The sequence below is a fragment of the Populus alba genome, chromosome 1, assembly GCF_005239225.2.
Source record: "Populus alba chromosome 1, ASM523922v2, whole genome shotgun sequence".
Classification (NCBI taxonomy): domain Eukaryota; kingdom Viridiplantae; phylum Streptophyta; class Magnoliopsida; order Malpighiales; family Salicaceae; genus Populus; species Populus alba.
Window position 1 is genome coordinate 22,717,907 of NC_133284.1, and position 72,089 is coordinate 22,789,995.

At 32.5% G+C, this 72,089-nt stretch overlaps 3 protein-coding genes across 5 annotated transcripts; 1 reads left to right on the top strand and 2 right to left on the bottom strand.

Annotated features, from left to right (window-relative positions):
- Positions 1-1,305: 1,305 nt before the first annotated feature.
- On the bottom strand, positions 1,306-11,212 carry LOC118040889 (protein TOPLESS). 3 transcript variants are annotated; one of them, XM_035047953.2, is made up of 27 exons: positions 11,054-11,212; positions 10,717-10,858; positions 10,427-10,606; positions 10,222-10,335; positions 9,975-10,133; positions 9,341-9,518; positions 9,104-9,227; positions 8,883-8,992; positions 8,561-8,750; positions 8,328-8,437; positions 7,845-7,914; positions 7,669-7,742; positions 7,473-7,568; positions 7,285-7,380; positions 7,025-7,152; positions 6,675-6,909; positions 6,432-6,593; positions 6,242-6,349; positions 5,846-5,992; positions 4,522-4,632; positions 4,235-4,414; positions 4,032-4,160; positions 3,851-3,946; positions 3,269-3,457; positions 3,016-3,182; positions 1,933-2,206; positions 1,306-1,545 (listed from the first exon to the last, which is right to left on the bottom strand). In XM_035047953.2, exons 2-26 carry the CDS (start codon positions 10,794-10,796, stop codon positions 1,996-1,998), a joined length of 3,444 nt encoding a protein of 1,147 aa, XP_034903844.1. In that variant the 5' UTR covers positions 10,797-10,858; positions 11,054-11,212; the 3' UTR covers positions 1,306-1,545; positions 1,933-1,995. The 3 variants fall into 3 exon arrangements, with proteins under 3 accessions (XP_034903844.1, XP_034903842.1, XP_034903840.1); XM_035047951.2 differs by having other exon boundaries at positions 7,669-7,914; positions 8,910-8,992; XM_035047949.2 differs by having other exon boundaries at positions 7,669-7,914.
- Positions 11,213-26,694: 15,482 nt separating this feature from the next.
- LOC118040890 (protein MAIN-LIKE 2) lies at positions 26,695-29,393 on the top strand. The gene is made up of 6 exons (XM_035047960.2): positions 26,695-26,892; positions 27,272-27,436; positions 27,535-28,185; positions 28,318-28,485; positions 28,561-28,935; positions 29,029-29,393. The coding sequence occupies exons 2-6, from the start codon at positions 27,284-27,286 to the stop codon at positions 29,215-29,217; spliced, it is 1,536 nt and encodes a 511-aa protein (XP_034903851.1). The 5' UTR covers positions 26,695-26,892; positions 27,272-27,283; the 3' UTR covers positions 29,218-29,393.
- Positions 29,394-44,892: 15,499 nt separating this feature from the next.
- Positions 44,893-46,209, bottom strand: LOC118040891 (NDR1/HIN1-like protein 13). The gene has a single exon (XM_035047962.2). The coding sequence runs from the start codon at positions 45,809-45,811 to the stop codon at positions 45,071-45,073; it is 741 nt and encodes a 246-aa protein (XP_034903853.1). The 5' UTR covers positions 45,812-46,209; the 3' UTR covers positions 44,893-45,070.
- Positions 46,210-72,089: the final 25,880 nt, after the last annotated feature.

Consider the following 72,089-nt stretch of genomic DNA (forward strand, 5'->3'; position numbering starts at 1 on the left):
GCCTTGGATTCTAGCTGAAAACAAAGTATTAATTAAACTCGAACAAGCCTTGAATTATAGCTAATATAATAAAAATAAAGCCTATAATTCTAAGTTTTGTTTTGCCGTGAGAAGATAAGAAGGAAATAAAATTTTGCAAGTCTAATACAAGATTTATTTATAGCCTATAATGTTGGCCAATAATCCTAAAAACTAAAAGAGAAGCCCTTTTGGTTTTCAAGTTAGAATAGGATTCTGATCTCAACTTTTTATTTATCTTTTTTTTAGAAGAAAAATGATGTTACCTTTAATGCTCCTCATTACCGCCTCTTGGTATCCTTCCAATACTAGAAAACACAATTAAGTTGTTGAATTATTCTCTTTGCATCCCAAGGAAACTTTACTGCAACATGTGTTTTCTAAGTTAGCTTGGATTCCTTTATTTTATTTGCTGTGTTTTCTCCTCAACTGACAATAAAATAAAATAAAAATAATAAATCTTGATATTTAAACGAAATAATTAATGATCCTACACATAATAAGAAATCTAAAACTAGTTAGGAATCAACAAAATACATGGAAACATCATAAAACAAGACTGATCAAAACTAATACAAAATTGATAGCTTTGTTGTTGAAATTTCATGGCCAAAATAAAGGTGGAGTGGACCCGTCTTATACATGTATTAAATGTACTAAGACCTCTTCTTGATGCTTTAATGAATCCCCAAATCAAAACTTGCACAACCAACTCATTTAATGCTTTTTTCAATGTCTTTGCTTTTGAACTTGTGATTGGTCCATTTAAAATATATAATAGGCTCTTAATGTTCACGGGTTGGGTTAATCCACGTTAGGGTTGATCCACATTAGTTTATCTTCCTCTATTCATTTTTCTATGTTTATCTTACGTTAGAGTTTTGAATGATCCTATTAACTATATCGTCTTATTTAGTAGAAAAAAACAGCTCCTTTCGGTTTGGTTGAAACTCGGGTTAGAGAGATTAAAAGATAGTATTTCTAGACTTCTTCAACAGTGTTATTGTATAATTTTGATTTCTCATGTCACGGTTGAGCTTAGATTTGTTGGGATGCTGATGTGGGAAGTTCAGATCAATTTATTCTTGTTTGTGTTATCATGTTGGGTACCAATACTTGCTTCAACGCTTCTATCATTTATGGAGATAATAATTAATTCATGTAAACATGAAGCTTTATGGTCTGATATTGTGAGTGGTAGTGATGGTTGGGAGTCCACTCCATGGATTCTTGTCAACAATCGAAAGACTGGGTTGAGGAAAAGATTCTCCATGACAAACAAAACAATGAAGAAATTTCAATGTTTGAAGAAAAAATAATAAAAATATTACAGAGTATTCAAGAGTTAAAAAAAGAAAAAAGAAAAAACCCTTCCTTGAATAAATTTCTAGCTTAAGGTCAAAAGGCATCACTATTAATACTATTACCACTACAGCATTTACCTCACGAAGTATCAGACAGAACATGCTAAATCTACATCTTTTGCAACTCGTTCCTTGAGCAGGTTACGTATCATTGAACCTCGTACTGCACAAAGGAAGAAATCAAGGAAAAAGGAATGAAGAAGGAGAACAAAGTCAGAAACTCTCGGATCTAGACACTGATGTTGTTAATGTCAATAACAATGGATAAACACATAACAAATTAAAAGCGAAGAATGTTAGATAACCATAGCCAGGAATGAATAGTGTGGGGTAAGAGTAGACTACTGAAAATGCAAATCAATCAATAGAAGTCCACAACTAGCACTGCAAGATTGTATTTAGAGTTCAACCAATCAGCTGAAATATAATCAACTAGTGGTCATGTCCAGATGCTTCAACGCACCGTGTTTTTCAGGTGGCCAGAAGTAGGATCAGGTTGTTGGGTTGGGTTGGATATGGAATAAAAGTAAGTCTCGAAATGGGTACGAACCTAATTTAGGAATGGGCCAGCAAGCCAAGCATGTAAAAGAACTTGTTCTCTGGCAGTCATTGATCATCTCTGAGCTTGATCCGAACCTGATGGTCCAACTGAAGGAGTAGCTGGCACACTACTTGCTGACCCATTCTCAGCAGGTGGAGGCACACCCCATTTCCCTTCAGATTCCAGAGGCTCAAAGACATGAACCCCACCATCTGATAGTCCCAATGCAAACTGATTTGGTTCTTGTGGGTGTGCAGCTATCACTAGTGGGTGGACATTTGAACTGCATATATGTAATAATGGGGGTCAAAATAACGTGGCTATTGCATAAAAAGAAGGTAGAAAATTATACTTCAGCTAGCAAACTGTCAAAATCAGGATGTGCATTGCATAAACAGGAGGTAGAGTCCAAAGCAAACAAGTTATGGACTAGGAATTTATGATGCATGAATAAGTAATAAAATGGAATTGACTTGTAAAAGCAGAATCCTGTGAATGATTATAGATCAACAAGAACGAAAACATTTAAGCATATTTGGAAACTCATTCCTGGTTATATGGTATTACTATTATCTAGAGCAAGAGATCACAATTTATGTGCGAGGACCATCTGTTTTTCTTTTTAAGTTTTAGATGCACTTTAAAGTGCAGTAACAGATGTCACCAGATATGAAGATTTGCTCATGACTTTTCCAAGATGGTCGACTCTTTTGACCATTTAACTTCTCAGAACAATACAACAATGTAATCCCATCATTCTACCAAGAAAGTCATACGAAAAAAGGCAGGTATAAATTATCTTAGAGAACCATGAAAAGTAATTCAGAGATAGGTGGAGGAGAAAGTTAACCCAAAGCTCAACACAAAATGAACCATTGGATGCCTTAGAAAGTGATAATTAAAAAACCTAATAACAGGCAAGCCACCATTTATTTAAGTTATCACATACTTGCAAGAGTATATTAGAATACTTGCTGGAAGCTGCACATAGGGAATTGTTCCACATAAACACAATAGCACCATATGTCAACTGAGTAATGTTGGAGATAAATCTTAAAAGACCTACACCAATGAATGCTGCAAGATAATTACCTGACGTTAGGGGAGAGATACGTACAAGGATTGATACGACAACGTAATCTGAGATTCATAGCACTAAATACACAGACAGTTGCATCTAAGAAACTGGCATATACCAGATGACTATCACAGGAGAACACTGCATGTGAGATTGGCGCAGAAGATTCACGTAGAACCCACTAAATCAGGAAAAAGGAAGAGTAACTCAGTACCTGACAACAACATGGTAGTTCCACAATAAAGTCAACTTAAGAGACAAAAGTACCTGCTTTACACATTCTAGCTTTGTGGTTTCATATATGGCAAGCTGAGTCTCATGCACAACCAGGAAATGTATCTGGTCCTGATGAAATTGTACACGAGTGTCTGATTGTGCTGTTGGTGTCCTTCCAGCTGGGACCTGCAAGAATCTTGCTTTCTGCTTTTCCCATCCATCAGAGTTCCATACACAAAGCTGAAGAAAGAGCAAGTTACATGGGAAATGAGTTAAGATTTGGGGGGGAGGAAAAAAGGAGATTGGGGAATAGTTTATGGACTTGAACCAAAGAAGTTAAGAAAGGCAAAATCTTTTGTGTAGAAAAAAGCAATAGATGCTGCAGGGAGTATATACGCCTGCCATTTGCATAAAAAAGAAAGAAGAATAAACCAAGAATTCTTTGGCATGCCCACTTGCAACAGTAGCAAAGCAGAATTATGCTAAAACATGTTGAAATTTTCAAAAACCAAGTATTGATGCATATTTCTCAAGGAAAATAACTGAGCATCTACCAGGTGAAATCCCATTGAGAAAACTAAAACATGAAAGCACAGTGACAACACACAAGACATCTAATTGGAAAATTATTACCTGAGCATCTGCTCCTGATGAGACTAGCATGTTCAACACATGGGAAAAGGCAAGGCCAGTTATTCTTTTAGAGTGGCCTTTGAGCTTGCTCTTGACCTTCACCAATAAATGAACAGTAGTAAATAACAATTGATACTGCTCTAACCAATAACAGGAGGAATAACTGTTTATAGCATCATACCTCATCTACACGGACATTATATATTTGAATTGTGGAATCATCCATGCCAATAGCAATTATGTTGTTATCTTGAGGATGAAAAGCAAGAAAGGTTGCTGCAGGAGGTGGTGGCATGAAAGTTGTCATCGTCTGCACTCACCAAAAGAAAATGAGATTAGTCGAATGAAAAAGTCTCACATCATAACCAACAATCCTTGAATTACCTTAAATGTCATCATATTGAAAAGGGAAATCTTTCCTCCGGATGCTGACATAACATAAGAATCATTTTTGGACAAAGCAAAACAGGGCACAGCCTCTTCAGGGTTAGTGTCAGTGCTGTCATTGGTCATCAGAATCCCACTTGATGGTTGCCATAATTGAGGTGACACACCTGCTGTTGCCTACAGGATGAAGGACCAATTTGAATACACAACAGAACTCATTTTAGAAATTTGAGTAAAATAGAAGTGCAGATGGTTGATTAAAACCACTTTGCAAGTGCTTTTACCTTGCCACTAGCATTCCGATCACTGCGTTGCCATTTCCATAATAGGTGTATTGCATTTGAAGCTAATGCCAAAATGGCATTGCCAGAGTTTGTATAGATTAACCTTGATATCTGCAAAAATAATAATTAAAAAAAAAAAGCTGATGATAATGTCCTTGTTGGAAACAGAATAAAACAAAGAAAAGTTTTGAGATGATGGAGTTCATGAGTAACTTGATAAAGCATCATATTCCAGTCCACAAATAAATAAATAAATTCAATCAAGAACACATGTGGATAGCCATCATACACTGTCGATGCCATTAAGCACTCTGTAACTCCTTAATTCAGTAATTCTTCTTGTCATATGCTCAGTGGTAGCTATTTGTAATTGTTTTGCATTTCACCCTAATAAAATGACTAATTTGAAGGGTAAAAAAATAGCCCTCTTTCCATGAACTGTAGTTAAACAGGTTATAAATGCCCCAGTCTTTTATTTATTTATTTATTCCCTCCAAAGGACAATATACTTAAATCAAGATGACCATTTCAAATCACAGAAATACTGACAGATGCTCGTTAATGTATGCCACAGCCAACTTACACTCTTATGTTTGGACATCCCATCACTGTTGGCAATATATATTGAACATATCTGGAATTTCTATCCACTAATAACATAATAAAATTCTATGGCACAGGAAAAAATTTACATGTAGTTCAGTATATTCAAAATGCATTACTCGCATGAAGTTAGCATGATGAGAGTAGTTGCCACTCTAGAGTTATGGTAAATAAAGTTGGCACAAGCATCTTCAAAAGTAGTCCTAATATGTTGCTTTCCTCCAGTAGTATTTCATAACATTTTAACTCTTATACCCTCTTACTGTATGTGGCTGTGGTCAAACTTCATCTATATCTACATTATTGTCAAATTTCTTGAAATAATTAAGAGTAAAGAACTGTTAGCAGGATTTTACTAACAAAAAAAAATGCTTAAATTTCAAAAATTAGCAGTGGTAGGTAATCCTGTAAAGTTAAGCATTTGAGTATTAAGGAATCAAAGTGAAGTTGAATAACAAGGTCAGAGTATGGAAAGGAACATGATCTCAAATAAGATCATCATGCCTCTGAAGCTTCAGTGATTTAAAGCTTTAATAAAATGTTCAATAGTTGGCATAAATTAAATCATGGAGCATTTAGAAGACCTGTAACATCAGTATATTGTCCAAAGGAAAACAGTGCAGCCTAGTTTGTCAGAATTGCAATGATATTGACCAAGCAAGACAAAAAGGATAATTGACCGGAAAGTATTTCAGATGCCCTCAGAGAAATATTTCCATACCTTGGTTACTCTCAAGTTTTCAGGGAGCCTCAAGGATCGGCATTGAGATGGTTCATTGATTTCAGTGAGCTTCCATATCTTTGATTTATCATTGGATTCTTCAGTTAATCGAGGTTTCACATCTCCCAAGTTCCTGGCATCTCCATTCTACCAAGAGAAATTTGATTGTTAATATAAATTATGACAGATTCTTTTGGTGCTACCATGGAAAATGAAGATTGTTAAAAAATAATCATGGAAAACTAAGTGCATGCTCCTAGTCTCTAGTTCAGTCCTCTTCTAGTAGAGAAACCATGTTACAATAATGAGTTGTGTGATTAAAGGGTAATTAATATGCAAGTTACTTGAGCATAAAATTCAGACGCTACTGTAAAAGAACATGCATGTCCAACGAACCATTCCAGCAATGGCAACCACAGAGGCACTCCTGTCTGCAAGACCAGTGCTGGTTGCAGCAGCAGCTGCTGCCGCCACCGCTGCAGCTGAGATTGGGTTAACAGTAGGCTGCACAAGAAACCCACTGTTAGATACTAGTTAATTACAACCAGGGCAATGTAACATTCACACTAATCATTGACAAAGTTACCTTCACAATGGATTCAGATGCTCGTGAGGCATCGAAAGAAAGATTTTCAAATGTACGCAACAACCTAATGCCATCTGTATTTGCCAATATTTTAATCCCATTATCATTCGCAGAAACAGCCAAAAGCGAGCCATCCTTGTTGAAGCGGATACGTGGGCTCGCCTAAGAATTGTTAAAGCCAAAATAAGCAACTACAACCCTCAAAACAATATGTTACAGTTTACTAGCATATAATGAACTCACTGGGAGACCTCCATCAGCATCAATTGTTGTCAGAAGTTGAACACTGTCCATATCCCAGAACTTGATGGAGAAATCATCACCAGCAGCCAAAAAACGATTCTTTGTGGTATCAAATTGCACGACACCCCAAGATTGTTTTCTAAATCCAAGATAGGTTCTTTTCACAGCACCTTCACTTTCATTCCATTCAACAATAAATGAATCCCCATCTTTACTTGTACCACAAGAAAATAGCCTGCAGTTTCCACTCGAAAACCCAAAGACAACAAGTGAGAAGATTATTATTATTTCAACCATGCACAAATACAGAGAAAAAGGAGACTGTTGAGCAATGAGTCAATTATGTTGACCTTGTACCATCAGCACTGTAAGCCATGGTTGTGCACCAGCGACCAGGAGCCTCATAATCAACTCGAGATCCCAAATTGTCATATAACCATGCTTTTATCTTTCCATCCAGTGCTGTTGAAAATATAAACTGAGCACAGAAGGAAAGTCAAGCAACATGGAAGACCAGAAATGATTGATTGGTGGAAGGAGAAAACAGACACGATGAACTCAAAAGTATGCAACAGGATAAACAACAATGTTCACAAAATGGACATGTCACCTGAATGTTTTCCTTATAATGCGGGCAAATGGAATAAACAGGAGCCTCATGACCTTCAAAAGTATACAGTTTTGCACCAGTGGAAGCATCCCACACCTAATAATAGGAAAAAGAAAAGAGCAATGGGCAACTTTTCATGTCTGAAGAAATAGCCCTTGATGCAGCCAAAAAGTAACATTAAACCCTACCTTAATGGTTTTGTCATCACCACAGGTTATTACACAGAGTTGCTTATTCGGAGTGGAGAATGCAAGATCATTAACTCCACCAACATGAGCATCAATCTACAAGGCAAAATTTGAGTCATTTTATATCAAGTAAAATCAAACACCCGAGCAACAAAGAATAACAAGCTTGATACTGGTGTAACTTGAGGTTATGTACCTCCAGATGCTGACGCACTTCATCATTCCCATGATAAGAATATATTTGTACAATATGCCTTGAGTATGCAACTCCTGTTGTTGAACAGAGATGAGAAATCAGTAAGTGCCTTTTTACCCCCAAAATCTTGCGTATATTCCTAATCCAGCCATGCAGTGTAATAGATTTTAGCTTACCAAATAAGGAACCATCCGGACTCCAAATTACACGGTTAACTGAGACACCAGGATCTTTGGCTAAAGCTGCCTAAATTTCGCCAAAAAAGACAGTTCAATTTCAGTCATGATGGAGAATTATTTATTTAGTTTAGTTAGATGGTAATTTTCTTTAGTTATCTTATTATATTGTTATCTAGGTAAATATTGGAGCTTCCTACTTTATTGGATTCAATTAGGGTTTGGTGACTATTTAAAAGCACCTAAACATTATTTTTGGGGTCTGCCATTTGATTAAAAAAAAAAAAAAGAACATCAAAACTTTACAGATTGATTTGTTTTACCCAGTGGATCTCTAGGTGTTCTTCAATTTTCGGATTCGAGAAAACCATAGAAGAAGACCTCTACAGCTTGTTTATATTTCTCAACTGTTCTACATCACATCCAGCATTTAGCACACATTATATTCAGTGCCATAGGTATAAAAAAGAATAAAGAACAAACCTGAAGAGGCATCGAACAAGCATTCAGATCCCAAACTTTGAAGATTCTTAAAACAAGTCGCTCCCTAGAACCAACTTCCCACAGCCCAATGTCCCCAACATTGGTGCCAACTGTAGCAACATATTAAAAATATTCAATAGCCAGACCTGGTATAATCTAGATTAATGCTTAAGGAAGCAAATAAGCCAAAGCCACAGAACCAACCAAATGAAAGACTGAAAAATCAAGCAGACCTAGAAGGAGAGTCAGTTGAAGAGGATGGAAATCCATGCTCATAGGAGATGATCCCTGATTCAGAGTACGTGCAACGGCCTTTGGCAAGTCATCCAGTGCATTAAAAGCCTGACCATGACCATGACCATGACCATGACCATGACCATGCCCTGGAAATGATACTGGCAACACATTAACTGGCAAATTTACCTGCATAGATGACAATCAACACAGCAGTTTGGAAGGGAATAACATAAACATAATGACAGGAGTTTAGAAGTTACTGGCTACATTCATATTTGCATAAAGAGTATGATACGAATGACATGAAAACCAGACTACCTCATCAGAAATCCCCATTGGCCTTACTCTTTTAGCAACATGGTCAGAATCTCCTGAAGGGTAATCTACGGAAGGGTTAGTTGGAGGAGTTCGTGGATGCTTCAGAGCAGCTATGCAAGACACCAAAATGCATATATTATTAAAAAGGGAACCATGTAAACTCACAAACACAGTAAGATGGTTTGCGGAAGCATCTATAGCAAATTGAAGGAATGTACTACCTGGGATTGGAGCACCAAGACCAATGGCTCCTCCTCCAGAGACTGCAGGATGAGTTACTGTGGAAGGAGTGGACATCCAACTTGCAAGAGGTGCTGGGACTGGTGCTGGTGCAGGTTGAAATGGCTGAATATAAAAGTTCAACCACATAAGGATAAGCATGCATCACTAGAAGAGAGAGAGAGACAGAGAGAGAGAGAGAGAGAGAGAAAATAAAACCAACCAAGCTGATGACCCACCCCATGTGCACCCAATGGAGGAAACCCTCCAGCTTTTGGTAAGGAGCCAAGCAATGGATTGTTTGCAGGTGATGGAGCCCGAGCACCATTTGGTTGTCCACATGAATGATCAACAAAAAGAGTCTTTATATCTGGGTTTGACCTTGGGTTTTTACAAAGTTGGTGCTGCCAATTCAAGCTGTAATTTACATAGCAAACTAAATTGTCTGTTTGCAACCATCCCAAAGTTTACAGATGTTACAATGCCAACTAAAGCCACATATTTCTATAAATTAAAGAAACAGAAGAAAACATGAAGTAGTAATGTCAGGGTACATTCCACAAATATATAAACTGATTAGATCATATCCTACTCCAAGATTTTCAAGCCTATAGTTTAGAGACAGACATATCTAATGATGAAAAGTTTCATTGCGATTCTCTCAATAGTGGAACAGCTCAAACACAGATTGCATGATAGGAGCTCATCAATTAATGCTGGAAATGCAAATGTTCTACATAACACTTAATAAACAAAAATATCATTTAAGAATATTTTTCCAGGTAACAACACCTGCCAAGCCACAAGTTATTTCAAGCCAAAACAATGGTAATAGAATGGGATCATATATACATTTGTCCGTATATGAATTACCTTTGGTTAATGAGAGTTCGTAGCCTTGAATTCTTAAGGTTAGGAAACTGCAATTTGTCACGAAACAAGGGATTTGCTTCGATAAGCTTCTTCAGTTCCACCAACATGATTGCTCTCGCCGACTTGGTATCTCCATATTTGGAGAGTTGCTCATTCTCCCTGTATACAACAAAGCAAAATTGAGCATACTTGTTATGCTTACTTGACACTAAAGAATTTGAATTCGATTACTTGAACACGCATCTACCTAAAATTCTCCAATGTCAGTAGTTGAGTGATTTCCTTGAAAAGCTCCTCGTTGAATGTGGAAAACACTTTCAAATCCTTCACCAATATTTCAACTGCCATGGACCGATCATGCCTATAAAATTTCAAAACATACCAAAACCATCACTAAACAAACAACACCTCATAAGCTTAAGGAGTTAAAACCCAAAGAATTGCAAGCTTACTTATCCAAAGCTTCGAGATACTTTTGCTTCCTTATCTCGAAAAATATTTTCATTGAATATCGATTATCATCCACTTTAGTGAAACCAGATAGGTATTTCTCCACCTCGTCCCAATTTCCATTATGCACCTCATCCTCAAAATACTTCATGTTGAAGAAAAATCCAGATTCCTGCTCAAGCCTATTTTTATTTCATTTTCACATTACATTTCCACCAAAAATTAACAACTAATCAGTAATCACTAATATAAAAAAATAGCAATAATTGTAAAAAAACAAAAACAATCTTACTTATGAACAGTCTCTTTGAACTTTTCCTCATCAAGGAACTGCAAGATCAGGAAAACAAGCTCTCGACTGAGAGAAGACATCTTAAACGCGCCGTTTTGTAAACCAATTGAACAAATACCACCGACTGTAGCTCTAGATCTGCCTGCGACCAAAATATTTTCAAGAAAATCACAAACAAGCGAGCTGCCAAAAAAAAAGAAGGGAAAACCTAGAACCAGATCATGATTAGGGATTTGATTTTCGTGAAGGATCAAAAGAGAAATCTACTTTTCTTTCTTTTAGGAATCAAAAAATATATTAAGAGAGAGAGGTTCTGAGATATTTCTAAGAAACTCACCTCCGGAAGAAAGCAGCTGAGAGATCAGACCCTTTCTTTCTCTTTCTTTCTCTCTAGAAATGAAGCACAAATTTTTTTATCTTTTTTCTCTGTATAGACTTTCTCTCCCCACAGAATTTTATACAGTCCATAAATTATATATATATCTATATCTATAATAAACCTCGCAGAAATGGCGAATTTAAAAGGAAAGAGGAGACAGATAACGAGGATGATAAGTCGTTGTACTTCTCAAATGTGCTTATCAGAACGTGATAAGTCCTGAGAATCTGACCACTGTCTTATGCATAAATACAGTTATTTGTGGTCCACTTAGCCGGCTACGTTTTGTCGAATTTCTCGGCGCGGAATCTCTAGCTGACAACTTTCTTACTCAAAAAAGAATAGCTCTGCAACAACGCAGATAGTAATTCCGAGTTCTTTTTTTTTTTTTTTTTCATAATTTCGTTGGCATTAGACGATTGATGTCGTTGAAAATCATATATATATATATATATATATATATATATATATATATATATATATTGACGAATTCATAATTTTTTTTTTCCTAGGATTCAAAGCTTATATAGTAAGACTTTGTTTATTTTTGTATTTTAAAAAATATTTAAAAAATAATTAATTTTTTAGTGTTTTTAAATCATTTTAATGCGCTGATATCAAAAATAATTTTAAAAAAATAAAAATATATATTATTTTGATATATTTCTAAATAAAAAACACTTTGAAAAGTAACCGAAACCATACTCTTAAACACGCTCTGCAACCGCAACCATAATCTTAAATAAATGGTTGCGGTGAGTATAGTTACGATTGCTTTTTAAAGTGCTTTTTTACTCAGAAATATATTAAAATAAGATTTTTTATTTTAAAAAGATTATTTTTAACGTCAACGCATTAAAATGATCTAAAAACACCAAAAAAATATTAATTTGAAGCAAAACAAATAAAATAAAAATTAATTTTTTTTCAAAAACACTTTTAAAATGTAAAAACAAATAAGACAACTCATTTATCTACTAAGCCATCAAAATCAACCCACGTTATTATAAGAAAAGGTAATAATGCAACACAAATATGAAGCTTATTTATTATAAATACTACCTTTTTGTTTATTGTGAAATATATATATATATATATATATATATATATATATATATATATAGTACTTAATTATGATCCAGTCCTCCAATTATTAGCATCAATATTCAAGTATGTTTGCATTTCAATTATTTTGAATTATTATGATCAATTGTGGATTAAAATGACATAGTAGGTATACTATTTCATATTCTTTGAAATTAAATATTATGTTAGTATTATCGGTTTTTTATTTAAAAAAATCCTACTATGTCTATATTAAAATCAAAGCATATGATATATTTGGAAGTAATTATAATAACACTAGAGGATATACATAGGCCACCAGCTAGGGGTGTTTAAAAAAACCAAGTAACCTAGAAAACCGATGAAAAATTAACTGAGAAAATCGAACCAAGATGGAAAACTAATTTTTTAAACCAGAAATCTTGCCGGTTCGGTTCGGTTTCGATTTTGATTTCGATTTTACCACTGAAACTAGTGAACCAAACCGGTCCATCCATAAAATGAAGTTAAAAACGACCTGGTATAAATAGTACAATAAAACCTAACCAGCTAACCCTAAATTACATTACATGTGAAGCCACCGCCCACACCAAACCAAAAACCTAACCAGCTAACCCTAAATTACATTACATGTGAAGCCACCGCCCACACCAAACCAAAGTCTTATCGCCTTTTTCCTTTCCCCTTCAATTTTCATCCTCTCTGTCTTTTGACTCTTGTCCCCTTCATCTATGATTATGTCTCTTCTCTAGCCTATCAATAAGTAAATAACCCACACCTCCACATTTATCTAGTATACTTGCAGCCGGAAAAAAACCCGAACAAAACCCCTTGGCGTTTGTCTTCACTTGTAGCAAAAAGAAAGGGCTCCTCCATTAAAGAAAAGACAGCAAGGTAAAGTTTACTATTTATCCATGTGTTAATTCTGGCCTTCGTGTGCTTGTAATTTGTACTTGTAACATTTGTTTCAAACTTTGATGCTTCTCTGATCTCTGCTTCTCCTTTTTCTATCCTCTTGCCGCTAGGGTTTGTGCATCTTTCTTCATGTTCACCCCTTTTTCTCGACCCTCTCTCCTTTCTGTTGATTTGTGTTGATATTGAGTTCTTGATTGCTTTGTTTAGCATTGTTAACTTTAATGTGTATCGGTTTATCTTGATTGATTTGATATGTATTATCAGTTTTTTTTATATATATATTATCAGCTATCAATCTATTTTATCTTGATTGCTTTGTTTAGCTATCAATATGTTGTCTGTTCTATCAATTCTGGCAGATGATCTCATTGAATCTGTTCAACTGTTCAAGTGAATATGTTATCGGGTGAATTTGTTGATATGTTAATTATTATATCTATCTGTTGTATCAATCTGTTGATATGTTAGTTGTTATATATGTTCATTGTTCAATAATAAGTTCAATTGTCCAAGTGAATATGTTGTCGGGTGAATTTGTTGATATGTTAATTGTTATATATGTTTGTTGTATCAATCTACTGATATGTTAACTGTTATATATGTTCATTGTTCAATGGATTTGAAGTTTTGAACAATGTTCATTGGTCCATTACAGTGTAACATGTAAAGTTTAATGTAAAGGCTATAATTTGTTAATTGATTCATTACATTGTAAACCATTCATGTATGATCTGTTATAAACCATTAGTTCATTTTGCCTAGGTTCATGTTAGGTTCATTTTGTATTGGTCCATTACAGACTTATAATATGCAGGTTTTTTAGAATAGAGAGGTGACAAATGCTTTTTTGCAATTATATGAACCTAACATGATGCTTAACTTCTGTTTGATTCTCGATTGTAGTAAGATATTGATTCATGTTATTGTTTTCTTAATTTCATATGGATAATGGGGAAGATCTTACATCAAATAAGTCAAATATTTCAAGTTCGGAATCAAATTCTTTGCCTATTCCAGTTCTAGTTACTACCTTCAGTACAAATAGCAACACTGAAGAAGGTAATCCACCTTCTAGATGTAATAAAAGAAAAACATCCCAAATTTGGGATCACTAGGGGTGTTCAAAATAACCGATTAACCGAGAAAACCGATAAAACCGAAGAAAAATTAATCGAAAAAACCGAACCGAAATGAAAAACCGATTAAACTGATTTTTAAAACCATAAATTTTAGCAGGTCCGGTTCGGTTTTGGTTTTGAACCAGAAACCGAACCAAACCGAACCGGACCCAGTAAACAATTAACAAAAAATTATGGTATAAATAGGTAACCTAACCGGTTGACCCTTCCCATCTGCATCTCATCTAAAAAAAGCAGCCTCCTTCCCATCTGCCCCATCTGCATCTCATCTAAAAAAAGCCGCCTCCTTCTCATCTGCATCTCATCTTCCCAAATAAAATCTCAATCTTCCTCAATTAATTCACAATATTCCTTTTGCACTTTCCTACTTTCTGCACTACCATCTGTGTTAAAACGTTTAACAAGCAAAGCCCTGGCCTCCTCTGTTTGTTCAACTTGATAATGGATGTATCAGATATGTATATAGAGAGATTTGGTTTAGATGTTTTCTTGGCTTCAGGGATAGCAAACATTTGAATTGTGTTTTTGGTTCAAGAAACCCAATGGTACCTATTCATGTTCACAGGAGCAAATGTGAAAATCCAGCCAGGTTTCCCCAAACGAGCATCACCCCTTGATATACTCTTAATCGACAGCAACGCTGGCCTCGAAAGAAGCGGGGAGATCATGGATGGTGTGTGAAGCGACATCGCGGAGAATGGCATATTCATTTTTCAAGCCAGATCTGAATTCTTCCAGGTCTTTCTTGTAGATTTCAACGACGGATTCAGATTTGGTTGCTAAGGTTTGGATGAGAGAGCCAAAGGACCGGGTGGAGTTTTGGGTTGGCGGGTCAGGGTTCGGGTTTCCCGGTTTTTTGCCAAGAAAACCGGATTTAATCGAACCGGACCAGTTCGGTTTGAACCAGTTTTCGGTCCGGTTCGGTTAATATTTCACAAAATTAATGTAATTCGGTATGGTTGGTTTTTTTAGTCTAAACCGAACCGAACCGAACCGAACCATGAACACCCCTAGGGATCACTTTAAATAACTAAATGGTAATTCTAAAACTCCTAGGGCTGCATGTAAGTATTGTGGAAAAGACAATGCAAGCCATACTATACTTAATGAGACTAGTAACATATGGAGTCATTTAGATGTATGCAAAAAATTTCCTTTTGTCATTGATCAAAAACCAAAAAACTTTAGTTTTAGAACCTAAGCCTAAAATAAAAGGGGGTAAGGGTGATTATAGAGAGGAAATTTTGGTGATTGTTAAGGCAGTGGGTTATAATCATGAAGAGTGTAGGAAAGCCCTTGGAAAAATAATTATACTTGATGAGCTACCTTTTAGCTTTATAGAAAACCATGGATTTAAATCATTTTGTAAAGTAATGCAACCTAGATTTGATGTTCCTTCTCGTTTGACGATTTGGAGAGATTGTTTGAAGATTTATTCCGTTGAGAAGGAGAAATTAAAGAAAGCTCTTAAAGATCAACATTTATGTTTAACAACTAATACTTGGATATCAATCCAAAATATTAATTATATGTATTTGACTACTCATTGGATTGATGAAGGTTGGAACTTGAATAAAAGAATTCTAAACTTTTGTCAAGTTTCTAATCATAAAGGTGAAACAATTAGCCAAGCGATTGAGAGTTGTTTATTGGAATGAGGAATTGATAAGATTTTAACAGTTACTGTAAACAATGCAAGTTCAAATAATTTAACAATAAAATATCTTAAAAGAGTAATAATTGGGTGGGCAACTAATATATTGTCAAATGACTTCATGCATGTTAGATGTTGTGCACATATTGTTAATCTTATTGTATGTATGCGATTGAAAGATATTGATGATTCAGTGGTTAAAATTAGAAATGCAGTAAGGTTTGTTAGATCGTCTTCTTCTAGACAACTTGTTTTTAACCAATGTGCGAAGAGGTTGAAAATTGAGAGTAAAAAATTTGTTTGCTTGGATGTTACAACTAGATGGAACTCTACATATATGATGCTAGATGCAGCTGATAAATTTGATGTGGTTTTTATGAGGTTAGAAGAAATTGATCCTAGATATTTGAGTTACTTTGAGGTTGATTCAAAAAGGAAACAAAAAAAAAAAAAACTTAGATCCTTCTGCTTTAGAAGATTGCGAAAAGTTTAGATCTTTTATCAAGTTCTTGAAACTATTTTACACGGTTATATTGAAATTTTTTGGCTTATTGTATGTGACATCTAATTCTTTCTTCCATGAATTGATTTTCATGCACATAAGCATATCTCAACTTTGTAGAAGTGAAGATGTTTATGTAAGTAAAATGACCAAGAATATGATGACAAAGTATAAAAAATATTAGGGGGATCAAGATACACAAAAATTTTTGTTATATGTGGTTGTTGTGTTAGATCCATGTTTCAAATTAAAGTATGTGAGATTTTGTTTTAGAAGATTGTATGATGTTGAAGAAGCTAAAAATTTTACAATTAAGGTTAAATACACTTTGTTAAAGTTGTTTGAGCATTATATGAATGTTGATGAGAATGTTGAGGTTGTTCATAGTGTTGGAACTAGTATAAATGAAAATGTTAATATTGATTTAACAATAGTAAATGATGATATGTTGGATGACTTAGCTTCTCAATTCAAAAAACATTTAGAGAAAGAAGGTGGTGTCAAAAAAAAAAAAAAAAAAAGGTTGAGAGGTATTTGAGTGATGATTATGAGGATCCTAATAATTTTAAATTAAATATTTTAGGTTGGTGGAGGTGTAATGTTACAAAATACAAGATTCTTTCTAAGGTGGCACAACACATGTTAGCCATCCCGGTATCTACAGTTGTTTCTGAAGTAGCATTCAGTATTGGCGGTCGTATATTAGATCTATTTCGAAGCTCTTTATCTCCATCGACAGTGCAAACACTTATTTGTTATCTGAATTAGTTAAGTTTAGCACCAATTCCAATCAAGTAATCAACATTAGAACATTCATGGATTATATTGAAAATTCTAAAATGATTGAGTCAGGTAATTTCTCTTATAAATTTAAATATAGTTATTTTAGAATATTGTTTATTTACATGGGTTTAATCTAACATTTTAATTTATGTTTTTGTAGAATTTGGTGAAAGTTTAAAAATCTCAACTGCTTGTTTGTAAATAGTATTGGTGGCTTAGTGCAATCTTGAAATATAATTGTTTTGGGTAATTAATTTACTTTACCTTGTTAATTCCCTTTAACATTTTGCATACTTAATTCTTTCAATAGTTGAACTCTAAAATGTTGCTAATTTGCTAGTATATTTTTATAGCATTATTCTTGCTGGAATTTTTGGATGCTGGTGTTACTAGGTTTTTTTCTTCAAACTATGCCGGATGTTTATGATAATTTATTGTTGGTTGCTAATGTATTCGCTTGTTAATGTTAACTTTTCTAGTGCGAACAAACTTTTAATTTGAGGTGTTTAAATTTGATCATGCATCTTGCATATTACATTAATTTATCACTTTGGGAAGCATATTAAAAGGAATTAGCTCATTAGGAATTAACATCTCTAAGATTTAATTCATGTCCAGATTTTAATTCATATTAAAAGGAATTAGCTGATCAAGTTGCTGTAAATTTTAAACTCAATTTAATGTAAGGCTAAGCCAATTTTTTTAAAAAAACAAAAAAAAAAAAAAAAACCCATATATGATGGGATTAGTTTCACGGTTTTTTTCAAAAAGAACCGGATTTAACCGAATCAAACCGGATTGGTTTGAACCAGTTTCCAGTTCGGTCCGGTTAATATTTATCCAAAATATTAAAATTTAATATGGTTTATTTTTTGAATCTAAACCAAATTGAACCAAATCGTGAATACCTCTACCACCATTTATAGACTGTGGGATGTGAGAAAAATGCTCTTGTAACTTAAGGTATAAACTATTAAGCTCTTGTAACTTAAATGTGCAAAGTCTTCTATAATACGGATTCATACTAGTTATAGCCTTTGTTGTTTAAAGAATATAAATACAATTTAGAGATGTATTTAAGGATTAAAAAAATTTGTTATTTTATTTTATTTTTGAAGAATTTATATCCAGGAAATTTATTTTTTATATAGGCGAGGTGTAAAAAAAAAATAAAATAGTAAAGATTAAATATTTTTTATTTTAGTTTGAGTTTTATAAATTTTATAGTTTTGAAAACTTATTTAATTATTAATTTTAAAATTTATAAAATTAATTAAAATACATATGAGAAAAGTTAAATAAAACAAAAACCTTTTAAGAATATACCTTTTTAGTTTTAATATTATCACTGGGAACAACGTCTAAGTGATGTGATTGATGAAAAGAGAAACTGGGGATGGATGGCGTGGAAAGTTATATAAAAAAAAAAAAAAAGAAGTTATTTTAACATTTTCCTTATCACAGCCCCACCCCGACAAACTTTTTCGGACAAGACATCTTCAGTTCGCCCTCAGATTGGTTTCACTATTACAGTACTTGCCATTAAGGTGGAATCGCGTGATGAAGAAGAATATATATAGTCCTTGATCTCGATATTATGAGAATAAGATTGCTATTTACAGAAAAATAACGTTTGTTTTATCGCGATAATTTCGAGACGGAGAATCTTGTTCGCGGGTTGGAATTAGTTTTTTTTTTTTTTTTTCAAGGGCCCTCCTACCCAATTCTTCAAATTTGGGCTAGCTGGCGGGTAAATTCATAATTTAGTCAATAAAAGTGCAGAGTGATCTAGATTAAAAAAAAAGAGTAAAAGAATTGATCACGGATGGCCTTGTAAGAATTTCTTGACTGGTAAAATCTTATTAAAAACATATTGGTTTTATTTTTGAAAAAATTAAAAATAATATTACTTTAATTTCTTATAGAAAATTAGATGATTCTAAATTGACTCTCTTACAATTTTACCTCATGTCAACTTAAAAGCAGGTTTCATAATGTTTTTATTCATCAAAAATAAGTTTTTGACATGAATATTAGTTTTCTACTTTCCCATATGATATTCTTTATTAGTTTTTTATGTATTAAAAAATAAATGTTTATTCTCATAAATAAACCATCCTTGTTGATATTGGGGTGTAAATAAGAAATTATTTTGTCACTATCTCTTTTACTGTCCATACCTTAAGTTATGATTGATGCAAAGAAAATATTCTTTTACTATTCCAAGTCTACTGAGATGTATAGCCAATTATTAGTCTTTTCTTTTTTTAATAACAAAGATATCCTTACAAAAACATAATTTTTTTGTTAAATCTTAAACATACCAACCTCAATTACATTTTTTTTTAAATATAATTTCTTTAAAAATTAGATAAAACGAGAAAGAATATCTAATTCACTGCATTTGTAAAACTTAACTCATCAAATGGAATGACTCGGGATTTACTTGTATCAGGTTTGAAGTTCATTGTTTAAGATATTGACTCATCAACCTCATCAAAATCCAACAAAGTCAAAAGTTGACTTTAATAAAAATAAAAAAAAAAAACAAATTGTTTAGATTAGAAGTGTTTTTTTATTGACTAAAAAACATTTCTCAATAATTATGAAATATTTTAGTTTTAATACTAGACTATTTTCCGTCCTAAGTTGCGGATTGGATCAATTTTTTTAAAATATATTTGAGAGTTATTAATATGTTTTATAGAAAAAAAATATAATTCTATAAGGATTGGTCTAACATGACTTGATTGATTTGATAAATTCAAAGACAAACTTGAGAATCAATAAAATGTAATTTGACTAAAAAAATTAAGACGATATTTTTAAAAAAATACTAAAACAATAACTTAGATCGTCTCAAATCAATTAAAGTTAATCTACCAAGTCTACTATTCAAGTCATGAGACTCTGATAATCCAATAGAAAACAAATAAAAATAAAATTATTAAATTCAATTCTCAATTGACCCAATATTAAAAGATGAAATTAAAACAACATTCAACTAAAAAAACGAGTCAAGCCAACATGAGTTAATATGTCAAACATAAGTCATAAAAACTGGGATAATCCCATAGAAAGCAAGTCCAAACAAATTATGAAGCTCATTTCTTAACCAACTCAATATTTATGGATAAAATAAAAAAAATCAATTAAAAAAACATAAAAAAACTTGAGTCTGTTCGGGTTAACTCTTTAAGCACTATTTCTAAGTCATGATACTAAAATAACATAATAAAAAGTAAAATAAATAAATTATGAAGTCTAATTCTCAATCAACCCAATATTAAATGATGAAATTAAAAAAAAAAACAAGTCAACTGAGTTAACCTGCTAAACTCTTAATCCATGTCATGAGAGTGTGATAGCTCAATAAAAAAACAAATCTAATATTAAAAAATAAAATTAAAAAATATTAATTAAAAGAAAACTATTCAAATGAATAGTACTTAAGCAAAACTTTGTTCTCTTTTAATTTAGAGTTAATTAATATTAATATATACTGTTAGAAATAAGAGAATTTTTTTTTTAAGCATAGCTTGTGAGAATTATTCATGTCCTCTTGCAACTTCACATACTTATTATTATTATTTGATTAATATAAGTATTTTGACAAGTTGACGTATATGTTGACTAATTTAATAGACTTTAAAATTAATAATTATATAAGTTTTTAATGGTTTAAAGTTTATAGAATTCAAAACTAATAATTTTTAAAAAATAAATTTAAACCTGATCAATTAAATTAAACTCTTTAAAGTTTACTGTATTATTAATTAGCTGTGAACACATATGTGCTCATCGATATATAATAACAATTAATATATTCATCCAAGTTGAATTTATAATAATAATAATTAGTCAGTTAAATTAACCCTCAAGGACTTTAGCCAGGTCAGACGCCAGACTAGCTAGGCAAGGTCTAACGGCTATGCTATCAACTGATTAATAGCCAATGACAGTCATCGTTAAATGGATAATTTAAAAATCCCAGTGGGGAAGTTGGGGTCAGGTCGTGTAGGCTGTTACGTTTCCACTTTCATTGTTTTGGATGGCTGCCACGTAAGGAAATAGAGAAAAACACTTTCTCTAAGAAAACGTGGCAGTCACTGGATACATACTTCAAAATCCCCTCAGAAACGTCTCGTGTATTTGAATTATCACTGTATTATCACTTTATTTTTTGTCGGTCTCGTACGAACTAAAAATATTAATCCGGTAAAACTTCCGTATGACATCGTTCAAATGTTAAGTTACCGTTTGTTTTGGTTAGGTTTTTTTTTTTAAAAAAAATATATTAAAATTTTATTTTTATTTTAAATTAATTTAATGTATTGATGTTAAAAATAAATTTTAAAAAATAAAAAATATTATTTGTATATATTTTAAAATAAAAAAAATTTAAAAACCAACTACTACCCTAGTATTATTCACAATACAATAAAGATGTGAGTGCAATGTAGAAGACAAAGGACCACTCAAATACATATTTTTTTTATGGTAATATTTATTTGAATCTTGAGAAAATTATTATAATGGTTATGTACTGTCTTTTATATTAAAACAATTATATAATAAAAAGTTGAAACAAATGGTTAACTTATTAAAAATGTGTTTAGTATTGTTGTAACTGTTGTAGTTGTGGTTTGAAAAAAAATTGTTTTATAAAAAATATTTTTAGTTGTAGTTGGTTTAGAAAATATATATGTTTAGTTAAAACTGTAGTTGAAATTGAGGTTGAACAAAGAGTAGTTTAGTGTGTTTGGTTAAGACTACTTTTGAAATTGAGGCTATAAAATAATTTTAAAAAATATATATATTAATATTGATGATTTTTAATTTAAATATTGTAGATTTACCTATTACTATTATATCATGAAATAAATAATATTTTATATAAAATATTTTTTTAATTCTAGTTTTTCGAATAAAAAAACAATTAAAATTTTTTTTTTATTTTATTAGATCTGACTCGGTTTAATGCATTTTTAAATTTGAATCGGATCAGTCCGATCGTAAAAAAAACCCATGCTTCACTGTTCGAGAAAAAAAATCATAAACAACACTGTTCATGAGTTTTCCGGTCCAAGAAGCAGCTCTCTGTTGCTTCTTGAAAACCTGTGGCTATAAATTAATGATAGGCTTTATTACTATCAATCTGCTATGAAAATATAACCAAATAACTGAGTTGATGTGGTTACTTCAAATACAGAAGTAACCATCCAACCAAAAGACTCAACTCAATTTACTATTCACCGCTTGGTGTAATTATCGTTTGTTCTTTCGCAGAAAAAAATCAATGGTCTTGCTTTTAGGGGTAATTCAGTTTTTATACATGGCCCCTAAGTCATCATGAAACTGACTAGGAACAACTCGATTTTTTTATTTTTTTTAGCGTAATGAGATTACTTAATTACCCTTAAAAAACGAAAAAAAAATTGATGAGCTATTAACCTGAGGCTATTTTGTCCTTTTCACTTTGTGTTTCATATATATATATATATATATATATATATGTTGGCTTATCGATGATTTAGTCATTTGATAAACATAAAATATCTTTTAAAAGGATGTTGATGTGTGGCGTGCGTCAATTGCTTCAATGTTTTTAAGCAGCACGTGCAGAAACCTCAGATGGCAAACAACGTGCTTCCTAAGTATGGTTGGATGTGTCTTGGCAGATCCTCCATTGCACGACAATGTGCGTTGAATTCTTACCTCTGGTTTGGCGCGTCACTTTATAATTCCAAACCAGTCTTTTAATTTAGTTTTTTTTAGATTTAATTTTTATTTTTTTTATTTGAAATGGTTTGTATATATATTTTTTCTTTTTTTAAGCTAATATTTTTTTTTTTGTTTCATCCTTTAATATTTATTTATTTTTTAAATTTCATCTTTATTTTTTAATTAAACCCGAGATCAATTGAGTTAAGGCCCAATCAATAAAAAAATGAGGGAAGAAAAAAGAAAGTATTAGATTTTCCAACCGATTTAACTCATTGTGGTAATATTCATTACCCGAGTTATTGATTTCATAGGCTAGCATGGGTTAATATAGTGTATCATCATCTTTTCATTTCTCCCCTTGTGTTTTTTTTGCGATTTAAATTATTTAATAATTTGTTGTTTCACATTTAAGTTAGGGTTAGATGGGGGTTAAAATGATAGCAATATTAGTTTTTTTTTTTTAATCAAAACACCATTTAAACAGTGCACCCAGTTTGCTCTTGGTCCACTAGGTTGAACAAGTCACACCAATATTTCTTTCATTTATTAACATATATGATGGTTGATTAATTTTATCTGATAAATTGGTCAAGTTTTTAGTTCTCATTTAAGATATTTTATCGCATGTATAAAAAAATAGTGATGCTCACATTTTTTTTGATGCAGTGGTTGGGTTTTGATCTGGCTCGAGTGAAGTGCAGCCCTAAACCTAGTTTTCTCCTATAAAAGATGATGATACAATAAAAGCAAGAGTTAAATTTTGATATGCATATACAAGATTTGATTTTAAAAGTGTTAAGAATGTTTTTTTTTTTTTTTAAACATGGTTAATGAGCATAAGATCAAATTAAAAGTGTGGTCCATTCACTCTTGGAGTTGAAACTTCATTGGAAATTATTCTAGAATAAAGATATTTTGACATAAAACATTAACTTGATTAAAATAAATTGTAGATGAATGAAAAATTAATTTCAAATAATAATTGATTCACATGTTTTGTACACTCAAGAACCCTCACTTCACATTAAAATATTACAAGACTTTATTACAACTTATATAGTGAAAAATTAAAGACTTAAAAATGATTCTTGGATCACCAAAGCTTTTTTTTGTTGGTTATAAATCGGGGCTAAAGCCCAAAATTAAATTAAATTAGGGAACATCATTTCAATTAAGTCATAGTATAAAAACTAATACAAGCCCTCTGAAGGGTCATTCATAGTCGAATCCTCCTTAAAAAGTGGATGCCTGGAAAGCTCAAAGTTAGCAAGCCACTCAACAACAACATTCGTCTCCTTGTAAGAATGTTGCACTTGGACTACTTAATCTTTACTTAGAGCTTCACGAGCTTTGTTAACCAAGGTAAAGTTAGCATTAGCTTTCATAGACTATTTCAAGAGCAAACCCACCACAACCAAAGAATTAGATTCCAAAATAATCTTGCAAAAGCCTAAAGACCAAGCCAACTTTAGCTATGTAATCACTGCTTATAACTCAGCACGAACTAAAGTACAAATCCCTGTATTAATAGCAAAACTTTTAATCTAACAGCCCATGCAATCCCTAATTAATCATTCTGCCGCTGCTAAACCTGGGTTGCCTTTACTGCATCCATATACATTTAATTTCATCCAATCCAAAAGGGGGTACTTTCATCCCACAACATTCGTCTTTTTAGGAATCAAAGTATTAAGCTCCTTATGGAGTCCAGCTCCCATTATGTCTTTGGTCAAACCCCAAATAGCCATTAAAGGATGGCTTGCCACTTTTGGGGTCTCCCTAAAAATACGACAATTCCTATACTTTCAAAGGAACCACACAGTAACACCAAACAAGATTGACCAGTACCAACCTTCCTTCGTGTTAACTATGCTTGACAAGTTAGACAGCAACCATACATATCCACAACAAAAAAATCATCAGTATCACATGAATTCAAGATTTTCAACTGCACTTCCCGGGCCCATTTGCAATCCCTTAACACATGTAAAATGATCTCAATATCACCACTACTACAATGACAATTAAGGAACCACTCATATGTCTTTTATACCTAATCTTATTGGTCATAGCTCTGTTATGGACAACAAGCCAAATGAAAGATCTAATTCTTTAAGGACTTCTCCATCTCCAAACAAGACACCATAAAGGCTTCAAATGGATCCAATTATCACAAGAGTTGATAAGAGAGAAATCAGCTTATCACCAAAGCTTTTGAAGAAGAGAAGAGAAGCTCAAAATGAAGTGAGCTTTGAGCTTAAGTCACATGCGCTCGCTCTTTAAAGCTTTGGCTATAGGTCTTGAGGTCTAGGTCTAGGTTTGATTTAAAATAACTTACATGGTCTCTAGAATTTTATTTGGCCTTTCTAAAGTTTGCTAGAGCCATCACTATTGAAAAGCTTTTTAAGTCAAAAGGAACCTAAGTCAAAAGAAACCTAACCATTTGACACTCTTGGTTTTTGTTTGGGTGGCTTTACACTTTTAGAAGACTTTGAGCATGTTTAGGAATATTATCCAACCTGTGTTTTTAAAAAGATTGAATTTTTTTGTTTTAAATTAAAATTTTTTTAGTGTTTTTTGATGCGTTGATATCAAAAATAATTTTTTTAAAAATAAAAAAAATATTATTTTAATATATATTTTTTAAAAAAAAAACATTTTAAATCCAACCACCACCACAATTTTAAACAATTTTAAACAATTACTTAGTAATTGCTGCCAAACCGGCGTTTTGAAAAACCTCAAAATATATATATATATTTTTTTGCTAAAATTGAGTTACGGTTGTACTTTTTGGATCGTTTTGATGTGCTGATATCAAAAATGATTTTTAAAAAATGAAAAAACATCATTTGCATGTATTTCGGCACGAAAAGCTATTTGAAAAGCAACCGCTACCACACTGCCAAACACGTAACTCGTGAAGCCTTCTCCCGCTTACCATTTCTACGTCCATATGTTTCTATCTTCTCCATTTTTTACTTTCTTTGGGGTCACTCAACTGGTATGGATAAATTTTCACCTAGGATGGAAACTAAGAGTCGTATTCTTTATTTTAAAAGCCAGGATCCAGCTCCTCCACCTTCACACTTTTATCTCTCTTATGTTTACAAGTGTGACTCAAGCAATTACAATAATTATTATTTATTTAAATATATTTTTATGTGAAAAACAATTTAAACCGTATTCACTATTATAATTATAATATGTTGATTTTAAAAATAGTTTTTATAAAATAAAAAAATATTATTTAAATATATTTTTATGTGAAAAACACTTTAAACCATAATCGCTATTATAATTATAATATGTTGATTTTAAAAATAAATTTTATAAAATAAAAAAAATATTATTTAAATATATTTTTATATAAAAAATACTTTACAAACTGTAAATTGGTTGTAATATATATATATATATATATATAAAGGGTAATTTTGTCTTTATATTAATTTTAATGTTAACTGTAATTTCTAGAAGTTTGTATTGGAATATAATTTTTACCAAGTTTTTAGAGGATATTAGGATAGTTTTCTAATAATAATAATAAAAATAATTAAATTTACCTGCAATGAAAAATAAAAAAGAAGAAGAAGAAGAAGAATATAAGTAAAGTATTAATATTCTTTGTTTTTGTATTTTAAAAATATTTTAAAAAATATTTAATTTTTTAATTATTTATTTTACTTTAAATTAATATATTTTTAAATTATTTTAAATAAAAAAAATATTATTTTAATATATTTTTAAATAAAAATTAAAACAAGGGTAAAAATAGAGGGCAGAGGAGCAAAAATGTAAATAATATGTTTCGGGTGGTGGGGTATCGTGTGGGAAATCGAAAGGGATAGAGGCGAACAGAGGAGGGAGGCCAGCGCTACAGTAGAATTCAGAATCAGCTGCAAACACACACACACACACACAAGAGGCGGATTCATGTCGTTTCTTGTTCGGAAAAAAACAAAGAAGATATAGCTTCGGAATCAATTAAAAAAAAGAAGAGAAAGAGCAGGTGTGTTCACTCTCAACTTCTTACTTCAAATTCCTTTTCGATTTCTGTTTTTTTTCTCAAGAATTTGTTGTTATAGATTTATCTCCACCTTCTATTTTTTTTTTTTTATATTTCTGATAAATTGAACGGCATGTCTCCTGTTTCTTTCTACCGACATGTCTTTCGTTTGGCCTTACCGGCGATGTCGTTCATTCAACCGGAACGACGAAAACCGGTGGTCAGGCAGTCAGTTTTGGGTATGAGATGTCTTTCGACACTCAATTTGGAGGAATTGAACCGGAATTTGTTAGCTAGGGTTTTGCTTGGTTTGTAAACAAAAATTTATGACCCTTGTCCAATCGGAATGCATTGGCTTAATTGAGCTTTTAATCAATTATAGAGGTAGCAAGTGATGGACGTAGCAACTCCAAATATTACTTTCGAGGAAGAAGATTCGCAAATTCAAATTTCTGGTCATCCTCTACGTAATGACCCCGGTCCCTTTGATCCCTCTGTACTCTATGATCAGGACGAGCATATATCATCAGCTGTTTGGGAAGGACTGGTATAGCTCACTGTTTTTTTTTTTTTTTTTTTAATGGTTGTGCCGAAGTTAAATTGCTGGTCATGAAGTTGTGATAATTTGTTGAATTTAATATATAGGAGCGTGGTGCGCTTAGATGCCACGAGCATACGTCAAAGCTTGAAGAGTGGAAGTTAACAGGGAAGCAACTAGAGTTGGTTGAGAAAGCTGGGTTTAAGTATTTTAGAAAGATTGAAGCATTTAGTTTAGATAATCAGCTGATTTCTGCTTTGGTTGAAAGATGGAGAAAGGAAACTAATACATTCCATCTACCTGGTGGGGAAATGACCATAACTTTGGATGAGGTTGCACTCAATCTTGGACTAGCAATTGATGGGGAGCCCGTTGTGGCTGTAGAGTTAGAAGATTCTTCTGCCATACCCATTTGTGAGAAACTATTGGGAAAGAAACCAACTTCAAGTGATCGAAGGGGTGGATTCTTGAAGCTATCTTGGTTGAAGGATTCCTTTTCACACTGTCCAGATGTTGCTCCTCTTGAACAGGTTGAGCAGTGTACTCGAGCTTATCTTCTATATCTTGTAGGGAGTACCATTTTTTCTACAACTAGTGGAAACACAGTTCCTGTCATCTTCCTGCCTCTATTTGAGGATTTTGACAAAGCAGGGAAGTATGCATGGGGTGCCGCAGCGTTGGCCTTTCTGTATAGAGCACTTGGCAATGCCACTAGTAAATCTCAAAGCACGATCAGTGGTTGCTTGACACTGCTACAGGTTGCTACATTTTTTATTTTTGTCATTTCTCCTTCTGATATCTTTTGGGCAAAATAGCAGATCTCTTACCACATTACATTATAAAGTCTTCTGGTTGGAATGCTGATTTTCTTTTTTCACCATTCTATCTAGTGTTGGAGTTACTGGCATCTAAATATTGGTCGCCCAAAACTCAATCAAGGACAGGCCCATGATGCCTTTCCACTTGCACTTCGTTGGAAGCAAAAACTAAGTGGTCTACGATCAAAATGTGATGTGGTTCAGTACCGTAAGGCACTGGACTCTCTCCAACCATGTGATGTAAGTTTCTAATTTGTTGTTCCAGTTGTACTTGCCATGCTTCAAGTTGATGGTTCATTGGTCTCATACATGCAGGTTGAATGGCAACCTTACCATGATATGGATGAGATTGTGCCAGAATATATCAAGGACACTTTGATTCTGGGCAGATCAAGGACAACTTTGATTTGCTTGGACAAGGCAGAAAAGCACCTTCCAGATCGCTGCTTAAGGCAATTTGGCTTTAATCAACCAATCCCACAAGATGTGCCGCAATGGAAGGGAATTGATGGCGAGGCAGACCAGTCGAAAAGCATTGCTTCAAGTTGTGAGGATTGGTCTAAGCATCGAGATCAAATTGTAGAAGGTGATGATAGAGTTGATGACAACGAATACTTACTGTGGTACTCCAACATTACCAGAAAATTTGTGGGAAGGCATACATCTTTGGAATCTATGTTTCGTCAAACAGTAACACCCTTGATACCTTTCTTCTGACTCCTTGTGTTGGGAAGGCAATGAGATCTATAATGTTCAACCATCTCTCTCTCTCTTTTTTCACAGGTTGCTGGCATGACAAAAATGTTGGAGCTAGCAAAGACACTATCAAGAGATGATATGTTTCTCGTAAACCAGAAGGCTGTTGAGAATATTAAGAACATTTTGAGTGAGAGTTTGAAGAACCCGTTTTCGAATTCAAAAGGTAAGTTACCAACAAAAGGTAGCAAGAAGCGAAAGCTAATAGATATCTAGTTGGTGTGGAAATTTCGTAGTAGAAGATGTTTAGTACAGGCCTAGAAAACTCCCGGAATCATGGCATTTTGTTTAACAGGCTTCTTGTTAACTATATTGAAGATCCAAGAGATTATCCTTGCGTGTGTATCGCATTATTGCTTGGAACTATTTGGAAACGTGTTCACAATTAATCAGTCCTAACATCAATAGTTGGCCACTTCCAGTATTTCTTTAGGTGTTTTAAACGAATAATTTTCTAACAATCTTTTATATCGTCCCTGTCGTGATTGGTCATCCACCCTGCATATTTGAGGGACACTTCCCTCGTGATAAGTTTTCTTTTAGATCTTTCACCTCTTTCATCATTGATGGTTCAATTATGTTATTACATATTGCCCCTCTTGCTTTTGATTCACTTTTACTTGAAATGGTTGACGAACTTGATTAAAAGGTGATCATGAGAATTAACAGGGCATAAAATTGATTTCAGGAATTGACTTGGGTCATTTACTTTACCGCCACCCTGCTGTACAGCCCATCCTCTGAGACCATGGCATGCAAATCAATCTTTTTTAAATAATAATAAAAAAGTTTACTCCAATAAATCTCACCAAATATGGTTTAATATCATATCAGCCATTTCCCCCCATTTTTTGGTTGTGCATAAATATTTTCTTGTTTGGTTTAAACAGGACCGTGTACAGCAGCCTGTTTGATTTGCAGTGCGTATTCTAAATTCCAGCTAACGTAAGGCATTTTAGGTCTGTCATTTCCTTGCGGCACCCAACACTTCTCAGCTATTTCACCAAACTTTCTCAAAGAATTAGGGTTAATGCGACCCACCAGTAGAGGATCGATAATTCTTTCAAGCTACCCTTTCTTTTTACAGAACATGCCCCTCTCAGCTAAGTTTATTTCCTCCCTCTGTTGAGAGTTTATAGTAGGAGGTCGAGCACAAAACACTTTAAGAATTTATTGGTTAACTGAAAAGCTATGATTTCAGATCAAGATAACCAGAACTACCTTGCATACGGATGTTTATATAGTCAGGATCAGGCTCTCTTAATTTAGAAAGACCGACGGTGAAAAATGTTTCAAATATGAAGAAAAGTGTGTGGATCAAAATAACTAAATATTTCGCTTTAATTCAAAAACTAAATATTTAATCATAATTGTATAATCCTTATAAAATCTATAAGAATCATCACTACCTCTCAACTCGGTTCATAAATGTCACACATTCATGACTTGTTTAAAAACTTTAAAAACACTTGATTTGAAACTGTTTTGGTAAAAACGTTGGCCAATTCATCCATATATCTAATCTTAGAAAAATTCATAATCTTTTTTATCCAACTTCTCTTTAATGAAGAATTTATTTACCTTTACATGTTTCTTATGGTCATGTTGAATTAGATTATAAATAATATCATATGTTGCTTTATTATCACAATATAATCAAATTAATTACCTTGATGAATAACTCAAATTCTATTATGGAAGTTTTAACCATAACACTTTAAAAAGTCCAAAAGATATACCTTTGAATTCAGCTTCAATACTTGAGTGAGCAATAACACCTTATTTCTTGCTTCTCCATATAATGAGAGATTACCACCTATAAAGATAAAGTAATCAAAAATAGATTGCTTATCATCTACTGCTTTAATCCAGTTAGTATCGCTAAATGCATCTATACTTTAGCAATTTGTATTTTATTCTTGAACAAAATATCATTTGCAATTGCATAATTCAGATATAACAAAATGCACATAATTGCACTCATATATTGCTTTCCCAACTTATGCATAAACAAACTACTAATACTCAATGCATAAGTCAAATATGATCTTGTGTTAGTTAAGTGCATCAATATTTCCACAAGTCTTTGGTATCTTTTTTTATTAATTTCTATGATGAGGATTAATTAGCATCACCAAAGAACTCCTTAAAGGTGTTGATTGGACCAATTATAAGGTCAAGGGTGAATAAAATTATATAGGTTTTTAATGGGCTAATTCAAGATATTTAAGGCAAGTCAAGCTTCAAGATCTCAACAAGTGGCGATCAAGCCTTGATTAATATGAATCATGTAGGGGTTGGACAAGGAAAGACGGTTTTGAGCTTATTATTTTTTTTTCTAATATGAAGTTTTACATTAATAAACATAACTTGTAATCTGACATCTTGGATCGGGCAAAAATTTTACCAGAAAATTTAGAAGGCCATGTTTTCTATAGGGTTAAACTTTTATACCAATCAGAGTTTGAAAAAGCCTTATGATAAGGATTAGAAATTATTATACGAGAATTATACTATTTTTCTAGTTGGTTTAAAATTATCTTTTCTTTTTATTTATAGATTTTCTACAAGATAACAAGTGATTTTTAATTTTGCAAGAAATCCTAACTTTACAAGGATGTTTTCAGCAACTTGTTTATTTTGGCAGCTTAAGAGTAATTAATTTGCAAGGATTCCTTTTAGCACGTGGAGTAATTAATTTGCAAGGATTCCTTATTTTGTAAGGTCACAAAGTTAGCAGCTTCTTTATTTGTGAAGGATACAAGTCAACAATATAATTATTCTTCTGCAAGGGTTCAACAATTCTTTTTCAAAGAAGGGAAATTTGTGATAATTTATTAATTATTCTAGATTTTAGGTTTTGTTATTTATTTTACATAATTTATTAATTATTCTAGATTTTAGGTTTTGTTATTTATTTTACCAACTTTGAAGTATTTTTAATTGAGTTTTAATATCAACACATTATTCCATTAGGATTATTTTATGAACTAAATATACCCTTTTGAAAAGGGTGAACATGTTAGCTGTTTTTTTATTCAGAATAATATTTTGTGTGTGATGAGATTGCTCATATTCTTATGTCCTTCATTAAAAACTGTAAGACTGGTCTTGCTTTAAGACATTCAATTATGCCATCAACCTTATATTTTAACAAGTTCTCACATTCTATCTTTTTTAAGGATTTCATCTCTTTGTTTATAGTTGCTTTCCACCTTGGGCTAGTTAAAGCTTCTTGCATATTGTTAAGAATAAATATAGTAGATACAAGTTTTATAATTGATAAAATTGATTCTAATAAATAATGACTAACATATAATGACTAGTAAGATGTTTAAATTTACTAGAACATATATGGATTTAAGAATACCTCTGGTTTGATAATGTGATAATTTCCTGACTGATTTAGATACTAATTTAAAAACATTCTCAATAATCAATTAGTTAGTTGTTAGGGATTCTAACTTGAACGAAGTATTTGTTAGAATTGCATATTTAACTTCTAAGTGTCCATCACCACTTTGATCTAAAGCTATACGACTCAAGTCCAATTCACTTTCTTCCTGGTTATTTGGTATAACTTGTGAGTCATCACTACTAGAATCTAAATTTATGTCTAAGTCTAAAAAATTATAATTTATAGTATGAATCTCTTTATATTACTCTTTTTGAAGTCTAGGCTTGGAGAAAAAAAACACATGGTGTCTTCATGAAAAACAACATTCATTATGATTAATATTCATTGAGAAGGAGGATGATAACATTCATATCAATTTTTATTTTTATTTTTATGATTAGCATACCTAAGGAAAACACTTCATAATTTTTAAGGAGTCAACTTGTTGCACCGATGTTTATGAAGATGAATAAATGTGACACAACTAAAAATATAGGGTGAGAAATTTAAGACTGTTACGACATAAACTACATTAGTGAAAGCTTGGAATGGTGCTAAAAATTTATTAGAACTTAAAGGTACATGATTAATTAAATATGTTGTAAATACAAGTGTTTCTTCTTAATAAGATAACAACATATGAGCTTGTATCAATGAAGCATGAACATCCTCTAATAGGTATCGATTTTTGTATTCAACATCCACTTTTTACAAGTGTATATTGAAATAAGTAGTTTGATGAGTAGTTCTTGTGCTTCAAATACTATTAAAGTCCAAACTATGATATTCTCCCACATTATCATTATCATTGTGGAGAATAGGGGTGAGCAAAAAAATAAAAAAACCAATTAAACCGAGAAAATAAAAAAAATAACTGAGAAAATCGAACTGTGAAAAAAAACCGATTAAAATTTTGAAAAAACTGATCGGTTTGGTTCGATTTCGGTTTTATAAGCTTGAAACTAAAAAAACCGAACTGAAAAAAAAAAACTGAGTTAAACCAGAAACAACTGAGCCTAACAAAAAAAACCGATCTAAACTAGAAAAAACCGAGCCAAATAAAAAAAAATCGAGCCAAACAGGTTTGAACCGGTTGTTGTCCTAAAAAACGAATCAAAACCGGTCGGTTTGAACTGGTTTCAGTTTTTTTTTTAAATTTTGGTTTGGTTATTTTTTTTTTTTTATAAAAACTGAATTGAACTGAAAATAATTACCCCCTAGTGGAGAACCTAAACCTTTTACTTGTATTAAAATTCAACCATTTTATGCAACTTTTGAAATAAAAAGTTCACTTCACCTTTCCATTTCATCAAGCATATTGAGATCATTTTGATATACTTATCAATAAAGATAATAAACCAATGTGATCCACCTAAAGTAGTGATTTAGGATAGACTTGGAAGATCAAATTGTATACTCATAAATGGATGTGCTTTTTTTAAATAAGTGTATAACAAAACTTTTTATAATGTTAAATTTTATCGGATTATTTTTCAAATAACTTATATTTTTATTATCATATAATTAAATAAAAATTATTTCAAACTAACCTAATGTTATTAAGCCTAATCAAGTCCCTGACTTAAGTTACTAGTTAGGAAGGTTAACTCAGATTGATCAAATATATTATTATTTTGATTTTAAAAAAAATTTACTTTGTATATATTAAGTCTTGGTTTGATAATTAAAATTTTATTTATAAATAAAAAAAATATATTAACAACATACACGAAATTACTTTTTGTACATATAAAAATATTTTAGTATAACCAACGGTGAAACAGGTACCAATCACTCTATTTGCCAACTACAAAAAATAATCACTAATAAAATCTATTGATTTTTTTTTTCATATGGAATCACTACCAGAAAATCGCTAAATACCAACGGACATACCGACGGAATTTTTTCTGTCGGTATTTTTCGGCCGAAATCACCGACGGACAATATTCGTCGGTCATTCGGTCGGTCATTACCGACGGACTCCGTCCGTCGGTAATTACCGACCGAATTACCGACCGAAAATTCAGAATTAATGAAAAAAGGGCGGGCAGTGGCGCAGAGGTTTTGGCGGGTGATGTTTCCGACGGAATCACCGACGGAATTAAAAACTGGGGCCCGTACGCGTGATGGGACCTATTCACCGTCAAAAAATACCGACGGAATCACCGACGGATTTGAAATGCCAGATCCGTACCGGTGATGTGACGGGTGCACCGTTAAAAATACCGACGGAATCACCGAGGGATTTGAATAGCAGGTCCGTGCGGTGACGTGTCGATTGCCCGTTAGAATTACCGACAGTCTTGCCGACGGATTCACCGACGGGCTTTATTCCGTCGGTAAGTCCGTCGTCAAAAGTGAATATATGGCTCCTCTGCCGACACTCTCTCCCCCATTTCTCCTCCTTCTTCCTAATCCTAACCCTCCCCATCTGCAAAATAACCAGCCCCCCCTCGCCCCAAAACAAGAATTTTGCTCATCTCAGCACAACAAGTTGTATTTGTTTTGTGGTCACAACATTCGTGTTCTGATTTACCGACGGATTTTATCATTTTTTGTAAGTAATTCTATCTTTTAAAATTTTAACATTTAAATGTTAATTTTATTGTTTTTTTAGTATATGTATTATTTTTTTTTAGTAGATGTACATGTTTTATTGTTATTTCTCAAACAAACTTGTAGTATATGAATGTATAATTTTATACTTGTTATGGTTTGTTTTAGATTTTGTAAGATTGTATTTGTTTGAAAATTGTTAAAATTTAATTTGTAGAATTACCGAATTACATGTTGTGTTTTGAAATAATTAAGAGCTTGCTTAATTAATGAGTCCTTTTTATAGAGGTTCGATAGAAGTCATGGATGATCGTTCATGGATGTATCTAGATTCACCCCAAGGATTGCGGAGGATGGATTATTGTAACGGGGTTCAGGGTTTTATTAATTTCGCAACATCTATTCCCAGAAATTTTACTGGAGGCGGTATTAGGTGTCCATGCAGGAAGTGTCAAAATAAAAAGTATCTGCATCCAGATGTTGTAATGATGCATCTTCTACACAAAGGGTTTGTGGAGGATTACGAGTGTTGGTATGCACATGGAGAGGTATTTGTTAGTAATAGGAGAATGGGAGAAACGGTGGTTGGGTCAACTTCTAATGCTAGCAACGTGCATGAAGCGGCAAATGACAACACTAATCCTTACAGAAACATGGTTATGGATGCAATGAGAATGAATCAAGATAATGTCAATCAATGTCCAATCATAGAAGAAGAACCTAATGCAGAGGCAACTAGGTTTTTTGATTTGTTGAAAGATTCTGACGAACCATTATGGGATGGCTGCACAAACCACAGTAAATTATCGGCTGTGGCACAGGTGTTCACCATCAAGTCAGATCACGGGTTGAGTGAGGCCGGGTATGACAAAATTATTGATTGGGCAAGAAGCATTTTACCAGAAGGGAACAGGCTCAAAGAGAACTTCTATGCTGCGAAGTCCATGATGAAACCCCTCGGTTTAGGATACCAGAAAATTGACATGTGCCCTAACTTCTGCATGTTATACTACCTTGAAAATGCTGTGATGACCGAGTGCATGACATGCGGGCATTCCCGTTACAAACCCAGAACTGGCAGGGGGAAGACTCTAGTGGCATATAAAAAACTTAGATATTTCCCGATCACACCTAGACTGCAGAGGTTATTTATGTCACCAAGGACTGCTGAGCACATGACATGGCACCAAACACACGATGTCATTGATGGTGTGATGATGCATCCTTCTGATGGCGAAGCGTGGAAACGCTTTAACAGTGTTCATCCTGACTTTTCTGCTGAATCAAGGAATGTTCGACTTGGGTTGTGTACAGACGGGTTCAACCCATTTGGGTCATTTGCTGCTCCCTATTCTTGTTGGCCGGTCATTCTCACAATTTATAACTTGCCACCGGGAATGTGTATGAGGCCGGAGTTCATGTTTCTATCTACTGTCATACCCGGTCCAAGCAGCCCGGGGCGGAATATAGATGTTTGTCTTCGACCGTTGATAGATGAGCTGGCGCAGTTGTGGTCCTCCGGATCTCTTACTTATGATATATCTAGGAAACAAAATTTCCTTATGAGGGCGGCTTTGATGTGGACTATCAGTGATTTTCCAGCTTATGGAATGCTTTCTGGTTGGAGCACGCATGGGAAACTCGCATGTCCATACTGCATGGAAAACAACAAGGCATTCACGCTAGCAAACGGAGGTAAAGCTTCTTTTTTTGACTGTCACCGTCGCTTCTTGCCACTTAATCACAGGTTCAGAAAGAACAGAAAAGATTTCTTTGTTGGTAGAGTTGAAAAAGATGTTGCATCCCCGCGTCTTTCTGGTGAAGAATTGCATCATGTTGTATCAGAGTACGGTGACATTGTGTTTGGCCTTCAATCAGGTAAGCAAAAGTTTCCTGGTTTTGGTTTGACCCATAATTGGGTAAAGCGAAGTATCTTTTGGGAGCTTCCGTATTGGAAGACTAATCTTCTCCGCCATAACCTTGACGTCATGCACATCGAAAAGAACGTGTTTGAGAATATTTTCAACACCGTCATGGATGTGAAGGGGAAGACAAAGGACAACATGAAGGCTAGATTGGATATAGCTTTATACTGTAACCGAAAAAATATGGAGTTGGTTTATGACGAGTCACGGGTTGCAAAACCAAGGGCAAGCTTCGTGTTAGAGAAAAAACGCACAACTGCTAGTCTACAAATGGCTTAAGAGTCTGCGTTTCCCGGATGGACATGCATCGAACATATCAAGGCTTGTTAACATAGAGGACTGCAGATTGTATGGAATGAAGAGCCATGACTGCCACGTGTTTATGCAAACACTCATCCCATTAGCTTTTCGTGATTTGTTGCCAAAGGGAATATGGGATGCACTAACGGAGATCAGTCATTTCTTCAGAGATATATGCTCCAGCAAGATGAATGTTGAGCACATTGAGATGCTTCAAACGAATATCATCGAGACACTATGCAAACTTGAGATGATATTCCCTCCTTCATTTTTTGACTCAATGGAGCATCTCCCTATACATCTACCGTTCGAGGCAAAAGCTGGAGGACCGGTCCAGTATAGATGGATGTACCCATTCGAACGGTGAGATATTACAGTTGCAATGGAATTCATATCTTAAAGTATTTTCTATGTTTTTCTTATTTGAAAATACTTGAATTGTACTTCAATGCAGGTACTTGTTTAATCTAAAAAAAAAGGTTAAGAACAAGGCGCATGTTGAGGCTTCGATATCTGAGGCCTATATTGTTGAAGAGATATCAACATTTATCTCGTACTATTTCGAACCTCATATGAGAACAAGAATCAATCGCGTTCCACGGCATGACGATGGCGGTGAAGTGCCTTCCAGTGGGAACTTGTCAATATTCTCCAATACTGGACGACCCACACCTAAAAATGTCGTAAGAGGAAGATATTTGTCGGAAATAGAATTCAAACAAGCACACAACTATGTTCTATTTAACTGTGATGAGCTGAGACCATTTATTCAGTAAGTCTATATATGTGTAATAGTAATTAAACTTTTTCAGTAATATACTGTTAATTATATATTGTAATATCATACACTCATTATCACTTGCAGGCAACATCGACAATATTTGCTCTCCAATAACTCGCAGCTGACCGAATCCCAGATCTTTCAATTACAAGATGAATAATTTGCCACATGGTTCAGAACACATGTAAGCACTATCACAAACTCATTGTAACGTATGCATGTCATTACGAGATTCTCGTTCATTTACCGTGTATTGATGTACATTTAATTACATATATTTACAAGGTTTATCAAATGGGAAGGAGTGCGCCCAAGTCATTGTCTTCACTAAGCCTCGGCCCTGAAAGAAAAGTTAAGTGCTATAACGGGTATTTTGTCAATGGATATGTTTTCCATACTGAAGAATACGGGCAAGGAAGAAAGACATACAACTGCGGTGTTTGTGTTAAGGGATCCACAAGTAGCCAGTTAGAAGTTGACTACTATGGTAGATTAGAAGAGGTCGTCGAACTGCAATATCATAGCGAGCAGAATAAAGTGTTTTTATTCAAATGCTATTGGTATGACACGACGGACAGAGGAATCAGAGTTGATCCGCACCATGGTCTGGTCGAAATCAACTCAAAAGCTAGACTCCGCAACATAAACGATGTCTTTGTTTTCGCAAAGCAATGTCAACAAGTTTATTACACATACACCCCTTCATTTAGAAAGGATCGTTCAAGAGTTGATTGGTTGTCCGTTTTAAAAACGAAACCACGGGGTCGTGTCGAGGTTGTTCAGGATGAGAACGAAGACACAAGTGTGCGAGATGAAGTCTTTCAAGTTCGTGAGTTGGTTGAACCATATCGAGTTGCTCCTTCGATTGAATTGGAAGAAAATTCAAATTTTCGAGTTCTCGATGATAGTCTTGTTGATATTGACGGAGAGGAGTTGAATGTTGTTCTCAGCTCTAGCGGACAACCAAATGTCGATGAAGAAGATGATATCCATATTGAAGATTGCGATGAAGATGATGACAATTCAATTGACGAGGAAGAAGAAGAAAATTCCGACTAATTATGAACATGAAGCCCTATGTAAAAACATTTGTCTCATGTAATTTAGATTATTGATGATGTATTTTGTAAAACAAAATATTTACTGTTTAAGCAATGTGGTTATTGTGTTTATGTGATGGACAATTTATTAGTTAAGTTTCTGCAGGAAGGTAAACAGGCAATACAAAGACAAACTTTCCTGCATAATGCAAACTTACCGACGTCCATACCGACGGAATCACCGTCCGTCGGTATCTCACAGAGAGTTCGAAAATATTTACAACAAAATGCCACAATCACCGACAGCCCTGCCGACGGATCACCATCCGTCGGTATCTCACAGAGAGTTCGAAAATATTTACAACAAAATGCCACAATCACCGACGGCTATGCCGACGAATCGCCCTCCGTCGACATCTCACAGTAAGCTCGAAAACATAACACCACCATCGACGGTATTACCGACGGCGTAGGTCCGTCGGTAATTTGTCGGTTACCCATTTTACCGACAGCATTATCGACGGACCGCGCGTTTCCCAAAGTGCGTTAATTAATGCGCCCCTGAACTTGTCAGCTTTCCGACGGAATCACCGACGGACTGCGAAAATTTTGGAGGGCTTTTAAAAATTCGGGGCGAAATTCGAAAAATACCAACGGAATTTTGACCTTTTACCGACGGATTTGTAACCTTTTACCGACGGATGTTAATTCCGTCGGGGATTCCGTCGGTAAAATTGACCTATAAGTTCCACCCCCGCCGCTTCACCTCATTTTTTCTTCTTCTCCCCGCCGCTTCTTCTCTTCTCCTGCGTTTTTCAGCCTAGACTTTTCATTTTTCCCCCCCTCAATCCTTAAACACTTTCACCTTTAATCTCTAGCAAGATTTGGTGTTGTAAATCTTCATTATATTAAAAGGTATGTGTTTTTTCTCTAATTTATTTTATTTTATTTTATTTTTAGTTGTTTTTATTTTTGTTGTGTTGGTGTTTTTTGTTGCAATGTAGATAAAGTTTTGAATTTGACACATTATTAAGGTATGTATATTTCGTTCCTTTTTTTTTTGAATATTTTTTGAATTTGTTGAATATTTGTTAATTTAATTGTTGAATAATTGAATTTAATTGTTGAATTTATTGAATATTTTTTGTTGTTGTGTTGTTAGAATTTTTATTAGGTAATTTAACTTAGAATTAGTTAAAGTTGAATTTTTTGAATTTGTTGAATATTTGTTAATTTAATTGTTGAATAATTGAATTTAATTGTTGAATTTATTGAATATTTTTTGTTGTTGTGTTGTTAGAATTGTTATTAGGTAATTTAACTTAGAATTAGTTAAAGTTGAATTTTTTGAATATTTTTTGAATTTTTTGAATTTGTTGAATATTTGTTAATTTAATTGTTGAATAATTGAATTTAATTGTTGGATTTATTGAATATTTTTTGTTGTTGTGTTGTTAGAATTGTTATTAGGTAATTTAACTTAGAATTAGTTAAAGTTGAATTTTTTGAATATTTTTTGAATTTGTTGAATATTTGTTAATTTAATTGTTGAATAATTGAATTTAATTGTTGGATTTATTGAATATTTTTTGTTGTTGTGTTGTTAGAATTGTTATTAGTTAATTTAACTTAGAATTAGTTAAAGTTGAATTTTTGAATTTTTTTGAATTTTTTGAATTTGTTGAATTGTAATTGTTAATTTGTTGAAGTATAATTTGTTGCATTTATTGAATTTATTTTTTGTTATATTTTTTATTGTTTTGAATATAATTATTGATTAATTTGTGAATTGTAATTGTTAACGTTGAATTTATCTTAGGATTAATAGTTGAATATGTTGGAATAATTAGTATAGATTGGTTCGATTGGTTGTGGCTATTGTTAATATTTGCAGGTTTGTGGATTTGGGTAGTATCCAGTATAGGGGAGGTGCTGCCGATTTTTTTTTAACTTTTGAATTTTATTTTACAATTATTAATATAAAATTGTTTAGATGCGCAAAATGAAAACCAGAGCTGGTCGTCCAGTCGAATCAAGTTCGTCTAGCAGCGATGATGATGTTTCCTTAGGTGCCTCTCAAGAAGAGGCACCTACACCACCTGCGCCGTCAACCGATGCTGCCTCTTCCAGCGATGTTTCACATCGCAGACGCGGCATGCCTTCGAAGCGGAATCAATTTACCCGCCAGTTCGAGGCACAGTGGAAGGACGATCTTTCAATGTAAGTTTGTTAATGTTTTAGTTTTTTTTATATAAAAAAAAACAAATTTAAAACATAATTTATGAAGTAATCACAAATTAATTTCATTTCTTTTCAGGTTCACAAACATTGAGGCCGCCCGATTAATATCATCGGCGTTTAAAGCGTCGATGGAGATTCCATTGTTTTAATGGAGTCAGATATCCAGACATCCTGAATGGATGCCTCAAATCAATGTATGGTTTCGTAGATTTGAGGTTCGTGTTAATATATAATTTTCAGCTTATTTCTAATTATAAATTCATGTTATAATTGTAAATAAATTATTAACATTTTAAAAAATTATTTTTTTATATACAACATCGATTCTGCTGGGACGATGAACATGACAGTGTTGTGAGGAGGGTGTGGGAAAATCACGCGGCAATTAGGTAACATCGAAAACAATACGACTTTTTTTTACATAATTATTTATGTTTTGAAATGTAATTTTTTCGTGCGTGAATTAGGTTGCGTGATTTTTGGTATGACGCCCAGAAAAAAGCAAAAAAAACAGCGAGGGATAAGGGGTTACAAGGCTGGAACGATGTTGCGGTTTGGAGGGATTTCAAACCAATATACATCCCGGAAGATATATGGCCGCACTATCTTCAGCACGTGACGTCTAAGCGGTTCACTCGACGCTCACAGTCCGGTGCCGGCAACCGGAATCGGCAAATTCATGGCTCGGTTACAACGCACACCGGCGGCTCCGTTCCGTTTGCTGCACATGCGAAACGGATGGTAAGATTAATTTAAATGAAATATATCGTTCAATTAATTTGTTGTTAATACATTTTTTTCATTATATATAGGCTACGTCTCTTGGACGTGAGCCGAGCCCTATGGAGCTGTTTGTGGAGACGCACGTGCGGAGTCATGACCGCCAAAAGGGGACGCAACAGTTCGTTGACAACCGTGCTCAACAGTTTGTGGTGTGTTTGTTTAACCATTTTATTTTGTAAGTTATTATTATGTTTATTGAATTGAATATGATTTTTTTTTTTCAGGAGACCTATAATAATCGGTTGAGGGAGAGATACGGGGATGATCCTTCGACCCATCCGGAATTCGATCCGGATTTGTGGATGGAGGTTGGATCGTCAGGTGGACCCGATAAAAATCGGGTTTACGGGCTCTCCAACACTACCGCTGCCAAGTTGCGGTCGACCGGTACTGCTTCAACCGGTGGGAGCTCCCAATCTGTATCGAGCTCCCAATCTAAGGAGTTTGTGGCCTTGCAGCAAAGGTGCGACCACCTATCAGAGGCGTACACACAACTCAAAGAAGAGCAAAGATTGGCGAACGAACAACACAGATTGGCGGACGAACAACGCAGAGCAGAGTCTGAACAACAAAGAGCGGCCTATGAAGAGCTTCGTCAAATGGTCATGAACATGACACAAGGCGGAACATGTGCGCCTAATCCTTTTTGGCCGCCTAACCCCCACCCTCCTCCTCCTCCTCCTCCTCCACCTTTATATTAATTGTTTTTTTTTTAAACACATTCATTTTGTAATGAATATTATTTAACTTTGAGTTTTTGTTGCTTAATATAAATTTTATTTGCATAATTGGTTTGTATTACTATTAATTTATATTATTTTTTCTAAATAATTAAAAAAAAAAATTACACAGGGATTTACCGACGGAATAAATCCGTCGGCATTGGACAGTGTCTGAGGTATGCCATCCCATCACCGACATACTCACCGACGGACATACTCCGTCGGTATAAAAATACCGACGAATTTACAGACGGATTTATTCGGTCGGTATGAAATATCACCGACACTTTTGCCGACGGAGTTACTCCGTCGGTATTTAAATAACACCGACGGAATGTATTCCGTCGGTATATTCCAAGCGGGAAACTTTTTTTTTTTGGCGCGCACCGGCCGTCGGTAAAACCGTCGGTAAATGTGTTTTTTTTATTACCGACGGATATAGCGATGAAATGTGGAATCACCGACAAAAGGTATTCCGACGGAAGTATTCCGTCGGTAATATAGTCGGTAAATAATTTACCGACGAACGTTCTGTCACACACCGACGGAATATGTCCGTCGATAAAACTGTGAAATCTTGTAGTGAATAGTGTAGCTTTAAATAAGAAAAAAAATGAATCACACAATTGTGTAGCTCATAACTCGAAAGCCCCATCGACAGAAGCTACTCTTTGAAACAAGTAAGAAGTCCCTCGATACAAATGAGAAAAAACAAATAAAAAAAAACACTTGAAGTTTCTGTCAATATAATACATGTCAATTACGCGATAGGAAAAGGCCCTCACAGCTTGGAGGCCAATGAATTTCTGGTTTTTATATATTTATGAAAATAATAATAAAATAGATCAATTATTTTGAGCTACACGCATGCAAAGTCAGAAGGTGGTCCTTGCCACTTAAAATTAAAAAAACAGAAGATAGATGGTCCTAGCTCCTCCCTACTTTTTTTTTTTCTAACAAATATTTAGTTCAATTTATATGTATCTTAATTAATTTTTTAAAAATTTAAAATTAATAACTATATAAATCTTCAATAATATTAAAATTTTTGATACTTGCATTAATGATTTTTTTTAAAATAAATTTAAAATAAGATGAATTAAATTATGCTTTTCAGTGTTGGCAATTAAAATTAAAAAAACAGAAGAGAGATGGGTCCTCACTCCTCACTACTTTAGTTGTATGGATGATAATTTTGTTTTTTTTTTTTCCTGAATTTCCTTATTCACCGAAAGAATGTTTTTATCACATATCTAGCCCAACATGACACCAAATGTACAGTAAGCAAAATTCTGTCGGTGGACGTAGTATAATATTTGTATTGTTGCCAATCCAAAATTTCTTTTATATATATATATATATATATTAAAGAATAATATAAATTTATATCCTGAGATATTATCTAACTTAAATTATTGGGTTAAAATTATTCTTTAATATAGTATCAGAACCTTAATGACTAAGTGGTTACATGTTCGAATCTCATTATCTCCATTTATGTAATAAAAATTAAGCATAACATAGCGTGAGTATATACAAGTTTTAAGTTCAAAAGATTTTTATTTTGAGAAAATGTGTTAAAAAAATAATATAAATCATATATTAAAACTTTACGTAACAATTTAAATTATTTAAAAAATTAAAAATCACAAATGGTGAGAGGCTATATACAGTGAAGTAATTTTGAAAAATAAAAAAAATCCCGTTTTTTAAGTAATTAAGTGTTCAATGCTAATGAATTCTATCGAAGTTACCAGTCATGATTAATAAAATAGGCTAAAAGCTTATACGTATATTAAAATTAAGTGATAATTTAGAAAGTCATAATAATAATAATAATAACAATAAGGGATGATAGTTGTAGGGATGATGTATACACATTTTAGTTGACTGATATATATTCTTTCTCACGAAAATATACAGGAAGAAGTTGAATTCATACGTTGACTATTCAGCGACAGCTGCGTTCTCAAAAGATGCCCACTAAAGCTTGCTAAGAACACGGCATAACCTTAGTTTCCATTAAAAATTAAATCATATATAAATATGCATACTGTCCATCCCTTTGTAAGATTAATTTTAATTAAAACAGAGAAAAGCACTACGAAACAATTAAACCAAACATAAAATAACAAATAAAATATATGTCTCCTAATAACAATCAATCACCAAACTTAATTTCTTCCATTTACATACATGATTAATGATTATGAGCAACAATTGAAGAAAAGAAAATTTATGTAACTGAGAAATTAAAACGAAAATTTAAACAAACATGGAATCACACAGTTTCTTCTCTAAGATACTTGGCTTCTTATTAATTAGAAAGTCCACTTCCAGATCTTGATCCTCAAATCAACCTTGCACTTAGCATTTGAGACAGATGCTTTCGTTGCTTGTTTCCCAGATGGAACAGTGGCTTTAATCCCCTGACAACTGACCCTAATTCTAGCTTTTGGAGTCTTTAACCCTCCCATCTTGACTTTTACTTTAGTCTCCAACTCTATCTTCAAAGCCACACCATCCTTGCTCTTCAAATCACTCGTTAACTTGCTACCAGATTTGTCATCCAGTTGTAAGCCACTGCTTGTGATGGCGGCTCTCAAAGAGGTTGTGTTCTTGGTGCCATGCACAAATGAGGGCAACAGGCCACTGCCTACAAGGATATCGTCTTTCTCTGTAGTCACAGAAATAGTGATAGGATTGTATGTATAGACGAGTTTTTTATTAGGGTTTCTAGTGGTGATGTTGAGGTCGATGTTGGTAGTGAGATGGGACGTTGAGGTAAGGTTGAGAGAGGAGATTTTGAGGCCGGAGACGACAAAGGTGGGTCGGTGGGGTCGGTAGAGGACGTAGATAATGGCTCCGGCTATGGCAGCAAGGACTATGAGAGTGAAGATGACCACTGCGGTCCATAAAACACAGGAACAGAAGCAACCGCGGCTGCGTTTTCTGTTGTGTTGGGGGCGGTAGACGGGGCGGGTGGCACCGTAGAGTTGGGCTTTGGTGGCTGTTGTGCCATTTGTAGCTGGTTTAGTAGAAGGGTAGACCCTGTCTGTCATGGTGATCGATCAAGAAAGGGGAAGGAATGAAAAAGAAGAGGAAACAAAGTGCTGCTTTGGTTCTCAATTAAAAAAGAGAGGGGAAAAGGTGTTTCAAGTCTTTTGGTATTGGGAGAAGAGTAGAGGACAGAAGCTGCTTGTTTTGGTCTCGAAAGAGTAGAGTTTTCTTTGCTTGGGTTACTTTTTAATTAAAGGAAGGCAACGAATACAAAAAACAGCACTCCTCCAACCTTTGGGGAGAAAAAAACAAAACAAGAAGAGTTTGATCTGTGTGTTTATACTGTAACATAGATCAGTAGAGAACTGGATTGTTTAGGACACAGTTTGGACGACAAGGTCTAAATGCTTGGTTTTTATGGAGAAAACTCAAGAGAAGGGATGAAAGGAAGGAAGGAAGGCTGGCATTAGGCAAAGGGCAGCATATATATATATATATATATATATATATATATAGGCGCACGTGCCTTTCTTTTGGTGCGTGTTAGTCAGTGAATTGTTTTGTTTTGTTTTATTTTAAATAAACAAATAACTTATCATCCATTCTATTTTTTTTTTTTAAATAAAACAAAGAACACATGTGATCAACTTAAAAATATTAAAACCAAATTGAATCAAACAAATTCATGGGTTAGATCTTTCTCTTTTTGGCATATTTGAAGGTCAAAACCATCAACATTGAATTTTATTTTTTAAAGCTAATTTATTTATATCAAGATCAGTATTTTATAATTGTAATATGGTTAGCTATATACTTTCACTTATTTATTATTTTTATTGATTTTCTCTCTCCTTTTTCAACTTATGGTGACCGAAAACATGATAAAAATAAAATTTAATGGCAAATAAAAGAAAACCTAAAAGAAAAAGAACCACATATGCAAAAATTAAGATATGAGGGATTAAATTGAAGTTTTTCATGCCTTTTGAACAGTGTAAATGAAAGGGCCTCAATTTTTTTATGCTAATTTTAGTCCTTTATCTTTCATTCTCTTAACAATATTCTAAATTTCTATTTCATAAAACCAATCTTTAATTTAACATCAAAATATTTTATTGCATATTGGATATAAGAAAGCATGCAAATTAAAATCGATTCCAATACATAAAACCATACCCACATAACATGTGTAAATGAAATTGAAAAGAAATAAAGTTCAATGGGCAAACTATAAAAAGATGAATTAATTGAAAAAAAGAGAGACTAAGAACATGAACTACAAAATATGAGAGATTTCGCATTATAGTACACTACTAGTTACATGACCCGCGCGATATCGTGGATCATTTTTTTCTTTTGCATAAAAAATATATAAAAAACAAAGATTTAAAAATCTTGGGATTTTCTGCAAAGCTATACCTAAGAATCTTGGGTTTGGCTGTAACATTTGACCTAAGAGTAATATTTATAATATTAATAATAACATTAAACTTGCATGACCTAAGTTTAAGTGAGCCTGGCTGCAACACCGGACTCAAGAATATTGGATGTGAGTCTGACTATAAGGTCGTGTCATAAAAGTGTGATAATTAAATATATTAATTAAAAGAAAACAAAGAAAAAAAATCAACAGGAAAAAAAAATTAATGAAGAAAAATAAAAAAAATTGAATTAATGGGGTTAACCCTTTAAACTAGATTATTCCGTAAAACTTGGAATTCGTGTAATGAAAGTTTCATAACTAAATAGAAAAAAAAAAATGACAGGTTTACCCAGAATTAACTAGGTTAATCCATCAAACCAAGTTAACCTGTCAAGCCCAGGATACGTGTCATGAAAGTTTGATAATTAAATAGAAAGAAAATTAACTTTAACAACTAAACTAAATGAAAAAAATAATTAAAAAAAATCCGGGTTAACTCGTCAAATCAGGTTAACCCATCAAACCTAGGATCCGTATCATGAAAATCTGATAACTAAATAAAAAAAAATTTAACATTAACAAATTAAATCAAGCAAAAAAAATTCATTAAAAAAATAGTTATATAATATAATATAATATAATATAATAATAATAATATAATAATAATTATAATAATATAATATATAAATAAATAAATATATAAATAAAAGGTGTGAAAAAGCTACAATAATTTTCCCATATTTTTTAGAGTATTACTTGATAAGCTAAAAGAAAAAGCTCATTAACTATTTATTTTATTTTTATGAACTTGATGCACAATAGACTTTCATGGCCTACAACGCAAGTGCCCAACCTTTTATTATGTTAGGCCAGGTGTATAGGCTCAATCACCTGGCCTTATTCTATTATTTATTTTTTAAAATAATTTTTTAGATTTTATTTGAAATGCATTATAAATAAAATAAAATACTTAACATAATATTTAAATTATTACATAATTGTATCAGAGGCATAAGTAATATTATAGGTTCTTAAGAGAAGGTTAACAATTGTTTTTTTTTTTTAATTATTACAAACCAAATATGCAAAGGAAAAAAAATTGATCACATGAATATTTAATAAAAATAATTTTTTAATATATTTTTGACATAATATTATCACATTAATTAATTTTTTTGCCTTTAATTACATTCAAAATATTGAGACAATATTTTAATTTTTTTTTATATTAAAAGTTGCATTTGAGATTGTGATTAGTTTTTATTTAAAAAATTAGCTTCCAACTAAAAAACATACTGTTACTAAAACAATAGAATGATGCATTAGATCGAAGAAATAAACTTTTCCTACTTATTTCAAATGATTGAATTTTTTAACAAAACTTTATTTTAATTTTCAATGTCTTTTATTCAAAAATCATGCATTAATAAGGCTTATTTATGATTCCCAACCTAACGAAATATTTATGTTGACAAAATGGAAGTCAAGAAACCAGCAAATTGATTCCCAACCTAACGAAATATTATTTATTTATGTGGTTGTTGGTAATTAAAAGGGAAATCTTACCTTGCATATTTATGCATGCATCCCGTTCTTGCTCGTTCATCATTGTTGATTGACTATTTCAATATCTGGGCACAAATTATGGATTTGTTGGAAGAAATGGTATGTATCATCTATCTTCCTATATCCACCAATATTTCATATTTCCACAATAAAAAATATGAATCACGTGTGTGATGTTATGCTTGCTTTGAAACAAGTTATTTTTTTTGTTTTTTTAATTCTTAAGCAAATCATGGGCAAGTTCTTGCGCTTTGAGATAAACTTTATTTATCTCATTCATCAAGTAAAAATACATTTATTTTATTGCTAATATGATGATTATTAAAAACTTACATAATTGTTTATTGTAGAATCTGTAAAATTAATTGAGGTATACACAAAATGATCCGAATATCCACATTAATAATAATAAAAAAATACATTATGTATTAAAAATATTTATAAAGATTTTAGATTTTGTTTTAAAAAGCATATCTTTTCAACTTTCAAAACAACCCCTTAAGTTGACAATTTCATATACATATATAACTTTATATTTTTAGTTTTATTATTACTATACTTATTTTTGTTGGATTAGTTTTTTCCCATAGTCTTATAAACATTTTGTGTAAGATTATGGTGTAATAGTTAATATGACTTTCAGTATAAATTGATCAATCACAAACTCAACTAGGGATGCAAACATTCACCTATTTCATCTTTGATTGAATGCATAGTTGTAAACGAGATTCTATCCAAACAACTTCATCAATCTATAATTTTTTAATTTTCCTACCACATTCAATACATACTTTTTTCTCTCACATATGCCTTTTCTGACCGTCTACATCATGGTATTATTTTTAATATAGTGGAACAAGACATTTGAAAATTACATAAAAAATGAAAAGATTTTGATTTTGTAAGGAATTAACTTTCTTTCTTCTCCAAAATGAAAAAAAAAACCATAAATCAAAAGCTTTTAAGCTTAACTTACATGGATTCCTGCTAAGCTTAATGAACCATATGCATGAACAAAGACAAGCCATCAATAACGAGGTAAAAAAATATAAAATAGAGCAAAGTCTCTTCTATTTGGAAATACCACGATGCTCTCTGAAAATTGAGAATTGAAATGAGATGCTCTAGTTGATTCTGTCATTTACTTACTCTAGAGAAATTTTATAGCACGTAAAGTGTAACTAATGATATCATATTTATAATACTGGACATAGATATTATGATATATTGTAATAACCTTTGGCTATGCAAGTTATGTCCATCATGTAATTAATTTGTCTAGAAATTTTGTCCTTCGGTGCTGTCACTAGATAAGAACGTACTTTTAGTGTTTTCCTCATCCCTGCCTTACCCTCCTCGCGGGACGTGATATCATGATAATTATTTTAGCCGTATCGTCTCTAGATAAAAAAAAATTACCATCTAATATTATAATTATTAAAAATTTTAACTAATTTTTGTAAAATTTTTAGATAAATAATTGGTTGCATAAAGAAAAAAGTATTACGATCTTTAATATACCTTACTTAAAATAAATTACATTGTTTTTTTGTTTGTTTGTTATGGCTTAATGATGTTTCTATTTCTATCAGCCTAATATGACGAATTTGTTGTGTGAACAAACTCTGATTCTTTAGGTCAAGGACTTGGTCTGGAATGGTGAAATATTGTTCTCAAATATCATTGAAGCTTTTTTTGGGATGTACTTAGACTTTTTGACTATTGCATCATTCCAAATAATTTCAGATAAAATTCTTTGTAGTTTTTTTTATCCTTATATTATGAGTGAATGAGTTGTATTATTTCCATTAATATTTTGGATATTAACTTCATACAGTTTTTTTTATCCTTATATTAAAATGAATAATAATAATTTATTATCTCTAATAATATTTTAGATATTAACCCCTTTTAGGTTTTTTATCTTTATATTAAAAGTGAATAATATTCTCTTCCCAAAAATAAGTTTTTAATATTTTGAAATACAGGTTAAAATCCTTTGGAATTCTATAAATTTGTTGTAAAATCCATTCAATATATATATTTTTTAAAACATGTCAGAATATTTTAGATTTTTAAATATTGCTAAAATAATTTTTAGAATTTTTCGCCAAACAAATATTTTTTTATTAGTTTTATTATTTTTTAGGCTTTATTTGGAAAACACATATTTTTCTTTGTAATAAAACTATCAAAACATACTTAAAGAGTTGTTTGTCAAATATACCCTTAAACCAAAAAACCCTTTAGCAAAAAGATTGCAAGCCAAACAAAGTCTTAACCCTTTGACCCGATTGTGTTGACCTGACTAGGTTGACCTGAAATCTTTGGTTCAACCATAAACTGAACCAAAGACCCTGGTTTGACCTGAAAAAAAAAATCAAAGTAAAAAAATAGATTAAACACGAAAAAACTTGGAAAAAATGGATCAAACAAAAGAAAAAAAAGAACATGAAGAACATGAAGAATATTCGAACCTAAATTTTAGAAACATGAACACTAATCTAGACCAGATTTCATAAGATAAAAAAACACATAAAGGTTGGAAATCATTCAAGGATTAAGAATTAATGGTTCATTCACTTCAATTATCATTAAATCTTTATAATTTAGCCATAAAAAGGTTTTGATCCAAAACCAAATTCAAAAGATTAATGCCGAAATCCATGTTATAAATACAAACTAACCCTGGATTATTGGATAACAATGTCATACGAAGATGCAGATACAAAGAAATGAAACAAAACAAGTCAAAATCACATAGCTAAGGTAATGTTATTGGAAAAACTCAAAGAACATTCTATTGAACCAAAACTAAAATTTTAGTCTACATTTTGGTTAACCTAAAATTCTAATCTAGCGACTCTCTTTAACTAGAACCAAAATATCTGTCTACAGCTCGGTTAACCTGAAATCTTAATTTGACCATTTCCTTTAACTAGAACAAAAATTTCTGTCTACAACTTGGTTAACCTGAAATCCCAATCCGACGCTTCTTTTTAATGAGAACCAAAATCTCACAGCTATAACTCGGTTAACCTGAAATCCCAATCCGACGCTTCCCTTTAATGAGAACTAAAATCTCACAACTACAACTTGTTTAATCTGAAATTCTAATCTGACAATTCCTTTTTACTAGAACTAAAATCTCTATCTATAGCTCGATTAACATGAAATCCAAATCTGACGCTTTTGTTTAACTAGAACCAAAATCTCACAACTACAGCTTGGTTAACCTGAAATCCCAACTTGATGATTTTCTTTAAGCGAAACCTTCTAAAGGTGTCTTAATTTTTCTAAATGAATCTGAAACATTTTGATTTCAGAGTTAAAAACTGAGGTTCCTGATGGCAGGGTCCTTAAAATTTAGATTTTTTCATGGTAAGGTTTTTTTTTCTATTCTTCTTGATGACAGGGTTTGAAATTTCTTTTCCTAATAGCATGGTTGACTTGAAGACTCTTCTTGATAAGAGGGTTGATCTTCTTCTTTTCTTGAGAATCTCCTAATAATAGGGTTTTTCTTTCCTTGAAAAAAGTAAAGCTATGTTGACTTATAAATTTTTTTTTTGTTTGGTAAAAACTGTATCTTCTCAACAATGTGTGTGTGTGTGTGTGTGTGTGTGTGTGTGTGTGTGTGTGTGTATATATATATATATTTCTTTTAGCTCAGTTGACCTAAAATCTTGGATTTCAGTGATTCCCTTCAACTAGAACTTGGGTTTTACAGTTACCAGGAGAACTGTATTCTCACAACTATTCTCTTGGCATTTTTCTAGCGAAGTCCTGTTATCTTAATGACTTTTGTTTTCAGATCAATTGACCTGAAATCCTATATCTTAGTGATTCCTTTCAACTAGAACTGCACAAAGGCATCTTAATTGTTTTGATTAAATCCAAAAAACTTTGATTGCAGAGTTAAAAACTGAGATTCTTGATGACAGTGTTCTTAAAATTCAGATTTCTTGATGCTAATATGGCTAGGTTCATTCCTTTAGACTAAATCTATCTTCAAAGATTCTCCCTCATTTCAAGGCTTTGTAACCATCTAGACTTGATCGTGGAAAGAAATACATTATCATCATTAATGATGTTCCTTTTATCACCCATATTCATACGGTGAAATGCACTTTTAATCAACAAGCTTTAAAGCAAATTGTCCCTGGTCAATCTAGGTAGTGTGTATCCTTTTAATATTTATTCAAATGCACACATGTGATAACATCTTTCAGGTTTCATAACCATATTTCAAGGGGTAAACCAAACTTTCAGACTTAAAGATGTCCCTCAAGTGCAGCGTTACTCTCAACTGTTGTTGGAGTTTATTGAGTAATCTATCGACTTCTTAGGCAATATCACTGCCAGTTGAACTAGTTGTGGCCATTCTTTTGCCTATCATCAAGAGGCATTTGTGATTGTTGAATGTTATTCATAGCTTGGATGGATTTCATTGAATCATCATTTGATTAATGCTTCTTTCCCTTCAATTAATCTAAATATTGTTTGCTTTCCTTCTCAAGATCCACTACATTGCCCTTAATTGCTCAACTTTTCAATGATGATTAAGTGTCAATGTCATTTCTGTATAGGACTTTGCAAAATCAGTCGATGACTTTTTGTTTGGAAATCAACTTATAAATTTTAAGGATCATATCATTTTAAATCTAATTATTGTAAAGAAATCAAAGAGATGTAAATTAACACACCATTCAATACTAAGAGATATTTTGATGATGATTGACAAGATATGGGTTGAGAAAGAAATATTAGCTCAAAGTTGGGGTTATCCTTGGCTAAATAAAGATTCTTTTGCATTTTGAAAATAGAAATTTACTCGATGTAAGCTTAAAATAAACTTGTTTTGAAGTTCTTACAATTCCTAGGGGTTTTAATTTTTCTTTTGAATAAAGATGATGTGGTCTAGTGAAGGTATATGATGAGGTGACATTTTGCTTTTGTATGTTTCAAAGCAAGAGACTCGAGGTTTTGTTGAAAGAAAAAAATTGTTTTATTTTTCAGGACTTACTTTATCAGCACAAATAATAATAAAAAATGTCTTATATTTCTTATGCATTGCCATAACTCTCTTGTTCGGATATTCAGAAGCAATATGCTCATTCCCTAAACATTTGAAACACTTAATATCTCGTGACTTCTTAGGATATTGATGTTCATTCACCTTTTTTACCCTTTATAGAGTTTGAACTTGTACTCCCTTTATTAAACCCCCTTTTCTCATTTCATTTAGGTTCATTACATGTTCATAAAGATGTGGATATAGATTTTGAAGCATTCAGTGTTGTTAGCCTAGCTTGAAAACCCCTTTTCTTCTATTTTTTCTACCCTCATCGCAAGTTTTATCACATCCTTAAGAAAGATATATTGCTACAACTAAACAACAATAGCAATATCCTTCCTCAACCTACCAATAAACTTGTTTATAGTCTGTTATTAGGGTTTTATCAATTCAAAGTGTATCATTAATAGATCAAACTCCATCACATACTCCTTCATGCTTAAAGAACCTTGTCATAATGTTTGAAGTTTTATGTATAACTCTTATTTGTAATAATCAGGTACAAACTTTTTTTTTTTTTTTTATCACTCTTTTCATAGCTGTCCAAATGATGATATCCTCTTCATCTTCCATTCTCCTCTGAATTTCCAAATTCTCCCACCATAACAAAGCATAATTAGTAAACTCTTATGCAACCACCTTACACTTGTTTTCATTAGTATACTCATACCAATCAAACACCTTCTAAACCCATTCCAAGTACTACTTAAGTGAGCTATTACTTCTAAATGATAAGACCTTAAGTTTAATTCCACTAGAAGGGTGATTATTCTACCTTTTTGGTCTACCTTTTTTGTCAGCCTTGTCATCCTTATTCAGCTCTAGTTCAGCCTCCACGACAACATTTCGTTGTACCCTACGAGCATGCCTTTATTGGGGTTGCAAATTGTTCATTGGCATCATTTTTATGGGGGCATTTATCTTATCATGAATTCCTGTCATTTCTTTTGGATCTCATCATGAGATCATTGCAACCCAATAAGTTGCGCTTGTTCCAAACTGATTCCCTTCAGAATTTCATTTCTTTCTTCAGCCATATTATATCAATTCCCTACAATTCATACACAAATCCAAACAACAATGTCTTTCAACTTAGATCACAAATTCAATGAAGAATACAAACAATCACCACAAGTAACAAGGGAAAACTCGTTCTAATCCAAATCCAAGTAAAAAAAAAATTTGTTTTAGTTCACAATCCTTGATATTTATAATCCTAAGTTAGCCACATATGAAGTCCCAAATTAGTTTTGAAAGCTTTGCTTTGATACCAAGATGATGTGCTTTGGATTCCTACCCCAAATAAACTAGCAATTTGATATAAAGATGAAGGAAGGTAGGTTTGGTTATATGGTGTTTAGGCTGAAAATTGCTTGATTTGTAATGGAAATGAGGAATAAATTCTGAATGAAACTCTTTAATAAGTTGGAAACACCACAAAGAAATTCTAATCATGGTAAAGATGCCACACTCTTTGCGATTAAGAGTGATAAATCTAATTTGTTCTTTAAGCAATTCTGGAAATGGAAGAACAATAAACTCTCTAAATGAGAAGTTGAAAAGTGTTATATTATTTCCAAAAGCTTTTAATACTTGGTTTGAAATATCTTTATATACTTGGAACAAGCCTCTAAATCTAGGAAATACCAAAATGATATAATTGAGACCCAAATAAATGACTTTATTTAGAAAACTAGATAAATAATAAATAACACATATATTTTTTTTTTAACTTATAGAGTACACACAAACATAAAAAATTAAAATAACCATAACTTCTCGCACAAAAATGCAATGCATGCATGGTTAGACAATATGAAAAGATGACATTTGAAGCTTGAAACCCATATAGAAAAGGCTTATTTTCCAATTCAATAAGGTGGTGAAAATTCAAACTTAAATTGGCCCCCAAGTTGATAACAAATCTAAACTCTCCAAAACTCACAAATCATGACCCCGACTTTATTTGAAAACAAACAAACATATTTGAACCATTTTCATTTAGTTTACAAGCCTCCAAACTCATCGAAGCTTTAATCACACTAATATGACTTGTTAAGATACTTTGTAGTTGTTTCATCCAATCTTTCATCATTAGATCATCTGTATGCCCATATATATTAGAATCATCCCCTTCTATGTTAGAATCATGATGCATACTACTCTCTCTAATACTTCCTCAAATAAAATAGAATTTCATCTCACCATTTTATCTTGTACCACCCAAAACAAATCATGTTACATTATCAATTATAAGAAGTATAAAAACCAATGAACCTCAATTTAATATTACCCCAGGTGTTCCAGTGAAATCCATAGGCTAAGTTTATCTACCTTATGTGTTCCAGTTATACCACTTGTATGGCAAATTGTAGCAGTATACTCAGGTTTTGAAAGGCAAAAAGGTCAAAGGCGATTGCAACCCTAGCAGAAAGCCATTTCCAAGAGGAAACCACCATATTAATGATAAAGCAAGATGCAACAACCTTGTTCAATATGACAACATAAATTTTGAAAGCAGAACATGATAAATTATGATAAAACAACCACCTTCTACACAAAAGTGCAATGTTCCTAGCCCAAAAACCAAGAATAACCACTCATTTAACATTTCAGTGCCATAAATTTACTTTGAAAGGTTCCCAATATAGGCTGATTACCATTGCCTAAAGGCTTCTTTTAATAAGTTAGGCTTTGTACTCAAACTCTATGTATCCAGGTGTGTCAACAAATCATGGAGTCTTTTCGGTTTTCTAATAATAGCATCAAAATTTTCTGATAAAGTTTTGCTAGAGAGTGTGAATGATATTTGGTTTGAATGTCACAGACTAAAGGCTTATTTCGTTAAACTTATTAAAAAGATTCCCAAAGAGAACAAAACTCCAGCCAGATCAAAACCCAAAACAACTATAAGAGTGCGTATTAGTGAAAGGGATGTAAGAAGTTACAAAGAGGTGCCCAGTGAAGGAAAAGCAGAACAAACACATCTGCTTGTGCCTTCTGGACCAGAGGATTACTTTGAAAAACTCTCCCTTGATATTGAAGAAGAGGATTATGCTTGGCTAAAGAGATGTCATCTTAGAAGAATAAAAAAAGGATCCAATTACTTTTCTATACATTTTTCACTACTCCAATATGATATAGATTTCGCCGAACTACGCTTTCTTGGGGCATTGATTAGTACTTAAAAGTGCATATTTATCAAGGTTTTATATCATCATTTTGCACTTAAAGTATCAATAATTCCTTAACTAAAGCATGTTTTATAATAACAAGTCTAATACTATAAAATGCCTTAATATATGGTAAATGTTCATCTTAAATGCAGGTCTATCATATAAATCAAAGGATTGATTGATGAGTTCAAGTATGGAAATTGAAAGGACAAAGAGAGGGTGAAGCTTAGAAAAGAGATGTTGGTGCAGTCCAAACTGGAACACTGTTCAGTAATTAGGTCATATCTCGAGTTCTAGATGTCCAAATGACCTCAAATGTTTACACAGATTCAGTAAGACATAGGCCTACAACTTTCATATTTTCATTAAGATCTAAGAAGACCGTTTTCAAGTCCAAATTATAGCAACAATAGAGAAGTCCTAATCTGTCTTGCAGCCCGAACACTGTTCAGTGTTTGGCCCATATCTGGAGTTCTAGAAGTCCAAATGACCTCAAATTTTTACACAGATTTTTTCTGACAATTTCCTGCAACTTTCATGTTTTCAAGTGGACCCATTTCTGATGCTAGCATTTTTGTTTTATTCAGACAAGAAGATAAGGAGTTTCACAAAGTCAAGAGTTGGCCACCCACTCAACAATTAGTCATCAAATCAGTAATTCTGAATTTTGGCCTATAAAAGGATGCATTTGCCATGTATTTGGGGGCTTGGTTGTTCAGATCAAGTTTATGCTCTTTATTTCTCTCTTTATATTTTTTATAATTTTTAAGTTTTGCTTTCATTAATTTCTTGTTTATGCTTTTCATTTCCTTAGTTAACTTGTATCTTATTTATGTTCTTGTTTTGTTTATTTATGTTTCTCTTCTTCATTATGTTTAGCTAAGTTTATTATGTCAAGGTGAAAAGGTTACACTAATGGTGTAAGAATAAGTATGGTGTAAACTCAACATTGACCTTAATGTTTAATATTAACATGTCTTATCTTTTTATCTTACTAATTCTTAATACCTTACTTGTTAAATGGTTAATCTAGATTTGTGTTGTATAACACTTGGTACAACAAATGCTTGGCACTCTCATAGCCCAATCGTATGGTATTACATACACCTGGGCTATGAAAGGAACTTGATTTGTTATTAACATAAGTTAATATCATGAATTCCTGATAATATTTAAAAGTTTGGTGTTATGTAAATAAGATAATTAATATGATCATGTTAATAATTTATAATGAGCTATTAATGATAAATCATCCGATTGGAACCTCCTTCATGTGTGGTTTCCAAATTGAGTAATAAGAGTTTATACTATACTTATTTGAAATACCATTAGTGAATCCTCTAACCTTGACATTTGTTTTTATCATTGTTTAATCCTTACATTAATCTTCCATCTCAAAGTTCTCATTAATTTCTTCCTCCTCTTCTTTTTTTTTTATTATTATTATTATTATTATTATTTACATTCTGTTTATATTATATAATATATCTCTTTGATCTTTTCATAAACTCAGTATATAGGCTGAAAAATTGTGACCCGATCTTTTATATCATTCTCAGGTATAACAACGCCACGTACTGAGTATTATTATTATTGTTGTTGTTGTTGTTGTTGTTGTTGTCTTGTTATTTATAATTTATACAATTAACCTCTCTGTGGTTTGACTCCGGTCTTGCCGGGTTATTTATTACTTCGACACTCCTGCACTTGGGAGAAGACATCAATCTTTTGGTCGTGTCAGGCATCTCATGTCCTCATAATTTTTGATACCAGAGACGTGTTAATAGAATCATGAAGGAAGAATAATGAATCTTGGGGTGCATTGTTTTGAGGAAGTACGCCCATGGGCTGAGACTGACACAACTTTGAATTGGATGACCTGGATAACAATAATAAATCTACCTATTATAGGGTGGAATTGCAGATGCCTTATGAAGATTTTAGAAAGAATTGGCTAGATGATAAGTTATGATAAAACTACTCTCAAGCATTTTGAACTATTACAGTTACAGATTCGTGAATAAGGTGATTGTTTTGCAACTCAATAATTAAACATATTAGGTTAAGATAGAGTAGATGGACCATTTACATTACCCAATTGCTGGCTCTATTTCATACACCATGGATGACTTTTAGACATCCTTAGAGCAAGGGGATAGGGATGATGAGGAAGACTCGGTTGATGTGGCCATTGATGTAGACACAAATGAGGATAGAGCATGTGTGTTTCAATCAGTCACAAGGACTCTTGGGGATGACAACAATGGCTTAGAAAAATTAGATCTAACAAAGGATGAAGACAAGCTATCACCTTTTGATGATAACTCCTTTGTTATATTTAATGCTCTTCATTTTGATGTGGTGAAGGATCAACATACGCTTTATCTTCAAAGAGATTTCCAGAAATTATGGCATATAATCTTTCTAATTCCGACATCAGCTAAATAAAATGCAATACCATTCCTAATTCTCTTACCCTATATATGGGACGAGGCACTTCTATTTTGAGAGAAGATGTTGGAAGCCTTACAACTGCCTTGGGCCTTAACTCATTTGTGTTGGCCCAGATTGAAAGTCTAGTTTATGATCAAAATCTTCATTCTCACGTGGACAGTGGATCTCAAAGCTCATCTGACGTTCTTTCTATTTCATCTAGATCAAACTAGACTTGGCCCTTCAATCAACATATGATCCTTAAGCCTTAGTAATTCTGGAACCTCAGCACATGAATCATCATGTTATTTTATACCCTGAAGCAAACACAAAAAAGTGCTATTATTCTATCTGTAAAAATAAATAAATTAAGTTGTGAAAAATAAAGCTGATTATAGCTGACGAGAGTTTGAATGAAACAATTAACAAGAGAGAGATGGATACTAAGAACTCAACAATTTAGATGTGTAACAGGAGGAATTTGCTAGCATATAGCAAAAACAATGAACCTTCTGAGGGTGATGAGGTTTGTTTAATGCTGGAAATAGGGGAGGTTTTGCAGATTGAAAAACCTCACAACTTAGATGACTTCACATCCTCTATAAAACAACAAAGGCATAAAAAGAAGGTTGAATAGGAAGTGTCTCAGTGAGCAACTATTCCTCTTTGTTCGGTAAGGATTTTAAATCTCTTTTCTTATGCAGATTCTTTCATGGAATTCTTGTGGTTTGGGGTTTGCTAAAAAGAGGAGGATAATTTCAAAGTTAATTAGGGATTTTGATATAGAAGTTTGTTTTTTGTTTGAAACCAAGTTACAGAGTTACCCAGACATATTGGTTTTTCAGTTATGGAATGTCAATAATGTTTCTTGGCTTGACAATGAGGCTGAAGGTACTAGAAGGGGTATTCTGGCTATGTGTGATAACTCTAAGTTTGCGGTATCATCAGTGGAGTATGGTCATGGTTGGATCGGGTTATATTTGGGCAGAATGTCTTGACTGGCTTTTCAGGGGTAGTGGTGGGTGTTTATGCCCTTTGCAATCAAGCTGACAGGCTTCTTCTTTGGAAGGAACTTTGTATTCTGAAGGCTGCTTTTGAGTGTCTTTGGTTTTTGGCAGGTGACTTCAATTAAACTTTGTTGTGAAGTGACACAAGCATCGACTACATTAATAGGGTTGGTTCAATGGCTTTTATACTTTTTATTGATGATTGTAACTTAATCGAGTACAACATGCCTGGGTTTGTACACCTGGTTTCGTGGGGGATCCATGAGTAAACTAGACTACCTTTTTTTTGTCCTTGTTGTCATTTGTAATTCCCCCTTCTGTCTCTCTAGCGGCTGCCAAGAGGGTTTTCTGATCATTGCCCTTTAATCCTAGGGGCTTTCCATATAGAAAAAGGTTGGATCCCTTTCAAATTCATGGACTGTTGGCTTTAGCATCCGAAGACATCGTAAAAGGTATATGGGATGAAGCTTGCAATGAATTTTCAGGTCAGTTCAAGCTCATTACAAAACTTAGCTTTATGAAAATTCAACTAAAATAGTGGAGTAGGGTTAGGTTTGGGAATTAGGAGATGGTTTTGGCAACGATTCAAAGCAATAGTTTAGTTATAGAACGAAAATCAGAGCATGGACAATTAACTAATGTAGAGCATAACTCGCTTGATTCATTGATCAAGAAGCAATGTCAATTTAACTTGAGTATAGAAAGCATGTGGCGGCAAAAGTCTTGCCAAGTTTGGTGTTGCCTAGGTGATTGCAACACGCGTTTCTTCCATCTAGTTGCTAACTTTAGGAGGGCTAAAAATCATATCTTGAAAGTGATTCATAATGGTTCTGTTGTTGAAGGTTGACCGGTCATAAAATATGTGGTAGTTAGCTTCTTCTCCAACTTATTCAAAAGCCTTGATAAATTCTGAATTGGTTTAAGGCCCGTTGGTTTTAAAACACTTATAGCTTATTCTTCACCTAGTTTAGAGCGAGATATCACTTTGGAAGAATTAAAGCAGAGTGTTTGGGACTGTGATGGGAGCAAGAGTCCTGGTCTAGATGGTTTCAATTTCAAATTCTACATGCTTGCTTGGGATTTCATTGCAAATGATCTATTAGATCTGGCTAAGAATTGTTTTAAAATAGGTAGGCTTCCAAAAGGAGTCAATCATGCTTATGTCCATCTAATTCTGAAGACAACTTTCTCGGTTGGCTTCAAAGAGTTCAGGCCTATTAGTTTGATTCACGACATTTACAAGATAATGGATAAGGTTCTTTCTAGCCATTTGAAAGAGGTTATGCATGACGTCATCAGTAAGAATCAAATAGCTTTCTTGGTAGGGAGGTAAATAATTGATGGGTTTTTGGTTGCTAACGAAGCAGTTCATTCCTTGAAAAGATGTAGGGTGTTGAGCCTTATCTTTAAGGTGGATTTTCACAAAGCTTTCGTTAGTGTGCAATTGGATTATTTAGAGTAGGTTATGAGGCATATTGGTTTTGGTGAAAAATGGATTAATTTGATCAACACTTGTATCTCCACCGTAAAATTATCAGTGCTGATTAATGGATCTCTTTTTATAGAATTCTTGATGGGCTGTGGGATTCGCCAAGGTGACTGCTTACTCTATTTGTTTTTCTAATTGCAGCAAAGAGGTTATCTGTTTTGTTTCAGAGAGCAGCTACAACTGATTTTTTCAAAGGTAGCCCTTTTGAAGACAACTTTTCCTCAGTTATCTGCAATATGCAAACGACACTTTGATCTTCATGCTAGCTAATCTTCACATGGTCAAAACATTAAAAAGATTCTGCTATGGTTCGCTATTTGTTCAGGTTTGTACATTAACTTTCATAAAAGCTCTTTAATTGATATAAATATTGGCGAAGATACTTGTGCTAGTATGACATCTTCAGTCTTTTGTAGATTTGATTCCTTGCCTTGCTCTTATTTGGGTATGCCTTTGGGATCTAATCCTAAAAGGTTGTTTACATGGAAGCCTATTATTGAGAATTTCATAAGACAACTGAGCATGTGGAGAGGTTGTATGCTTAGTATGGCAGGGTGTATTTTCCTAATCAAAAGTGTCTTGAGTTCGTTACCAATCTATTATATGTCTTGTTTTCTTATGTCGAAGAGATTCTGTAATATCCTGACCTCTATTCAACGAAGATTCTTGTGGTCTAGGGTGGCCAAGCAGAAGAAAATTTGCAAGGTATAGTGGTGTATTGTGGTGAAAGCTAGAAAAGAAAAAGGCCTTTAGGTTGTGTTTTTTAATGTCTAGAAATATACCCATGCTTTTCAAATGGATATGGAGGCTAAGCTTGCCAGACCATGCCTTATGGAAACATGTAACAACCCATTTTTACTCCCTAACTTTTAAGAATAGAATCCTAAAATTGCATGGTCATATTTCCTTATTATGGAAAGAGATTTTTTCAATCTTGGATCCAAACAGTGTTATCAGCTTAGTATTACGTCAAAACATTAAATTCACGATTGGTGATGGGTCCTCCATTCTCTTTTGGTCTAATTTGTTGTTAAGACAAATGCTTTGTGTAGCATTTTCCCCAGGCTTTACAAAGTTTTAACTATCCAGAATGGTTTGGTTCATGAGACGAGTCAATAGGTGAACGATCATTGACGATGGAATTTAGTTTGGTGCATGAATCTCTTATCTTATGAAGAGCAACAATATCATCTCTCAATGCTAGAGCCAATGGTAATTCAACAAGGAAAAGATGACAAACTCATATGGCCATGTAATTCTGATGGAAGCTTCTCAGTTAAGTCATGTTGCACCCTAATTGATAATACCTCCTCTGCTAATGATAGAGTTTTTGAAGCCAATGTTTGGATTAAAGGAGCCCCTCCAAAAGTTCAAGTGTTCCTATGTTTGGCAGTCCAGGACAAGGTTGGTACAAGAACTTTTTTGTATCACTAGAATGTTTTGCCTGCCTCACAAGCTTTGTGTGTCTTTTGCATTTTAGATTTGGAAACTTTAGAGCACCTTTTTATACACTGTAATTTTTCTAGGAGTGTTTGGATGAAATTTTTAGATTGACAGGGTATCTAATGTTGTTTACCGAACACACTAGACTCGTTGCTTTTACAGTGGCCCGGGATGGTGCAAGGCAAATTTCAAAGATTAGCTTAGAGACTAATCTCTAGTAGTACTACCTGGGGTATTTGGTTGTTGAGGAACAAAATTGTCTTTGAGGAGGGAACTATAAACTTATTTGATTGTTTATCCACCATCCTTCATTGGGTTGCTATTTCGTTGCATACTCTGGATTCAAATTTCACGTATACATGAAATGACCTCTTAAGATCTTTTGATGGCATCAAATTGTGGTGTAATAAGAAATCTTAGGTAGTCTCTTTATTTTTTTGTAGTAAATTATTATTTTTTTATTTTTTTCCCTAAGTTTGTTCCTTTTTTTTTTTAATGTCACATCAATGTATAATTTGCTTTGGCTGTTGGCTTTTTGGACTTTTCAAAATACTCTCAATGATTATAAAAAAATAAATAAATTATTATAAAAATAGCTCTTGATCCTGAACTAAAAGAGTTCACAAAAATGTATATAAATATGTAAATGTCCACAAGAATAGGTGGATTATTAGTTCAAGATACATGATATTATATGTAAGAAAGTGAAAACTTAGAAAGAGATCTATCATTAAAGTAGTGAACTTCAACGACCAAATTAGCCAATTTAAATAGAAAGAGACATAAAGAAACAACATTAACTACACTTGACGACATAGGATAGTCATAACAAGTCCAACAACAAAAGGATATATATGGCCTTTGAGTGGACAACAAGTGTATCAATAACTAAAAGGACAATAGTTCATTAACTAAATCATCAGATGACATACAATCCAGACAAGTATATTACAACTTCAAAATAACTAGTAAACTAATACGACAAAGTTAACACTTAGCATTACTTAATCGGACAAAATTATAACTAATAATATTGTTTAATTTATTTGCGTTCTATCATAGATAATGACATGATATATTAATTAATAAAATTATAACTAATAAGATATCAATAATTATATCTTAAATATAATAAAATTTACCATTTTCTTTACTAACCCCACAGTGTATGATATTTTGAATGGAATGATTAATCTGCACATTCCTTTGCACATTAACTAACTTCACTATTCAATCCTAAATAAATAACCATATCAAAACTCAAGACATAATCAAACAAAAACTTAGAAGAAATTTTCTTAAAAAAACTCATAATACCAAAGTCAAATGGAGGTAGCTCTAGCTTAAGAACAATCACTTAAATAAGGGGAGCGGTTAATGCGAAGCAAGCTGAAAATTAAAGGTTGCAAAAAGTAAGATTTTTTTTTTAAAAAGACAATATATTAGTATTTGTTAATAAAATTCTTTTAATATATGTGATGTTAGTTAAAATTTAAGTATATTTTTATTAAATCAAAAGAATTCATGGTTTTATATTATTATTATTATGGATGAATAATAGTTATCTTTAACTTAATAAAATTAAACCCTAAAAACTAATCATGGTTTTCCTAGAGCCTACTATGACCACAAAATGCTAATCTCAATTACAAAATAAACTTTCTTGATAAATCAAAATTTTATCCTGTTTTTTGTGTCCACTTATCATTTTATATTGTTGTTAAAAAGCAAAGATTATTTTGGGTTTGTTTGTTTGCGTGGTTGCTTTTGCGTTTGAAGCAACCGCAACAAAACAAATGTTTGGTTACACAAAAAACGCAATTTATTTTTGGTGGGACTCACTATAATTCACGTTTGAAACACGATTTTGTCGAAGCAGCTCCAAGCTACTTTTCTTTAAATAGTGTTTTAGTGAACAGTGCAATTTACTCGCATTGTTCACGTGAACATTTTTTTTTTCAATGTGTTAATTTTTTTAACATTTTTTTTAGAAACTAGTTTAGAGTGAATTAAATTCACCCGCACTGTGATGTGAATAATATTTTTTTTTTCAAAAAACTAGTGTAGAGTGAATTAAATTCATTCGCACTGTAATATCAATTTAATACCTGATAATATTTTATCTAATTTTATTACACGCTCAAAAAATTATGAAAACTGTAGTTCTTATTGGATGAATTTTGTACGTAATGGAATTATAGATGGTTTAATAGAATAATAAAAAATATTTTATATAAAGTATTATTTATTTCATGATGTAATATTAGTAATTAATTCCACAATATTTAAATTTAAAACTATATTATTATTATTATTATTATTATTATTACACACACACACACACACACACTTATTTTATAACCTCAATTTAAAAAGCATTATTAACCAAACACATTAAACTACTTTTTTATTCAACCTCAATTTTAACCATAGTTTTAACCAAATATATATAAATACCATACCAACCTCAACTAAAAGTATTTTTTATAAAAACAACTTTTTTCAAACCACAATCACAAAAGTTACCACAATACCAAACACATTTTTTGTATCGTGGGAGTGGATGATTATTGATCGATCACAATTGTTTGCTCATTCGGTTAATCGATCTTTCTTAGGCTTTTTTTTATTATTATTTTGGGATTCTTAGAGAATAATATAAATTATATCTTGGAATCTCACCTAATAACTTAAGCTATTGGGTTGAGATGATTTTTTGATATGATATCAGAGTCTTAATGACCAAGTGGTTACAAGTTTGAATATCAACATTCCTATTTATTTGATAAAAATTAAGTATAAGGTAACGTGGACTTGTGCAAATTTTAAAATCAAAGGACTTTCATTTGAGGAGGTGTGTTAGAGAATAATATAAATTATATTTTGAAACTTCTTGTTTAAGCTATTAGATTGAAATAGTTATTTGACAGGGATTAGTTTATACATAAACTTGAGAAATGTTTTCAAAGATGCTGACGAAAATAATATGCGGTTCGAGCTTGTGACGAAAGTGAACAAGAGAATTGATCCGAAAACGAATGTTTTAGAAATTCCACTGATGAAAACTAACATGTTGTGAACAACTTGGTTAGAGCAGCTTGCATTGCTTTTAAAATTGGTTTATTGAAAAAACAAAATGCTAATTTGACACACAACATGTATATAAAAGACTAAAGTTTTCAAGTTCTAAGCATCCATTCATAAACTGCAAAGAAATAAGAAAAGATCTTGATATTTTCTAAAAATTCTGATTAAAAAAACAACAAATCAATTGTTTATATAGAGGTAAGAAACCACCATAACCAAAAGAAATAATTAAAAATAGTTGAAAAGCATCTTTTGGGTTTAATTTTCACCATCAATGTATTTTTTAATTTACGAGTGGCACATGTAAACAAGGACTAGAAGAAAATGTTCGCTTGAAATGGAGGGAAGCCAAACCGAAACTAATATATATTAGGTATGCAAATGACTATATATTACGTTGACCTTCCTTTAGCCCAGCCCCCACGAACCGTGGCAACTCGCAAGCTAGTGGTCAACCACATGGCCAGAAAAGTGACAGCCAACACCCGGTTCTATCCACGTCTTTGAATCCTTGATGACTTGAGATTTCTTTCTCTTAATTAGGCACAATGCCAACAAGCTGTAATGGACTCTGAAGTTAATTAATAATACTTCATAAATTGTGAGGAATTTAATGAAAAAAAATAAAAGATTGCAGATGCTAGCTAACGCTCAAAGTATAGCTTTCAAATTCAATCAGAGGCTTTAAGGCCCCCACAGATCCTAATATTCTACACACGCATACAGCTTAATCTACACAAACACTTGTTGATACATGCATATACGTATGTGATATTTACATGAAACGCCACCGAATTTGGTCTCTCAATCTGTCCAAGAAATGATAATATACGTATCTCCACCGTCTATTAAACATTGAAGGACTGACTACACCCCCAGAACCCCGCAATGAAACCTATTGCCATGCTCACATGGAACCACCTACCCTTGAGTCCATTGCCATCCTCTTCCCTTTCATGCTCAACATGAAACTTGTTATCCATGCTGTAATTCTTGGAGAGTGGAGGCCTACAGAGCTCGTTGCCACTGAAACTAGATGGACCAAAGCTTTGTAATTGAGTCCCTGAATGAATTCTTCCCCATAGTCTATTGTCGGATAAGTTCAAATGACTTAGAAACGTCAGATCTGACATGCTTTGAGCGATTTTGCCAGAACGTTGGTTTACATAAAAATCCATAGATCCAAATATTGAATGAAACCTATGTTAATAAAGTTTATGATGGAAACAAATATTGAGTTGGTTTAGAGGCGTGAAAACACTATTTTTATAGTGTTTATTTGTCTCATACAGAGACAACATCTCTAGGATACAATTAAGCCCTCTAAACCTCTAAAAAAAAATGAGAAGATAAGACCAAGAAAAGAATGTATGTATTTTGTTGCATTTCTTTTCTATATAGTAACATGCTTTTATAAACTTGAAATATAACGATGAAATAATATGACTTGTTCATCAAACAGTTTGACTATTGATGAAACAATATTACTATTCATCAAACAATATTACTGTTGATGAAACACTATGATTGTTCATCAAACAATATAACTATTTATGAAATAATATGACTGTCCATGAAACAATATAACTGTTTATATTAAGATCCGAGTTCCAAGTTCAAAATGTTATTTTTTGATATTAGAAATATCCATATAATAACATTAGGAAGCCAAATAAAAGAGTTTGTCAATCATGATTTAATTTACTACACAATAGAAACCCACTTAGAAATAGTAGGAGGGAGTGTTTCTTTTCAATGTGAGATATACATCTTTTCTTTATTCATTTACAAACTACACCCGCAATGCCCCACTAGTTTGTAATGAAGGTCTTTTCACTTGATATAATTATGCTTACAAGAAGGTATTTTGCAATTTAAACCTTTAATTAGTGTTAGAACTTGTATCATACTAAATTTATTGGTGTTCGTAGATTAAACCAAAACTTTTGCTATAGAATAAAAGATTCCACACACATAATATTATCCAAACTTTTAAAGAGGTTTATAACTGTTTAGCACTATTATGGCCATGTATTTTATGAATATTTACAAGAGAAAACCCTAACTCTAGTCAAAAGCGGCACCATTTTTATATTCATATAGGTGGAATTATACATGTCTCTATTACATTAGACATGAACTTTAAATTCCATTAAGAGCCTATGCTTATCCTCCTTTATGTAATAGAATACACTGAATACTATCATAATTAATTATCATTATCCAACAGATACAAAACAATAACTTATTATTACCTAGTAAACTAAGAGATAAGCCTCTTGTTGATCCGAAGTTGGGTTCCTATTACTGATATATTTAATAATAGGTTTCAACCCTATTCTATTCATTGTTTTTTGTACCATGTCTCTAGATAGTCCTTTTGTGAGTGGCTCGCTAAATTATTCATAGACTTCATATAGACAATGGTGATTACATCATTTGTAATCAACTCTTGAATATATCCATGTCGAATGCTTATATGTCTTGACTTACCATTATAAATGTTACTATAAGCTCGAGACATAATTACTTCACTATTGCAGTATAAAGAAATAGCTGACATAGGTTGTGGCCATAACTTAATATCAAACAACATATTTCTTAGCCATTCTGCTTCTTTACCTGCAGCAGCCATATCAATAAATTTTGATTCCATGGTAGAATGAGAGATGCATGTTTGTTTCTTAGATGCCCAAGATATTACATCTCCTTCAAGTGAGAAAATCCATCATGATCTTATTATCACTAGAAATAGTCATCTAACATGCATCACTATATCCTTCCATCACAACTGGAAAATCAAAATAAAACAAGCCTAAATTGATCGTTCTTTTTAAGTAACCAATGACTCTTGCAATAGCCTTCCAATGATTTGCATTCGGCTTGCTTATATATCTTGATAACTTGCATATAGAAAAAGCTATATTTGATCTTGTATAATGCATAACATACATAAGACTTCTAATGGCACTAGCATTTTCTAGTTGTGCTACTGCTTTATCACAACAATCATTTAACTTCATGTTAGAGTCAAACGGGGTATTAGCATACTTTATATTGAGATGCTTAAACTTATTGAGCATTTTCTCAATATAATACGACTGATTAAGTGTATAGCCACTACTATGTTTCTTAACTTTGATACCTAAAATTGTATCTCCTTCACCAAGATCTTTTATTTTAAAGATATAAGTGAGATACCTTTTGGTTTCAACTATTCCAATCAAATTGGTGCTAATTATTAACATGTCATCTACATAGAGACAAATAATCACACCAAAATCTTTTGTAAATTTGGAATACATACACTTATCAGCACCATTGTGATGAAAACCATTTAACAAAATTGCTTTGTCAAACTTTTCATGCCATTGGTTTGGAGCTTATTTTAAAACATATAAAGACTTTACCAATTTGTAGACTTTTTCTTCATTTCTAAGAAGTATAAAACCCTCAGGTTTCTCCATATACACTTCCTCCTTTAAATCTCTATTTAGGAAAGTCGTCTTTACATCCATTTAATAAACATACAATTTATAAATTGATGCTAATGCAAATAAAACTCTAATTGATGTAATTCTTGCCATTGAAGAATAAGTGTCAAAATAATCAACACCCTCCTTTTGAGTAAAACCTTTGGCAACTAATCTTGCATTAAAGGTTTGTATAGAACCATCAGTATTCTATTTTCTTCTAAACACCCACTTACATCCTATTGGCTTAGAACCTGGAGGTAAATCTATTAGGACCCAAGTATTGTTAGACACGATTGAATCCATTTCATCATTTAGCGTTTCTTTCCAAAAAGCAACATCCCTAGAAGACATAGCTTAACTGAATGTCTTTGGATCATCTTTCATATTTAGGATTATAGGTGTCTTTTTCAATATTGTATTTCTATCACCTTCTACTAAAAATACAATTGAATTAGTAGAAATAAAATCTGTATCTATGTGTTTTTCCTTTCTAATTGTTTGACTTCTTCTAGGTTGTTTTGAACCTATTACTTCTAGATTTTTATGTTTTTCACTTAACGTTGAGCTATGAGTCATTACTTTTAGATTTGGTTCTTGCACATTTGAATCATTTATGAATTTATTTTTGATAAATTCAACATGTATAGATTCAACAATCACATTAGTTTCTAAATCCAAAAGTCTATAGGCCTTTGAACTTTGTGCATAATCAACAAAAATACTTTTAAGACCTTTGGGTCCTAATTTTATTCTTTGAGGATCAATTTTTTTTTAAAAAGCTACACACCCCTACACTTTAAAATAATTCAGATTTGGTTTTCTACCGTTCCATACTTCATAAGATGAAACATTTGATTTTTTAGATAATACTCTATTATAAATATGACATGCAGTAAGTAAGCTTTCACCTCATAAATTATTTAGTAATTTAGCATTCAAAAGAATGGAATTGACCATATCTACTAAGGTCTTATTTTTCCTCTCAGCAAGTCCATTCTGTTGTAGTGTATAGGGTGCTGTCATTTGATGGATTATTCTGTTTTCCTTACAAAATGTAGAAAACTCCTTAGAAAGGTATTCTCCATCTCTATCACTTCTAAGAACTTTAATTTGCCTTTCCTTCTAATTTTCTACTATTTTCTTGAATTCCTTGAATTTTTTAAAGGCTTCATCTTTAGTTTTTAACAAGTAAACATGGGTAAAATGAGAATAATCATCAATGAAAGTTATGAAATATGTTTTCCCACCCTTTGTTAACATACCATTTATTTCACATATATCAGAATGGACCAGCTCAAGTGATTAAGAATTTCTTTCTATTTTAGGAAAAGTCTTTTTTATCATCTTGACTTGAATACATACTGACACGACCAAAAGATTGATGTCTTCTCCCAAGTATAGGAGTGTTGAAGTAATAAATAACCCGGCAAGACCGGGGTCGAACCACATAAAAGTTAACTATATAAATTATAAACAGCAGCAGCAACAACAACAACAACAAGTTAAAGAGGACTTTGAGATGTAAGATTAATGTGAGGATTCAATAATGATAAAAAACAAATGTCAAGGTTAGAGGATCCACTAATGATATTTCAAACAAGTATAGTGTAAATTTTTTTTATTACTCAACTGGAAACCACACACAAAGAAGGTTCAAATCATATGATTTGTCATCAATAGCTCATTATAAATTGTTAACATGATCATATTAATTATTTTATTTAAATAACACCAAACTTTTAAATATTGTCAGGAATTCATGATGCTAACTTATGTTAACAACAAATCAAGTTCCTTTTATAGCATAGGTGTAGGGTATACTATACGGTTGGGCTATGAAAGTACCAAGCATTTGTTGTACCAAGTGTTATACAACACAAATCTAGATTAACAATTTAACAAACAAGGTATTAAGAATTAATAAGATAAAAATGATAAGACATGTTAATAGCAAGTTGTTTATGATATAAGCATTGAAGTCCATATTGAGTTTATAATATACTTATTCTTACACCATTAGTATAACCTTTTCACCTTGACATAATATACTTAGCTAAACATAATGAATAAGAGAAACATAAATAAACAAGATAAGAATATAAATAAGATACAAGTTAACTAAGTAAAGGAAATGAAATGAAAAGCATAAACAAGATATTAATGAAA

Bases quoted from the DNA above. Each gene is read 5' to 3' on its own strand.
- LOC118040890 (XM_035047960.2), top strand. From the start codon at position 27,284: ATGGACGTAGCAACTCCAAATATTACTTTCGAGGAAGAAGATTCGCAA. The intron at 27,437-27,534 runs GTATAGCTCACT...TTTAATATATAG, and splicing joins CAGCTGTTTGGGAAGGACTG to GAGCGTGGTGCGCTTAGATG. The intron at 28,186-28,317 runs GTTGCTACATTT...CATTCTATCTAG, and splicing joins GTTGCTTGACACTGCTACAG to TGTTGGAGTTACTGGCATCT.
- LOC118040891 (XM_035047962.2), bottom strand. From the start codon at position 45,811: ATGACAGACAGGGTCTACCCTTCTACTAAACCAGCTACAAATGGCACA.
- LOC118040889 (XM_035047949.2), bottom strand. From the start codon at position 10,796: ATGTCTTCTCTCAGTCGAGAGCTTGTTTTCCTGATCTTGCAGTTCCTT. The intron at 9,519-9,974 runs GTAATTCATATA...TGTAAATTACAG, and splicing joins CGAACTCTCATTAACCAAAG to CTTGAATTGGCAGCACCAAC. The intron at 3,947-4,031 runs GTATGATGCTAT...TTATTGGTGAAG, and splicing joins ATAATGTCCGTGTAGATGAG to GTCAAGAGCAAGCTCAAAGG.